The sequence below is a fragment of the Hemitrygon akajei genome, chromosome 11, assembly GCF_048418815.1.
Source record: "Hemitrygon akajei chromosome 11, sHemAka1.3, whole genome shotgun sequence".
Classification (NCBI taxonomy): domain Eukaryota; kingdom Metazoa; phylum Chordata; class Chondrichthyes; order Myliobatiformes; family Dasyatidae; genus Hemitrygon; species Hemitrygon akajei.
In genome coordinates, this window is record NC_133134.1 from 123,780,270 (window position 1) to 123,852,358 (window position 72,089).

A 72,089-nucleotide genomic window follows, 5' to 3' on the forward strand; every position below is an offset into this window, starting at 1 on the left:
CAGCTCTTTTGTTTTGCTGACGTGACATTTTGCTACCTATCTCAATCCCGACATCTGGTCCATCATTAACTGAGTCCACTGGTCCACTATAGTGATATCATCTGCAAACTTGTAGACGGAGGTATAGCTGGATTTAGCAATGCATTCATGGATGTACAGGGAGTAGAATAGGGCTTTGAGGATATAATCTTGTGGAGCACCAACATTAGAATAATTGTGACAGAGATGTTCCTTACAGATTGCAGTCTATTAGTCATGAAGTCAATGATCCAATTGCAGAGGGAGGTGTTGACTCCCAGGTCTCAGAGTTTGGTGATGCATTTGCTTGGAATTATAGAACTGAAGATAGAGCTGTAGAAAAATTAACAGTAATTTAACACAGTGTCTTTACTGTCCAAATGCTGAAGAGATGAATGTGGGGCAAGGGAGATGGTGTCTGATGTAGACCTATTTTTGCTGTTAGATGAATTACTGTGAGTCAGTGTTGTGTGGGAGGCTAGAGTTAACATGTACTCTGACCAGCCTCTTGATGGTGGATGTCAGAGCCATGAGGCATTAGTCATTGAGGCGCGGTGCCTTGTTTTTCTTAGGTACCGAGATGTTAGTGGTTTTCTTAAAGCAGCCTCGACTTGAAACAGAGAGAGAACAAAATGTCTGAAAATATCCCTGCCAGTTGATCTGCACCGGATCTAGGGAAGTGGACAAGGATCCCATTCAGGCAAAATGCTTTCTGTGGTTTCATTTTCCCGAAGGCTGATCTTATACCTCTAAAGTTGAGCTCAGGTGCTTTGCAGGCTCTTGGGTCGTGTTGACATTCCATTCCATTTCTGTTCAAAACATACATAGAATATATTGGGCTCATCTGGAAGACTAATGTTAACAATGCTGTTTGACTTCGTTTGTAAGGCCTGCTACACAGACAACAGGTCTGGATCTCAATTTTGGAGTGGTGTTGTCTTTTGACATCTCTGATAGGTTTTACGGAGGTCATATCTAGTAAACTATACTTCAGGGTCAATTGATTTGAATATCACTTTGCCTCTACACTTGCTGCTTGACCTGCAGAGTTTCTCTAATATCTGCCATTTCTATTTCTATTATTTGGGCCTCATGAAGAATGAAGGTGTAAGAATGTTTACTTTTGTGCTCTTCTGGTTTAAGAGAATAACATTTTTGAGATGAAGCTGTGAAAACGATGAATGCCACAATGAGGACTCATTGCAACCATAAAGAATGAATGTATATATCCAATTCTAAGAGAGAGAGAGAGAGAGAGAGAGAGAGAGAGAGAGAGAGAGAGAGAGAGAGAGAGAGAGAGAGAGAGAGAGAGAGAGAGAGAGAGAGAGAGAGAGAGAGAGAGAGAGAGAGAGAGAGAGAGAGAGAGAGAGAGAGAGAGAGAGAGAGAATAAGACACCAACACACTGTAATTGATATCACAGAGATATTTTAATGAAAGGGAAAGAGAAATTGGGTGGAAGGCAGGAGTGCTATATGACTAAAGCAGTGTGAAATGGAAGAGAATCTGTTTACTGGTTTTGTTTTAAAATAATTTAATATTTTTAGTATCTGATGAAGGGCCTCAGCCCAAAACGTCACCTGTTTACACTTTTTCATGGATGCTGCCAGGCCTGCTGAGTTTCTCCAACATTTTGTGTGTGTTGTCTGAAGAATACTGCTTGATCCTCCTGTGCTTCACAGACCAAATAGTACATTAGAAGTGTTGTCAGTGAAAAGTGTAAACCAGCAGCCCTCAGCTGTTCCCAGAAATAGCAATAGAGCAATGATGGACTAGATACCAGAAAGAATTTGTCACATGTTTGTCACAAAAGCATCTTATTTCCATCTGAAAAGACTGATGGTGCTGTAATTTAACATCTTAACTGTAAGGAAGCTTGTCCAGCATTGCAGAATTTAACCAATGCTGGCCTCTGGTGTGTCCTACTCTACAGACTACTTGAATCACAAAACACGTGTAAATACAATTTCAGAAATTTGCAAAGCATTGGTTGTGCTTTAAGTATTGTGTTCCATTCTGATCACCACAATACAGAAAGAAAGTGATAGCAATAGAGAGAGTGTAGAAATGATTCAACAAGGTGTTGCCTGGGATGGATAACTGTAGCTATAAAGAGATTTGAAACTCAAACAATTCTGCAGATGCTGAAAATCCAGGGTAAAACACACAAAATGCTGGAGGAACTCAACAGGTCCAGCAGTATCTATGGAGGAGAATAAAAAGCAGACATTTCTGGCTGAGATCCTGAGGTGAGAAGAAGACAAGGTAAGTGGGGAGCCAGAATGGGAAAGGGAAAAGCAGAAAAGGAAGTAGGGTGAGAAATTACCAGAAGTTAGAGAAGTTAGAGAAGTCAATGTTCATGCCATTAGATTGGAGGTCACTGAGATGAAATACGAGGTTGTTGCTCCACCCTGAAAGTGGTCTCACACCGTAGATAAGACCATGGATCAGCATGTCAGAATGGGAAAGGGAAGTTGAATTGAAATGGCTAGCCACTAGGAAGCAAAGGTGAATGATGAGACGATCACCTCAATCTGCATTGGGTCTCTTTGCTTTAAAGGAGGCTGCACTGGAAATATCGATACAGTAGATGATCCCGATAGACTTATGGGTGAAGTGTCACCTCATCTGCAAGAACTGGCTGGGGCCCTGAATGATGGTGAGGGAGGAAGTATTGGGACAGGTGTGACATTTAACCTGCTTGCAGATATAAGTGACAGGAGGGAGATCAATGGGGAGGGAAAGTGGACAGGGGAGTCACAATTGGGCAAGGATTCACATAGAGTGATCCTTGTGGAAAGCAGAAAGTTGGGGGCGATGGTGGGGAGGAAAGATGTGTTTAGTAGTTGGATCCATTTTAAAATGGTGGAACTGGCTGAAAATGATGTGCTGATTCAGATATTCATTGGGTGGTAATTAAGGATGAGATGAACTCTATCCACATTATAGCAGCAAAAGGACAGTGTGAGGGTGAATGTGCGGGAAATGGCGGAGATGCATGTGAATGTACCATTGATGGTAGTGGAAGGGAAACCACGTTCTTTGAAAGGAGGAAATCTCAGGTGTTTTAGAATGGAAAGCATCACCCTGAGAACAGACATGGCAGAGACTGAGGAACTGAGAAAAGGGGATTGCATTTTTACAAGTAACAAGGTGGAAGAGGTATAGTCAAGATAGCTGTGAGATTCAGAAGGTTTATAAAATATATCAATAGATAGTCTATCTGAAGAGGAAGGGGAAAGAAGTGTCAGAGATGGAGCAAGTAAATTTGAAGGCGGGTTGTAAGTTGGAGGAAAAGCTGATGAAATTGATAATTTCAGCATGGGTGCAGAAAGCAGCACAAATGCACTTGTGAATGTAGCAGAGTAAAAGTTATTGAGCATTACCAGTAAAAACTTGGAACATGATCTGTTACAGTTAGTCAACAAAAAGGCAGGTATAGCTGAGGCCCATGCACATGCCCATGGCTACACCACAAGTTTGGAGAGAAAGAAGGAGCCAAAAAATAAGTTAATAAAGGATGCAGAAAATAAGACTAAATAGGCAGGGTTTACTACACTGGAATATAAGAAGACTTCCATACAGATATTTAATAAATTGTGAGGGGAATAGATGGGAGTAGTTGTTCAAAAGAAATTTAGAAGAGATCTGAAGGGTAGGTTTTTCACACTGAGGCTGCTGAATATCTGGAGTAAGCTGTCAGAGGCAGATACAATTACAACGCATTTGGATAGGTACTTGGATAGGAAAGAGATACAAGCCAAATGTTGGAAAATGGGATTAGCACAGACAGGCATGACAACTGTGATGGATGAGGCAGGGTTCGGGGGTCTGTTTATGTGCTGTACCTTTCTTAGATTCTAAAATATACCTGCTGACTGAGGCTTATTTGAGGGCTTCTTTTGAATCTCTGTCCAGGTTTTTTTTCCTAACAAGTTCTTTTCCATGACACTTGTAGATTGACTGCATCTTTGAAGAGTTTTGTGTCCCAGATCGAAGCTGTGTTACATGAATAACTGACAGATCTGTAGATAATGTCGAGAAATAGTGAAATACCCTGGCCAATATGTTAAACTTTAACTTTACTTTCATTTCATTACAGTCATGACTATAGAAGACCTTATTTTAAGTGGAGAAGTTAAAGCAAAGCAGCAAAGTACAATACGGTATTCACACAAAATGCTGGTGGAACGCAGCAAGCCAGACAGCGTGCCACACATTTTAATTCCACGTCCCATTCCCATTCTGATATGTCTATCCATGGCCTCCTCTACTGTCAAGATGAATCCAAACTCAGGTTGGATGAAAAACACCATATACCGGCTGGGTAGCCTCCAACCTAATGGCATGAACATTGACTTCTCTAACTTCCGTTAATGCCCCTCCTCCCCTTCTTACCCCATCCCTGACATATTTAGTTGTTTGTTTTTTTTTCTCTGTCTCTGCCCATCACTCTGCCTGTTCTCCATCTCCCTCTGGTGCTCCCCTCTCCCCCTTTCTTTCTCTTGAGGCCTCCCGTCCCATGATCCTATCCCTTCTCCAGCTCTGTATCACTTTCGCCAATCACCTTTCCAGCTCTTAGCTTCATCCCACCCCCTCCGGTCTTCTCCTATCATTTTGCATTTCCCCCTCCCCCCACTACTTTCAAATCTCTTAGTATCTTTCCTTTCAGTTAGTCCTGATGAAGGGTCTCGGCCCGAAATGTCGACAGTGCTTCTCCTTATAGATGCTGCCTGGCCTGCTGTGTTCCACCAGCATTTTGTGTGTGTTGTTTGAATTTCCAGCATCTGCAGATTTCCTCGTGTTTACAATACGGTATTGATCATTTTCAGAATGTGAAACTACGACCTGAGTAAGTAAATAAAAATTACCAAATGCACAATGAGTCATTTTTTAACAGTTCAGCAGAAGGATCAATTAGATTTTCATTACATGCTTTCCTGATCAAGTTCTTTAGAACTAACTTGTGACTCTTCCTGCACTAAATCAGCCAAAGGAGCCCATCCCCTGTGAACATCCATTCACCCACGTCTGCACTTCCCTTGGAAACTGGCCTTTAATTTTCAGTGTTATCTATACAAAAGATAGATATTGAAAATAAGTCACCTTGTGATCACTTCACTCAGAGAAATGTTCAGATGTGCTTTTGAAACCTTTGTTTTGAGCATTTGAACGTTACTGATAGGGACAGCCTTTTTTGCTCTGTCCTTATTGGCCTTGAGAAGGTGATGGTGAAGCACGTTTCTTGAACTACTGAAGTTCCACTGATGAAAGTACTCCCTGGAGATGTTGTGTAGGGAGTTCCAGATTTATATGACAAAGGATCAGTGAACTAGTTTACTGTGAGATTTGGAGCGTAGCTGCATTTAGTGGCCATCCTTGGTGGTAGGTGTCACAGGTTTGGGACATGCTGTCAGAATAGCCTAAGCAAGTGCATGATGCAAATAGATACGGCAGCCATGGCCAACTGTTGAGGGAGAGGGGGAATGAATGCTTAGGTTGGTTGAAGGGGTAGCAGTTCAGTAAGCTGCTCTGTCCTAGAAAATATTGATCTTTTTCGGAGCAGCTCACATATAGATCACGCAAAAAATATCTGTAGATGGTGCAAAGTTTTTGGGGTTTTGTGGGGATTTTGGATACCATGACTCTGATATGTTAAAGAAGGCATGGTGGGTGCATCTGAACTTCTGGTCAATAGTTAATACCAGGAGGTAGAAGACTGAAAGATTCCTTGGAGATATTGCCTGTGATTATGAGGGGTAGGCAAGTTAGACTCTCTTTTCAATAACTATCAGTCAGTAGCAGTTACATCCACTGTGGAGCAAGTGGAGCTGAGTGAAGTTTTCACTTCTGGTTCAAGCGCTTGATGATTAAGGGGTTATAGCTCTTCATGAACCTATTGGTGTGGGTCCCAAGGCTCCTGTACCTTCTACCTGATTACAGCAGTGAGAGCATGGCCACTTGCGCCAACTGTTTCGACAAGCTATGAACCAACTTTGAAAGGCTCTTCATCACATGTTCTCAATATTTATTATTTTTTAAATTGTTTATTTATTTATTTATTTATTTCTTTCTTTCTTTCTTTTGTGTCTGCACAGTTTGTTGTCTTTTGCACATTGGTTGCTTGGCCATTTCTGTTATGTGCAGTTTTTTTTATTGATTATTGATTCCTCAGCATTTCTTGGATTTACTGTGTATGCCCACAAGAAAATATATGTACTTTGATAATAAATTTACTTCGTACATTGCTTTTTGAATTTTGTCTGGCACTTCTCTGGTGCAAATATTACTTAACATACAGTCTATCAACCTATGATTGAAATGCAGCACAGCACAAAGGAAGATGATTTCACTCTGAAAATGGGACATTACCTTCACATATATTCAGTGGGCACTTTATTAGGTATATCTATACACCTGCTCATTAATGCAAATATCTAATCAACTGACCCTGTAGCAGCAATTCACTGCATAAAAATCATTCAGAAATGGTCAAGGTTCAGTTGCTGTTCAGGCCAAACATCAGAATGAGGAAGAAATGTGATCTAAGTGATTTTGACTGTGGAATGATAGTTGATGCTAGTCAGAGTGGTTTGAGTATCTCAGAAACTGCTGATCTCCTAGGATTTTCATGCACAACAGACTCTAGAGTTTACTGAGAATGGTGCAAAGAACATAAAGACATTCATTAAGTGGCTGTTCTGTAGGCGAAAATGCGTTGTTAGTGAGAGGGGTCAGAGGAAAATAGCCAGATTTGTTCATGTTGATTGTCAGGTGGCAGTGCTGTACAGACAAGCATTTCCAAATGCACAACAGGTTGAACTTTGAAGTGAATGGGCTACAGTAGCAGAAGACCACAAATATACAATCAGTGGTCACTCTATTAAGTACAAAAGGTACCTAATAAAGTTGTCACCGAGTATATATTATGCAGTGATCTACCAGTATTATCTTGAGCAGATGTGCCTGTCACAGGTAGACTGCAAGGAGGAAATCAAGTATGCATATGCTCACTGCTTATAAAAAGCCAGTTATGTCATTCAGCACTTGGTTAGAATACCTAGTAATGACACTAGCAAGCTTCTCTTGGTGAAGCTGTTCACAGCCAGAGTACACTCTGTGTCTTTATTAGCTTCTGTGCTTAGGTGTCGCCCATGTTTAGGAACTTTGATTTATTATCTGCAAGAGGAAAGCATAGACAAAGGTTCATTGCTCAGGTTTGAATTGATGCCATGAGATTTCATAGAATCTGGAGTCAAAGTTGAAAACTGCATTGGCTCCTTTTCTTACCTATATAAAAAGCTCAGTTTTCTACCAATTGGACAAGATGTACACGGGGATTTTGATGGGCAGGTCTAACACACTGTAGAGTGTGATCATAAGACTACAACCATATCAAACAGTACTTGACTCATCAGTGCAAACTCTCTCAAAAGATTATACTGAAGTCCCAAGAAGTTTGTGAAAATAGCTTCGCACCGTAGAGATGGCTTAGAGTGACTTTGCTGCATTTGAATGTGGTGCCTGAGTTGATGCCAGATATTTCATCCAGATTTATTCTTTCTCTGGCTGCAATGATCAGGGTATGAATGTATGATTTACCAAGTCATTTTAGAGGGCTTTTAAGAATCAACCACATGAAGGCCTGTTCAGATAAGGTTATAGAATTTTCACCCTTGCAGGATACTGGTAACCCAGATAGGATTTTACAGCAACTTAATAGTTTTTTCTTGTAGTCATTATTACTAAGATTAGATGTTGTTTATTTTCTCCCAGATTCTAGATGAGTATCAATTCAAATTCCATAACTGTGAAGGTGGGATTTCAACTGGGATATCTAGATTGTTTATTTTGGCATCTGTTTGTTTGGTCAGCTGTACAGCCCTATCTACAACTCTCTGCATGTTGCTAAAGTTGTTGCAAGATTATGAACTGCTTGATATAGAAATATTTAATCTTTAATCATTGTGTCTTATGGTCTTATAGGTTACAGGGAGAAGGCTGGGGAGTGGGGCTGAGGGGGAGAGGGGATCAGCCATGGTTGAATGGCAGAGCAGATTCAATGGGCCAAATGGCCTAATTCTGCTCCTATGTCTGATAGTCCTATAGTCTTATTAGCAGAACAAAAATGCTTCGATGGGGGACTGACTGAGCTTACAGAAAAGTTGGTAAATAAAGTTCTTCTTCAGTAACAGTTGTGATGCTACCAACAACAAAGGCTGTAAAGGACAAAAAAAACATATTGGCACCATCTTTGTCATTTTTGTGTGGACCTGTGAACTGCGAAGCTTCACTGACAGTCACATCGCAGAGGTTGAGATAAGTTGGATTGTGTGTATGTGTTGTAATGGGGTTCAGAAATGACCCTAGTTTGTGATGGGGTCCAGAATTGACCCTATGAACTGTTCTGCTATTAAGAGAGAGAGGGAGGCATCCAATGCAGTGAGAGAGAGAGAGAGAGATAAAGACTGCTCAAAAGATTGATGTTATGGTTTCTCTACAAGTTGTTTACCTTTCCACAAGGACACTTGCCTGCTTGTACAGTTCTTACAGAGAGAGGAGGATGGAGCAGGTTGATGGACAGCTGGTATCCAACATGTGGAGATAAATACCAGATCCACTGTTACACAGACAGCCACACAGTTTCAGAGACTGAACGAGCTTTGTTGCACCCACAGGCGGGTGGGATTTTTGGAGGTTTGATTCGGGGAAATCAATCAGTGGCTCTCGCAGTGTGAAAAGGTGTGACCGACGGGGAATTATTTGTGCGTCCACCCTCGCCTGGGCGATAATTCCATCACTGAAGAACGGTCGTACGTGTTATGGTCATAGTTGGTGACTACAACAGGATTTCGGAAGACAACGGGAAGATCGACGGCATCACCTCTGACCTCTCTATCTCTCTCCAACGTTACTCAACTAACTACCTCGAACTGAACTGAACTCTCTTCATCATCGTAAGACTGTATCCATTTACCCCTGGGTTTGAAAGAGCCTAGCTTTGTTCCTATTTCCACACTCATGTATATGTATATCATTACTAACCTGTTTGATATATCTGCATTTATAGTACTATATTGTGCAGTTACTAACAAACACTATCAGTTATTAGCAATACCAGACTCCAATGTGTTTTCCATTTCTGCTGGTTCTTTAACCCGTCATGGGGTACGTGACAGTGTATATATATATAAAACCTCTGAATTTTCTCGCAGCTCACAGCTAGCTTGAAAGGTGCAGTACAGACATCTTTAAATCGTGTGGTATGAGGGAATAGAAATCTTGATCAATTCTCACTTCATTTGGTAATACCATGAATTAAAAGTGAACTCATTAAAACCTTTGACCACACATGGCAATTCCCAGTTCTTCAGCAAGACTCCACACAGGAGATCTCCCTATGTAATGGCCAGCTGCACTCAGAGTACCCCACACAGCTGGCAAGGCATTGGTCTCAGACTCATCAACTGACAAAGCAGCTACTGATCCTGCTGCAAGCTTTGGTAGCCTTCCTTACTGTCCATTGTGCCAATAATCCAGTGGTCATCTGCAAAGCTGCAGATCCAGTTCATTGACTTAGAAGATAAACAACAACGGACCCAGCATCAGTCCCTGAGGTACTCCACTTGACACAGGCCTCCAGTCAGAGAGACAACCATCTCTGGTGAAGACAATGTTGAATCCAATTTACTACCTCATTGTGAATGCCAAATAATTGAATGTTCTCGACCAGCCTCCCATGTGGGACCATGTCAAAAGCCATGTTAAAATCCATGTAGATAACATCCACTGCCTTCCTTTTGTCAAGTTTTCTTGAAACCTCCTCGAAAAAATCTATAAGATTGGTTAGACACAACCAACCATACACCAAGCCATGTTGATTGTCCCTAATCAGGCCCTGTGTATCCAAATACTTATACCTCTGCTCCCTTAGAATACCTTCCAATAATTTACCCACTACTGACTTTAGGCTCACTGGACTATTATTTACTTGTTTATTCTTACAGGTTTTCTTAAACAACAGAACAACATCAACTATCCTTCAACCCTTCAGCACTTTACTGGTGGCAAAAGACATTTTAAATTTCTCTGCTAGGGCCTCTGTATTTTCTGTATTACCTTCCCATGAGGTATGAGGAGCACCTTGTGAAGCCCTAAGGATTTATCCACTTTAATTTGCTTCAAGACAGAAAGCTTTTTACTGCATCTCACTAAATGTGACAATAATTATCAAATACTAATAAATTATTGATTATTTTTAAGTTAACCAAACTGAAAAAAAAATCAGGATAGCCTACCTTTCGTTCAGCATTCAAATCTTCCAGTGGAGCTACTGTTTTGTGGAATGTTTAACCCAGCAGGGTCCTATGGGGGCAGGGGCATCTACTGTAGTGCAGAAGCAGACAGCAACACAGGTGCCATACAGAGTTTCTAGCCTGCGGCACAAGCCATATTGATGCTGGACTGCGGGATTTCAATGAAGAGACAAATATCAGCCTGTCAAATCTCTGATGCTTGGGCAAAAGTTTTGCCTTGATCAATATAATCTTTAGTGCAAAGTCTTAAAATCTATCCAATTCCATTCCACCTGTTCATCCTTTCTCCTTGCTGTCACCATTCATTGTTATTCTTAAAGGCACTCTGAGGCATCTGTACAGCATAAATTTTTATTGCAGCACTTCATACATCACACAGACCCTATTCTCATACACAATTGACAATTAAGAGTGTTATTCAAATCAACATTTGGGATCGCAAAAATCCAATAAAAGAGAATTTATTTCTACTTGGCATTTTTCTTGGTAATCCATTTGTGTTAAAAGAAAAACAACCTCTCAACTGTTTAAATTGTTCCATTTAGCAAGGCTGCAAATATTTTTCCAGTCTTGAAAAATAGGTCAGTGTATTTTCTTTTTGTACATTTTGTTATTATCAAGCACTTTGTTTTGAGAATGTTTTTATCAGATATCTTTAAGGTTTAATATTCAATCAGTTGCTCCTACTGATTTATGTCCAGATGAAAGGCTGTTGTGTGACAGCTCCTTTTTTGTAGTGTTCAGATTTTGGATATTCATCAACCATAGAACACTACAGCACAGTACAGGCCCTTCAGTCCTCCATGTTGTGCCCACCCATATAATCCTTAAAAAAAAGTACTAAACCCACACTGCCCATAACCCTCCATTTTTCTTTTAACTTGTCCAAGAGGCTCTTAAATACCCCTAATGTTTTAGCCTCCACCACCATCCCTGGCAAGTCATTCCAGGCACTCACAACCCTCTGTGTAAAAAACTTACCCCTGATGTCTCCCCTAAATTTCCCTCCCTTAATTTTGTACATATTCCCTCTGGTGTTTGCTATTGGTGCCCTGGGAAACAGGTACTGACTATCCACCCTATCTATGCCTCTCATAATCTTGTTGACCTCTATCAAGTCCTCTCTCATTCTTCTATGCTCCAAAGAGAAAAGTCCCAGCTCTGCTAACCTTGCTTCATATGACTTGTTCTCCAAACCAGGCAACATCCTCGTAAATCTCCTCTGCACCCTCTCCATTGCTTCAACATCCTTCCTATAATGAGGTGACCAGAATTGAACACAATACTCTAAGTGCAGTCTCACCAGATATTTGTAGAGTTGCAACATGACCTCTCTACTCTTGAACTCAATCCCCGTTAATGAAGCCTAGCATCCCATAGGCCTTCTTAACCACCCTATCAACCTGCGCAGTGACCTTGAGGGATGTATGGATTTGAACCCCAAGGTCCCTTTGTTCACCCACACTCCTAAGTAACTGACCATTAATCCTGTACTCAGTCTTCTGGTTTGTCCTTCCAAAATGCATCACCTCACACTTGTCCAGATTGAACTCCATCTGCCATTTTTCTGCCCAACTCTGCAGCCTGTCTATATCCTCTTGTAACCTTGGACCTCCTACAGCTCCATCTACAACTCCTCCAATCTTCGTGTCATCCGCAAACTTACTCACCCATCCTTCCATCTCTACATCCAGGTCATTTATAAAAATCACAAATAGCAGGCATCCCAGGATAGATCCCTGCAGCACTCCACTAGTCACCGACCTCCAGGAAGAATACTTTCCTTCCACAACTACTCTCTGCTTTCTTCCTTTAAGCCAATTTTTTATCCAAACAGCCAAGGTTCCACTTATCCCATGCCTCATGACTTTCTGGATGAGTCTCTCGTGAGGGATCTTGTCAAATGCTTTGCTAAAGTCCATGTAGACAACATCCACTGCCCTACCCTCATCAATTTATTTTGTTACCTCTTCAAAAAACTCAGTCAGGCTCGTGAGGCACGATCTTCCCTTCACAAAGCCATGTTGACTATCCATGAGTAGACTGTACTTCTCCAAATGCTCGTAGATCCTATCCTTAAGAATCCTTTCCAGTAGTTTGCATACCACTGACGTAAGACTCACCATTCTATAGTTCCCAGGTTTCTCCCTGTTACCTTTTTTAAACAAGGGAACTACATTTGCCATTCTCCAGTCCTCCAGCACCTCCCCTGCAACCTAAGAGGATCAACCTACAGAAAAGCATAACAATTACATAGAACAGTGAGATATCCAGTTTCTGTATCTCCAATCTGATATCAAGTAAAATAGACACATATAACTGTAAATGGAAATGATATTGTCTAGCAAAGTCATCACTAGTTATATTAATTTTAATCCATTGTCCTTGTGTAATACATAGGGACATAAAGATTTTAAATGTTTTAGATCTATCAGGCACTTAACACTAATAATACTAATACACTAATAATACCTGCATATCAGTCAGTTACTGACACAATACTAAAAGTATGCTGCTTCATACAGCACAACACCTAATTCGTGGTAACCATTCTTAATAACCTTATCACAAAACTGACATTAAACTGTAATCTTACTGGCAAGTGTAATAGAGCTGCAGTTGGATTGCCATAAGCTTTGCCTACCAATTTTAAAGCAGTATTGTTTAATTGCTTCTGTGCCAAAAAATACATATATTTGTTTGTTGTGCTTTTTAATTCAATAGGAATTCAAAGATCATTTAAATTATATCACTGAGAGTAGAGGCAATAAAGGCATTAACTCTAGTGATACTTAGGAATAAACTGAGTCTATCCATTTATTCCCCTTCTGCTAGGGGAGTAGAATGGCCCAGTGGTTGTAAATTCAAGTTCCACTAAGGCAGGCTCTAAGACCGAATTTAATAAAGCTAGCAATTTATGTGTTTATTTCCAATCACTTAACCTGAAGGCTCACTATTCTTTTATTTCCCTTAAAATTCCTCAATTAATTACCTAGTAAATATTATGAATAAATGCTCCCAGTTAAGGTTTTCACAGCAGCTCACTTAGTGTATTTAGAATCAGAAGATCTGTAACCCCATGTGGCTTTTCATCTATTATAATTAAAAATAGTCAAATTTATTGCAGTACAAAGGACTAAAGCAATAATTAATTAAGAAGTTAGAATTTCAATGAAACCTACCCAATTTTTGGATTTCTTCTCAGCTTAATAGACTTCAATGGTGGTTTATTGAGGAAATATTATCACACGGATTTGCTGTTTTACAGTGATCCAGAAATACTCAAAAGCACATTACAAAGTGCAGATCTGGTTGAATAAAAAGTCATAAAGGCCTAAGGAATTCAAATTGTATTTTTAGGAGAGGAAGGGACTATTCAATAGTGATATAAGTATATTAAACAAAAATGTTAATTATACTTTCCACTCTACACAGATGCCACACAACCACTAAACTTGTTCATAAAAATAAATCCCAGGATATGGTTCTTGCTGATAATGGAAGCATTTAATGCTATTTCCAATTACTTTAGAATAAAAATTGTGCTTTAGTTTTAAATTGACAGAATAGAACTGCTTTGTTTTTTGTTCTGCAAAAAAAGGGATGTGAGTATTTTCTTGTCTAGAAAATGAATAACATCCTTCACCATTACTTGATGTTAAGTGGCTTTTAAGTTAATTAAGTTAACATAATGAGTTTGTTTCACTGAATTCTATGCATCTAGATAGTAAATAACTTTGAAAAAAATTACCTAATAGAAACTGAAAGTTTTAGCATTTCAAAAATAAAATGTTCTAAGATTAAGGCTTTGAATTCCAGAAATGATTGTTGCATTTTTTAATAAAGTTAATTAATTCCCATTAAGCTAATTGTTCGGATATTAGCTGTCATTATTTATGGTCAATAGTAACAGCAACATCAGATGAGGGCAAATATGGAACTGAACATGGACACCCAAAATTTCTGATGGAAATGAACTATTTGACCAAGAGATGTATGACAGACTATCCCATTTTCTTTGTCGTAGTTAAGAGCATTGGCCAGTGTGCAAATAAATAAATACTGTTCTCCTACAGTGGCACTCCACCATTGCCATTCCCAAAATCCTTTGCTACTGCCAGATTTACAAACTTGCTCTCTGCTTCATGTTGAAAAATACCATACTGTGCAAAACTCTAAGTCACCTTAGATATATATATGTGCCTAAGACTTTTTCACAGTACTGCATCACAAATGCCATTTATAAAGTTGCAGATGGAACCATTGTTGTTGGTCAAATCCTAGACGGCACTGAGGAGATGTACTGGGGTGGGATAGATCGGCAACAAAAGCATCACACTCAGCATATCCATGAATTGTAGATACATACCAGTCCTTACTGAAGGGTCTGCAGTGAAAAGAGTGAGTAGTTTTAAGTTCCTGGATATCAACATCCCCAAGGGATCTGTTCTGGACCCATAACGTTGATGTAATCACAAAGAAAGGATGCCAGTGGCTCTACTATGTTAAGACTTGGAGGAGATTTGGTATGCCACCAATGACTCCTGTAAATTTCAACAGTTATGTGGTGAAGAACATTCTGACTAGTATGAAGGCTCCAAACCACAGGACTGCAAGATGATGCAGACAGTTTTTGACTCACCCTGCTCCATCATAGGCCAACCCATCTGATCATCAAAGACATCTTTAAAAGATGGCATCCATTATTAAGAACCCCTGCCATCTATGACTTGCCCTCTTCTCATTACAACCATCAGGGAGGAGAAACAAGAGACTGAAGATCCAGACTCAGTGATTTACAAACAGCTTATGCCCCTCCATCAAAAGATTTCTGAACACAAAATCATTATTCCTCTATTTCAACTATTTATTTAACTTGTAATTTATAATAATTTTATTGATTTGTACTGTACATGAAACAAATTTCGTGTCATATAAGACAGTGATAATAAATCTTATTCTGACGTGTTTACTATTGCTACGTGCACTTACATATTGCAAAAGACTAGTCTTGCATACCATCCATACAGATCAATTCTTTACATTAGCGCATTGAGGTTGTACAAGGTAAAACCTCAAGAGTGCGGAATAAGATGTTTTCGTGCAAAGAAACAGCAATACAGGGAGGCATTAAGGTGTAAGGTCACAATGAGGTAGACGTGAGGTCAAGAATCCACCTTATCATACTAGGGAATTATTCAATAACTTTAAAACAACAGAATAGAAGAACTAACATAAGATTCTTGGTGAGTTTGGTGGTAGGCACTTCTGGAGCTGAGAAGAAGCAATGTGAGGATTTGAGGAGAATTCATTGTCAGTAATTTTTCACTCTAATCAAGTGAGTAAAACTCAAAATTTACAAAGACAATCACAATGAGTTAGAAGAAAGTGAAAATGACATTAGAAATATTCTACTATGATTAAGTCAAAAGCTGTGGAGCAGCTACAGATAGAAGGTAAATCATTCTTCCTGGCCACATACATAGAAGGTGTAAGTTAAATTGTTTAGCCAATGAAAGTGGACATGTAGGCCATGGTATGCAATTGACCCAAGCTGATCCTGTAGACAATAAACACACTTAGAAAGGTAAACTTCCACTGTCACGGAGATACATTGTGATCTTCACATTCTCTTTCCCCTACCTTGCATTCAGCAAATAAAAATAACAAAAATATTAAGAGTACTTAAAAATATCCTTGACTACCATGTTAATAAAAAGTGCAAAAGACTGTCTTGGCATTTAAAATTTAGATCTGTTTACGCAAACTGCATTTGGGAAAAATTAGATTGATATGAAACCGATTTGGTCGAAACACCCCTGACAATGTTCAACAAACCAACATCTAAAATCAGCACATTTGGGAGGAGGAGCTGGATACATACAATATTGTTACAAAATCTGGGTCAGTTATCAACTCAACCCTAGGCTGCTTTGTATTATTGTTATATCGTTATATAGTGCGGGTCAGTGGGACTAGCTGAGAGTAAGCGTTCGGCACGGACTAGAAGGGGCGAGATGGCCTGTTTCCATGCTGTAATTGTTATATGGTTATATGGTTATTAGAGATGATTCAAGATTCATGATTCATTTATTATCAAAGAATGTGTAAATTATACAACCTTGAAATTTGCTTTCTCACAGGTAGCCACAAAGCAAGAAACCAGAAAAAAAACAAATTAATGAATAAAAGTAAAAATAAAAGATGAACATTTATAAAAGAGCAAAATATATATAAATTTTGGAAACAATTGAAGCAAACAACAGGATTCTGAACCAAAATTGAGTTATTAGATCTGAACCCCGGAGCAGCTCAGAGTAGGCCCAAAGCTTCGCTTATCAGTTCATCATTTTAACAGCACACAGCACAGCAGCCAGGACAGTCTTCATATCCTCAGTGCCATGGAGATGACCATCGAGGAGAACGAGTGAAATCAGCTCTCATCTCAAACGACACCCTGTCTTTTCAGTCTATCTGGGCCAGCATTTAAATTGACCATACAACTGTGAACAGTGAAAGGCTGAGAAGGTTACCTACATTTATAAGCATACAATGCTCTTCACACCCTCTAAAATTGCTTTATAATCAATGAGATGCTTCTGAAATGTCTGCTTCCAGTTTGTGTTCAAATCTCTGTAGTGCGAAATGAATCCATTATAAACTGGATCAGAGATACATATCCTATTACTGAGCCCTATCCAGCAAATAAAGTAATCTCAGCTGAATTAAGGACTTAATTTTGTTAGCATAAAAATCATTTAATTTTTCCTGTGCGCCTCCAAATTCACTGAGGAATATTTGATTCTAAGCTAAACAGCTAAGTGTCACTGTGTGTAAAAACCTAAATTAAGAGATCTAAGTAAGTCTTAATTTCTGGGTTGCATCAAGCACATACTTGATGAAGTGAAGAATTCAAAGTTTCAAATGAAATTATTGCCTGCTGGCAGGGATTTTGCTAAATTTTATTAAATAATAGATTGTTTAGGCAGAATATCTTTGACTCAGGAGCTTAATTAAAAAAGAAGAAATGAAAAATGTTAAATAACTCAAAGCATAAATATTATTTCAATGGGATATAAATTTAGAACTGGGGATCTCAATTCAGCGTTAATTTGGTTCGTTGGAAGCTAAAAGGAATGATCAAGGATCAAGAATCAAGGATCAATTTTATTCACCAGATACATTTACAGTCCTATGCAAAAGCCTCATGCACATATATATATAACTAGGGTACCTAAGACTTTTGCACAGTGCTATTGTAATTTTTTGTATTGCACTGAACTGCTGCCACAAAAAAAACAAATTTCATGACATGTGAGTGATGATTCTGATATGGGTCTCTATTGTGTGATAAGTGTGGGAGTGTGGGAAAGGGAGCAGGGAGAGGGGCATCAGGATTGGGTAAAGGGGAAGGGAGAGGACAGAGAGTGGAAAGCACCAGACAGACATTCTGTTATGATCGATAAACTAATTGTTTTGAATCAAATGACCTTTACAAGCTCACCCTCCAGTCCACATTGAAAGTAAGGTACCATGCAAAAGTCTCAGGCACCCTAGCTATATATATGTGCCTAAGACTTTTGCACAATACTGTACAAATAGTAAGAATTGGCTGGGGTGTGTTAGTGCAACATGCAACAAAAATCAAAAATATTCAACAGTTATAAAGAATAAAGAGTTACATAAAATATAAAGTTAGAGACTATTAGACCATAAGATATAGTAGCAGAATTAAGCCATTTGGCCCATTTTTAAAAGCGCGGATAGACAAGTGTCCATAAATACATAAGTGGTACTTGCAATGTAAACAGCATTATAAAAAGTGATTTGAAGTGTTTACTGTGCAGTACAGTGATGGGTGTAATGGAGAGATGCAGTGGAGGGGGGAAGCTAACTAGAATTGCCAAACAGATTACTTCCCAGGGAAAAAAACTTTTAAGATTGTATGAAGTTTTTGTTTTAATAGCAATACAATGCTTTCTAGAAGGGAGCTTTTGGAAAAGGCAGTTTGTAGGGTAGGTTGTGTCTACAATGATGGTGGTGTCCACAATGATTTTCCTGCCCATTTCTTTGTTCTGGGCACATACAAGTCCAGCAGTGATGGTAGATTGCAGGCAATGACACTTTGTCATTTATCAATGATGCAATTAGTGATTAAATCATTGATAAAGTTAGTTATAAAAGAAGAATATCATTCATATTTGTAATTAAATCTGAAAGGAATATATTTTGTGTAACTTTCTATACTAACCCAAATACAGTACCTGTGAATAGAATTTAAACCATGTTTATTTTGTGTAAATGACATTCATAAACTTAAGTCCTCAGGTAGAGGAGAAACTATGATATTTGAATTACTGCTTTAATACAAATTCACTGTGTTTTCCATCCTTCAGAAGCAAAGACAGATAAACTATTTTCAAAATGAAGGAATGAAAAGAACCAGTTGTTCATCAACTCAGAAATCACAGAAGGAAAAAATTGTTTTTATAAGCTCCCTTGTGATGACCATTGTACTTGATAAGTAGAGGAAGTACAATTGTTAAGTAGAGGAAATGAGCCACCAATTTGTATGCACCAAGGTTCCACAAACCAAAAACATGATGTACAACCAGTTAACCTGTATACAGTTGTATTAATTAAAAGGAATTTTAAATGAAACATCCTCTCCCTCTTCTTTGACTGGTATCATAGAATCTTTGATTTTCTCGGAGGAAAACTTAAATTTGATTTTGGCAGGGGGATGGGAACTGGAGTGATAGTGCAGAAGATAAGATAGTTGGCTTACAAACAAAGGCAATGTGTAGTGATATACCTAGTAAGGAGAGGTTGATAATAGGGCAATACTCCAGTGAACAGGATGAGTTGCAACATAAAAGGCGGACAAAATGAAAAAAAAGGTGAATTCAGGATGAAATGTGTTATTTTTGAATGCATGCAGTGTACAGAATAAGGTTGATGAACTTCCAGCACAGTTACAGAGTCACAGAGGAGAGCACAGAGTCGACTGTACTTCCTTAGAAGGTTGGCGTCATTCAATGTCTGTAGTGAGATGTTGAAGATGTTCTATAGGTCAGTTGTGGAGAGCGCCCTCTTCTTTGTGGTGGCATGTTGGGGAGGCAGCATTAAGAAGAGGGACGCCTCACGTCTTAATAAGCTGGTAAGGAAGGCGGGCTCTGTCGTGGGCAAAGTACTGGAGAGTATAACATCGGTAGCTGAACGAAGGGCGCTGAGTAGGCTACGGTCAATTATGGAAAACTCTGAACATCCTCTACATAGCACCATCCAGAGACAGAGAAGCAGTTTCAGTGACAGGTTGCTATCGATGCAATGCTCCTCAGACAGGATGAAGAGGTCAATACTCCCCAATGCCATTAGGCTTTACAATTCAACCGCCAGGAGTAAGATATGTTAAAGTGCCGGGGTTGATTGTATTTAATGTATTTAAGTAAACTACTTAAGAACTTTTTAAAAGCTATTATTAATGCTTTTTGAGAGAGTGATTTAGATGCATATCATATTTTTACTGAGTTAAGTATTGTATGTAATTAGTTTTGCTACAACAAGTATATGGGACATTGGAAAAAATGTTGAATTTCCCCATGGGGATGAATAAAGTATCTATCTATCTATCTATCTACAGATTGGTAGATATAATACTGCAGACATCACTGAGACATGGCTGAAAGAAGATTATAGTTGAGAGCTTAATATCCAAGGATACACATTGTATCAAAAGAATAGGCAGGAAGACAAAGGGGGTGGTGTGACTCTGTTGGTAAAAAATGAAATTAAATCATTAGAAAGAGGTGACATAGAGACAGAAGGAGTTGAATGCTGTAGATAAAGCTAAGGAACTACAAGGACAAAAGGACCCTGATGTGAGTTATGTACAGACCCCCAAATAGTACCAAGGATGTGGGCTACAAGTTACATTGAGAGATAGAAAATGCATGCCAAAACGGCAATGTTACAATAGGCATGGGGGATTTCAATATGTAGGTAGATTGTGAAAATTAGGTTGACATGGGATTCCAAGAGGGGGAAATTCTAGAATTCCTATGAGATGGCTTTCTAGAACAGCTCATGGTTTAGTCCACTAATGAATTAGCTATTTTGGATTGGGTGTTGTGGAATGAACTGGAATTGATTAGAGAGCTTAAGGTAAATAAACAATTAGGGAAAGTGATCGAATTCACACTGAAATTTAAGAAGGAGAAGCAGAAATCATATGTATCAGTATTACAGTGGAGTAAATTAAATTACAGAGACATGAGAGAGGAGTTGGCCTGAATTGATTGGAAAAGAACTTTGGCAGGGATGACAGCAGAACGCAATAGCTGGAATTTCTGGAAGCAATTCAGAAGGCACATACATCCCAAAAAGGAAGAAGTATTTTGAAGGCAAGATGACACGACCATGGCTAACAAGGGAAGTTAAAGCCAACATAAAAGCCAAAGAGATGAGGAGGAAGTTCTTTAGCCAGAGAGTGGTAAATCTGTGGAATTTCTTTGCCACAGGCAGCTTAGGAGGCCAAGTCTTTAAGTATATATATGGCAGAGATGATAGATTCTTGATTGGTCAGGGTATGGAGGGGTACAGGGGGAAGGCAGGAGACTGAGCTGAGAGGAGAAGTGGATTAGCCATAATTAAATGGCAGAGCAGACTCAATGAGCTGAATCACCTAATTCTGCTCCTGTATCTTAATGTCTTATGGTCTTTGATCCAAAAAAAGATAATACCTTCAATAATGCTGAATGACTCAACACTGCACCAAAATTTTACATGGTCAATTCTTACAGCTGAAGCTGAAAATTAGGTAAATATTTCATTAATAAGTGGACTGCTCTTCAACTATCGAACCACTTGAAAGTTACTTTTATACATATATATGCGAGTAACCTCATCAATTTTCTGAAACAGATTGATGATCTTTTATGTAAAATCCTCACATCTAGTAAGGGTGAAAAATTCACAGTTTCTTACTGTAGGCTCATTTCCAAACCAGTTTCTGGAGTGAAAGCCTAGTGTGCTAACTTGCTGCAGCAACCAGTCCTAAAAAAAACATAAAACTGTTGATGATGCTGAAATTTAATAGGGTTACAAAACTGCTGTGTTGAATTAAGAACGCATGTAATTGTGATGATTCATGAGTTTGTTGCTCATTTAATAAATGAGTGAAGTGCTTGTTTTAATGAGTCCATGTGGTTTTATTATTTGGAACAGATGGTATATTAGTTTTATTAATGAAAAACATAATTAAACATGGGAAGGTTGTAGTTCAAATTTCTCTTATACCTTTGCTGTAGTTGTCAAAGTTCAACATAACTGTACACTGAACTGTTGTAATAATAGAATGTCACAATATCATTTCAATGAAAGTATTATTATTCAATATTATACAGGTTTAAGTCATTTATGTAAGTATTTCACAATATTGTACTTTCAGAAGTTTTAAAAGATGTAACATTTGTTAGACTTTCAAGTATATATCCATTCAATTTTGGTGGACTGAAACCAATTATATTTTATGGGAAAATATCAATGGGAGCAGTTGTTTTGAATTAAGACAAATTTCTTCCTGAAATATAGTCTCAGGGTTAACCAAAGATGAATCACCACCTGCACTAATTTAAACAAAAATGGTTTCCAATACTCAAAGTAAATGACTAATGCTTGTGTACAAGGATGGTTGTGGACCCATCCTTATACACTATCCCAGCTTGGATACTTTAAACACAACACACAGAGGCAGAGAGTGGAATAAACTCACTTGTTGAAAAGATCAATGGGTGGACCTCTAGTACAATCCAGCTGAGTGCTGGTCACTGGATCACAGAGATGGCCTTTATCAGCTTAAATCTGCCAAGAAAGCTTGAAAAAATACTTTTAAAATGTCTTTGAGAGTTGACAGTATATTGAAGCATCAAATGAATGTAAATAATTAAAAGATAATTTCAGTACTTAAAAATTTCTATCGAGTATTTGAAAGCATTAAGATAATGGAAGTAAGTAAATCGTGAGTCGTGTACATAGTGTTATGATCCCAGCCCCCTCCTTTGTGAGAATCGCCAGAGCCCTAGTGAAGGGGGGGTCAATGACCCAAGAGAAGAGAGAGATACGTGCGGTGTTCCTCGTTTTACGGCGAGGCAAAGCTGGCGCCGGTGGTCATTGTCTCGTGGAGACACCTTTGTGAATTGGGAACTGTACTACGTGTATACCCTCAGGGCAACGTGGGCGGAGAGATGGAGAGAGATTGCATCATCCCAACTTGATTGACATCTGAGACCCCGTGAGTTCAGATAAAAGAGGGGTTGAAAAGACAGCCCCCAGACACACCAGAAGACACGCTAGAAATCCTGCGACAGCGTTTAATAGCGACAGCCGATGGTGGGGTTCGTGTGCGTCTTTTCCTTTCCTGGGATTGGCGACCTCACCACGAGAGAACGGCTTAGCTACAGGGGAGGCCACAAGTGAGCGTCCGTTTCCCAACGAGACAAAAGACGGAATCGAACTCCTAAAGGTTGGAAAAACCTGGCGGGTAACTGTTTCATTCAATCTCTCTCTCTCTCTTTCTAACAAAAGTGCACCAACGCGACACCACAAAAGACGGCAGCTGGTGGAACTGCAGTGACCGCAAGAGACTTTCAGATATACAGTGGACAATATATACATTACCACTAGACAACGATAGAGTTTATTTCTTATTGGTTATTACTATACCTACACTTTAGATTGAGTATTGACGACTTATGGTATCTGAATATTTGTATTAACCTTACTTTTGTGCCCCTTTATAAATAAAAACGTTTGAAAATGGTACCATCAGACTTCAGCGGACCTCTCTATCTTTGCTGGTAAGTGATCCAGTTACAGGATACGTAACAACGTGGGTGCCTCATCTCGAGATTTGAAACCTAATTGGGAGGGCAGTGAATTGGGTTTGTAAGTTAAAAAAAAGAAAAAAAAATTTGGATCTGGTACGCGGGTAGCCAGACGGGAACCCAGCAAAAATGGACGTGGATGAATTTTGAAAAACCCGACTGTAGAGGCGCTAGAGGCGGCCACCAAATCAGACTTGTTAAATTTGGCGAAGGGATTGGACCTCGCAGAAGTGAGGTCGTCCATGCAAAAGTGGGAGGATCAGGGGAAGTTAGAATTTGACAAGGGTACGGGTATTGAAAGCCTGGAAGAGGCAGATGTCCTGTTTGAGTGTGTCCAAGATGTGGATGCACGTGGTACTGAACCTAGTAATGGAGCTCAGAAAAAGTCTGAGGTATTTGATTCAGTTGGAAAGGAATGCAGACCCTGTGGGTCAGATGGACTGGGTTCAGTGAAGACAGGGTTAACCCTGGTAATTGGGGGAAGGGAGCGTTCCCAGGTGTTGGTACACGAAGGGGTGGTGAACTTTAAAGTGGAACTCGACCATGGGGGGATAAACATTATTATTGAAGGGAACGGGAAGTTTGTAGTTCCCAAATCGAATGAAGAAAATTTAAAGTTTAGATTGGTGTCAGAAGAAGCAACCAAGCTACAGAAACGAGGGCTTGGTAATGCGGTGCCTGCGCATCGATTACAGGTGGATTTGGAATGTAAAGGTGCCCCACACGCTGTTGTTATTCAAGAGAGCGCTGTGAAAAGGCCGAAATGTAAATGCGGCCTGAGGGAAAGGTTCGAACTGAAACCCATCAGCCTGCATGGTCTTGACAAAAGGGTTAGCTACCTGTGTGACATTAAAGATTGGGGTGGAAATTCCCACGATGATTTAAGTTTGGGACACGGTGTTGAGAGAATAACCCTTATGGAACGGAAAGGCGGGAGAGTACCTAGCCAAATTACCCAGGTCCCCCACGTAGGAACTCACCGGAAAAGAGGTGACGGCTAATGGGGGCGCCATTTTTAAATAGAAAACCGGCTGTACGGGATTTTGACAAAACATGTGAATAACAAAGACAACCCCCTTGGAACCCTGCCTGCTGAAATCTGATGCTACCAGCCTTTAGTCAGGGACAAGATGTTACTATATTAAAGGAAGTGACACTGTAATCGTTAACTGTTTAGACGCTGAAAAATGTATGACGGTACAGCTCTGTAGTTAAAAGAAAAGCTTTTGTACTATGTTAAATCCTAAAACTCTGTAAGACTCTGTACCACTCCGTTTTAACCGCTGGTAAAAACATTTTAAGAGGGGAGGTGTTATGATCCCAGCCCCCTCCTTTGTGAGAATCGCCAGAGCCCTAGTGAAGGGGGGGTCAATGACCCAAGAGAAGAGAGAGATACGTGCGGTGTTCCTTGTTTCACGGCGAGGCCAAGCTGGCGCCGGTGGTCATTGTCTCGTGGAGACACCTTTGTGAATTGGGAACTGTATTACGTGTATACCCTCAGGGCAACGTGGGTGGAGAGAGATGGAGAGAGATTGCATCATCCCAACCTGATTGACATCTGAGACCCCGTGAGTTCAGATAAAAGAGGGGTTGTAAAGACGGCACCCCAGACACACCAGAAGACATGCTAGAAATCCTGCGACAGCGTTTAATAGCGACAGCCGGTGGTGGGGTTCGTGTGCGTCTTTTCCTTGCCTGGGATTGGCGACCTCACTACGAGAGAACGGCTTAGCTACAGGGGAGGCCACAAGTGAGCGTCCATTCCCCAACGAGACAAAAGACGGAATTGAACCCCTAAAGGTTGGAAAAACCCGGCGGGTAACTGTTTCATTTAATCTCTATCTCTCTCTCTCTAACAAAGTGCACCAACGCGACACCACAAAAGACGGCAGCTGGTGGAACTGCAGTGACCGCAAGAGACTTTCAGATATACAGCGGACAATATATACATACCCCTAGACAACGATAGAGTTTATTTCTTATTGGTTATTACTATACCTGCGCTTTAGATTGAGTATTGACGACTTATGGTATCTGAATGTTTGTATTAACCTTACTTTTGTGCCCCTTTATAAATAAAAACGTTTGAAAATGGTACCATCAGACTTCAGTGGACCTCTCTATCTTTGCTGGTAAGTGATCCAGTTACAGGATACGTAACAATAGCAAGTTATCCCCTGGAACAGCAGATAAAGTAAGATTCAGTATAATCTTTAACTTCTGTTTTATTGCAAGCATTAGCTGTTAAATAAGATATACAGAAAGTAAATTTGAAAACCTACAGCTTAAAAGGACGGTAGTCTGCTTGTTCACTTTTTGCAGCATTTGAAGCAGCTCTTCAATTCGTCCCCTATCTGATTCTTTGCATATATACACTCAGTAGCCACTTTATTATGGTTATTTGAGTTACTGTCACCTTTCTGTCGGCTTCGAACAGTCTGGCCATTCTCCTCTGACCTTTCTCACAGAACTGCTACTCACCAGATGTTTTTTTGTTTCTCACACCATTCTCTGTAAACTCTAGAGGCTGTTGTGAAAATCCCAGGAGATAAGTAGTTTCTGAGATATTCAAACCGCTGTGTCTGGCACCAACAAACATTCCATGATCAAAGTCACTTAGATCACATTTTGTCCTCATTCTGATGGTTGGTCTGAACAACAACTGAACCTCTTGACCATGTCTGCATGCTTTTATGCTTTGTGTTGCTGCTACATGATTGGCGGATTAGATATTTGCATTCATGAGCAGGTGTACAGGTGTACTTAATAAGGTGGCCATTGAGTGTATATCAAGTTGTACTTTGAAGGTTACAATAAATTTACTTCCTCTACTCTTTCAGATGGTGACTACTGGATCAGGACAACTTTTCTTGTCATTCCCCTCTTTTGGCCAGACACTTTGTTTTATTTTGTGACTTTTGGTTATGTGCCAGAAGTATCAATTTCTCTTCATTTCTTCAGTCATAATCTTTCACAATGTTGAACAAATAAGCTAAATGTCAGCCAGCCCTTCTCTCTGGTAACTTTGAACCCTAGCTACCCCTGAAATTTTCTGGACAGTACAATACAGAACAGGTAAAAAAAATTACTTATTTCCCTAATGAAAATTTGATTAAATCAATGCATATTGGACAAGGACACCCCAACCCTCTCCTCTAATACACTGTACCGAGTCATCTAATCTCACCCAGGAGGATGAAATGAAAAAAATAATTGACCTCCGTGCCCGTGGCTGAATGAAGAGAAAGAAATACTTGGGGATCCTGATACAGCACTCTTGTGTATTTGAAACCTATCAGTACTTAATCAGTGACTCAGCACTTTATGCTCTGAATGTGTCATCCATGCTCTCCCACATCACATGTTGTTCTGTCTCAGACTGATGACAGCATCACCATATTTGACAAGTATCAAACAACATTAACTGATCTTACCATTTCAATACATGATTCTCTCCTTTCCTGAAAAAATGAACTTCAGTGTTTTAGAACACACTCAACTCACAGATTTAACCACTTTAACTCAACGCATATTCTCTGATATGCATGACTATAACCAACACATTTTCTGTTTCAACTTACGGATCACTCTGGAAATGCAAATTCGTTTTCAACTCACAACAGTTTTCATTGTTTCAAAACCACAATTTAAAGCTCTCCTTCAATTAATAAGATTATTAAACTTCGGAGGTTGTTTTCTAACACTCTGAGGTCTCTCTACCAGTTTCTCTTCACTTTCAATGTCTGGTAATGGCTTTTGCTCACTTAGAACCTGAGCTTGTCCATAATTGTCCATCATATTGTCCTCCCATATCAGTACCTCAATGTCAAATCCTTGAATTTCCTCCTGTTTGTCAGAAGTCTCTCTTGTCTTGAGCTTTTTTACATGTGTGGTGTTCCTTGCATACTGCACTTCAGTTGGAGATTCAACTACCACTTGATTTCCTGTTTTCCTCACTACACTGTGTGGTGTTGTGTTGAAAGGTGTGGTGAATCTGTCCACTTTTCTTGCTGGATAAGAACAGAGTTCCCAACTTTTACAGTAGGCATTTGTGCTCCTCTGTGATCACCTGCATTCAATTTGCATTTTCCTTTTGGTTCTTCATCCCGATCTCATACTTCCAGTTCTGTTGTGTGTACCTCTTTGATGTCTGGTAACTTCCCCCTCATTTTGTAGTTGTAGAGAAGTGTGCAGGACCATTCCCTGTAGTGGCATGTTCCTCAAATCTGTACACAGTCACATACTTTCTCAGTTCACATTTCCAGTCAAGTCCTTCTGCTTGAGCAATCCTAATCCTTTTCACCTGTGATGCACTTCACCATTTACCTGAGCCCACTTTGGCGTTGTTTTCAGGTGTTTGACTCCATTACTCTCACATATTCCTTAAACTGTTCAGATCTGAATTGAGCTCCTTTATCTGATTTGATAGATATGAGCAGTCCATGTCTACTGAAGATGTTCTCCAGACTGTCAATAACTCTCTCTGCAGTGGTAGAGGTCAAAATATAATTTTCATAAAATCAGCTGTTGTAATCAACTACTAACAAAATGGAATTGTTTGTTGGTAATGGTCCAAACATATCACCATTACCTCCTGCCAAGGACCATCCAGGAATGGTGTCAATTTTAGTGGTTCTGCTGAGTTGGACTAGATAAAGTTTGACAGCCATGACAAGTTTTGCACTAGAGTATTTCTCAGCTGCTTTATCCATGCCAGGCCACCAAACCTTGGTTCTGAGATGCTGTTTTGTACTAATTATTTCTTCATAAGCTAGAGTGAGTACCCATGTGTGCAAGGCTTTAGGTAACACAATCCAAGTCCCTCTGAGGATAAGATGACCGACTACACACAGCTCATTTGCAATGGTGTATATGCTTTACAGTTTACGAAGAGTGTATTCATGATGGCTTTACACACCTCCTGCAGCTCTGGATCTATGGTTGACCTCTCATATTGTCAGGGCTTTAGACGTAGCATTCACAGATCTGAACCTAACAGATTACTCTGAATCATGCTTGTGTCTCTCTTTTTGAGCAGTCTCTCCCAGTGGCCTCGAGAGTGGGTCTGCGGTGTTCTGTTTCCTGGCCCGTGTATGACTCTGTAGTCATATGGTTGCAGTCTCAAGATCCACCGCTCCATGCATGGGCATGGTTTAGATATTGGACTGCAAATCATCTCCAAAGGTTTGTGATCTGTGATCAGATCAATTTACAAACAAGGATGAAGTCTTTCACAGACCCATAATAGTGCTAATGATTCTCACACTGCTTGATCCTCAGGCTCGGCCAGCACGCGTTCGTCTAGGGGAAGAGAACTTCTGGCCCTGCCAAGCCGAGAAACCTTGTTTGTGTGGATGCTGCGTGATGTGTTGGCCGGTTACAAATCCGCACTGCAAAATATCAGACAGTGCACCACATGCAATTAAAAGATTGAACCTTATAAATCTTAATCTGAATAAAGGGTTAGTAAAGAAAATAAAAAGAAAAAGTGCCCATTTTAAGGAAAAAAGTCAAAAGTGCACGTTGGAGCTCACTGATACAGCTATTCATCAACCATTGACCTCTTCCGAGTGCCGCCGAGCTTCGAACCCTCAATCCTGGTCCACTCCAACCGGTCATCTCCCAGCTCCCTCCACATGCATCTTCCTTCTTCTTCTCTCCCCAACAAAAGACCGCGAAACACCCAGCTTCTAAATGCACAAGAAAGAACAACATTTCTCCCACTCAATAGCCCCGCATTCCAAAGTCCTGTTATCTCTAATCATAAACCAAACATTGCTGCTACAGAGAAACGATTACCTTATCAGTGGAACATTACAAAGAAGCCATTACATTAGCTTTAGCAGTGAAACCTTACAGTGTGTTACATGAGTATTTTAATTCACAGTCTGTGAGACTACGGGTCACACTGCAGACAGGTACCATTTCTTCATTTTGTTTTTGTATTAGTACTGATCCCCAGTCCGACTGTGCAAGCATTTGCTATTACTTTAGTTGGCGCATATTTATCAAAATTGGCCAATGTACCTGCTCTTGCTAGCTCCTCTTTTAGGGCTCTGAATACTTGTCTTTGTTCTGTTCCGAACTTGAACTGGGTGTCCTTTTTGGTCAATCGTCTTGGTAGTCCTGACAAAGTTGCAAACTGTGGTATGATTCTGCTGCAGTAGCCAACAAGACCTCGGAAACTTTTCACTTCTGTGGCATTTTGTGGTTCATGAGCCTCCATTACTGATCACACTCTTTTGTCAGTTGGTTCAATGCTTTTCTGTGACAAGGGAATTTCCATGAAAAGTAACCTGTCCATGTTGAACTGAGGTTTCTCAGTGTCAGTCCGCATTCTGCAAGCCTCCTTAAGACAGTTTTTCTCATCATGCAGTTTTTGGTTAGGTACATGTATAATCATATGATCTGAGATGTTCTCAATTCTCCCAATTCCAGCTAAAGCATTTGCTATCTCAAGCTGGTACTGCTCACTGGTTAAACCAAGGAGTTGGGCCTTTAGCTTTCTCAATAATGTCTATTTTCATTAGCTCGTCAAATATTTTTCTCAACAGCCTCCCTTAAGTTGTAAGGTATGCATCTGAGTGGCTGGGCCACAACCTTTAACTTTGCATCAATGTACAGACTGATCTGCTTAATGTTCGGCTTTCCTATCTCTTCAAACACTTTTGCGTACTACAGCTTAGGTGACCCTTTAACATCTGACACATTCCCTCTATCCAGTTTTACAGCTGTGTCTCTACCTATGAGTGGTCACCATTGCCTTTTATCACAATGAACTCTGCCTGGTCTGTTCTGTTTCCAATACTTCACATTCAAACACCCACTTAACCCCCAGTGACGTGCTAGCCTTCTCTTCTGCTTAGGAGCATATGAATGACAATTTATCTTTTCTGACTTAAGTTTTTCCCACACATTTTCACCCTGTATATTACTTCTGGTTCCTGAATTTACTAACATGCATACATTTACATCCCTGACACAAAAAGTAGTTTTTGTTCAGTTAACTGTCTCATTAACAGCAAATGCAAATTCCTTCTGATCATCTCAGTCTTATTCACTTTTTGTGTCTTTAATCTTTTTGTCTGGCATATTTTTTCAGAGTGGTCCCTTCCAGAGCATTTTATGCATGTCTGTCCATGAGCTGGACACTTTGGCTCTCTACCCAAGTAATCACAGTCTTTGGCTGGTTCCTTTGGAGTTACACGGCTGACAGCTGTTCCTCTACTTTTTCACATTGTGCTGCTATTTCCAGAAAGCGGGCAAGCATTAAGCCCTGCATATTCTCCAGTAGTTTTCTCCGCACATAGTCTGAGTTAAATCTTCCCACTATGGCATCCCTGATTTAGTCGTCTATGTCAATTAGAAAATTACAGTCTTTTGCTGCCTGCCAAAGGCGAATAGAGAATTGTTGAACCATCTTACCTTGTTTTTGGGCAAGCTGATGAAAATGCTGCCGGGCATGCTGACCTGCAGAACAAAGTAAGCATTCAGCAGATCCACCGCTGCCGTAGTTTGTGACTTATCCCGTGTTTGATAGTGTTGAGAATATATCCTGTATATCTGGTCCTGCAAGGTGCAAAAGTAGTGCTCTCCTTCTTTGTTTTGTATTATCTGTTGTGTTATCACCTTTACTGCCAGCATAAAGTTGAAATGAGTTGAGCTATCGTGTCCAACTCAGACCTAGTGTAGCTGGCTCCAAAAAGCATTCAAGTGTTGGATCCCGGATTTCTCCATTCCCATCAACTCACATTAAACTTACTTTGAAGATCTGTATCCTCATCGCCACTGTTGTGTATTTGCAAATTATCTTAGTATTTAATCAGATAGTGCATATAACATAGCTTGACGCTTTATGCTCTGAATGTGTCTTTATTTCTCTTTCTCACTTCCATGCTCCCTCACATTATGTCCTGTACTGTCTTAAACTGATATCAAACTGACCTTACCATTTCAATACATGACAAGAGCTGCTATCCAGTTTATGAATGAGTAGATCAATTTGAGGTGAACTCATCATTCAATACGAGATATTGGATAAGCTAATACAAATCTCACCATGGAGCTTTAACACAAGAAAATAAAATTGATTTTAATTAGACCTGGGAGAAAGATAGCATAAATTTAAACATGTATGCTCAGCAGTATTGCCTATTATAAATGTAACTGGTGATGGCATAAGCTCCAGAACTGTAAGCTGGTCAACATTTTGCAAGTAATATAAATTGTTTCCAAATAAAAGAAGTGAGTTAAGGAAACATTGTTTATAATGACATTTTGAATGAAGATCAAAGTGCATTTAAAATCGATCATTTATTTATATAGGAATGTAAGTATTTGTGAAAACCCTAGCACTTACTAACAATTGAGCAGTAGAATTGAATTGAATTGAATTTTGGTTTATTGTCATTTGGAAACCACAAATGCAATGCAGTTAAAAAATGAGACAACGTTCCTTCAGAATGATATCACAAAAGCACACGACAAAACAGACTACACTGGAAAATCCACATAACGTTTGGCAATCCCCAAATCCAGAGTCTGGAGAGGCTGCTGCATATTAATATCACGCTACCAACTTAGCGCATTTCCCAGAAAGGAGCTCCAAATCCACCAGACAAAACAAGACTACCCAGATACACCAAGTCAGGAGACCAACTCTACCACACAACAAACCAAAAACTAAAGGTACAAGACCTACACAAAACCACATAGTTACATATAGTTATAGTTAACATATAGTTACAACAGTGCAGACAATACCATAATTGATAAAAAAAAAACAGACCATGGGCACAGTAAAAATAGTCCAAAGATGTTAAAAGACTACAAGTTTGAAAGAAACCACCACACAGTTTCCGCAAGTCGTCAGGGTCCTGATAGACTTGTCATCCCACGCAGGCAGCAGAAGGGAATACCCCTGCTGCAGACTTCCAAGGTGCCGCCGGACACAGCCTCGCAGACGCAGCACACAATGAAAGCTCCGCCAGACCCAGCCTCGCAGACACAGCACACAGTGAAAGCAGTGGATTCCGAGTCCGTCAAACCTCCGAGCCTCCGACCATCCCCTCCAGCACAGCCTCTCCGAACACCATCCTCTGTGAAGCGCAATACGATGCCCCTGTCACCGGCCATCTGCAACGCAATGGCCTCATCTGCAACGAGGACAGGGGGCCTGTTCTTCTCAGCAGAATCTGGAAGTCATTAATAATCATAATGCATCATTCCTGCTGGCCTTGGTTTAGGACCATCTCCAAGTTCAGTACCATTGGACTTGCTGCTGTTTCACTCAGAATTTGTGCTTGATATGCAATTTTGAAAGGTAACTGCTCCATGTATAACTAAACATTTTTATGTAGCTAAGGAGGAGTGTTGGCTTCACTAGATTTGCAAAACTAACTGACAGACAAGCACATAATTAATCTCACCTCACAGAGCTACACCATGTGTGCACAGTGCAAGAAAATAATTTGTACAAAATACCTTTCTTGAAATGGTTCATGGAGGTGTTGCCTTTACTCCCAAACCAGAAACTGAAGCACTTATGACGATGAAACTGGAACTGCTGGAAATACTTCCCGTGCCAGGTGGCACACCCTAGAGATAGAAACAAATCTGTTCTGCTAATTGGTCACCTACTTAAAAGGCTAATTTAATTCCTGACTCTGCAGATACTGCCTGACCTACCAAACATGTAGAGCTACTTCCATTTAACGCTAGATTTCCAGTGACTTACATAAAAAGTGCTTTCTTCTGAGGTTTATGACTTGGTATCAGTAAATGCAACAATGGCAAGTGTACCCTACTGAGTCAGTAATGATCACAATGTATTTTGTTCTTTGTACCTTATAAACTGCAAGAGGATAGTCATATCCAATTTAAAAGGAAACTCACTGAAGATATTACCAAAATAAAATTAATTGTGCCTTTCATAGTCAAGAAACAGAGGAAAATTATGAATTCAGACATTAATCTTGAAACATAAATATGATTAACAAAATAAGGTGAAGCCTCATGCAAGGGTCTTTGGTTACATGATAACGTTAGCCAAGTTTATAATTTAGCTGGACATAAAGGTGAACAGGGAGACTTGCTACCCCATCCTTCAAATCAGCCTCAGTTTTGCAGACAATTGCCCACTGTTACCGAGGCCTGTACAGTATATCTTGCAGCTTCACGTCAATCATGGAGATAAATGGACAATACAATTTCATCAGTAACATTATTCGATTTGTGAATGGCTGAAAAAAAAGCTTTAAGGTCAATGTCAAAAATCAAGGAGCTCGTAATTACTCCACATGACTAAGACACACAAATCCCTGGACAGTTAATAATTGCACCAGTTATAACTGAATCATATCCTTTCTATGCAATAAGAACAATTCTGATATTTGATTATACATTTAAGAATGGGCAGGCACTCTAAGTGACAAATGCAGAGATGGATGTACAAAGCACATTTCTCTGAGAACATTGAGTATTACAGCAATGTGAGATTCAAAATGATATATGTTGCAGATTTCAGAGAACTATTTGTGAGGTCATATTCTATTTCCAAATGTAGGATTAATTAACTGGAACAGTAATCTCTTCAAACATTTCCTGCCAACTGCTCTTCATTTTTTTTCTGATTGCTTTCCTGGTACCCATGTGATAGATGACATGTCAGGATACCCACTGTCACGCATTTGCTTGGGGGTTCATCTCGGAAGCAACAAAGTGAGGAGAATTATCTCTCCCTTTTACAGCCTCACTTGCAGCCAATTCAGCAGAGAACAGCAGCAGATTTGCTTCCATTTGCACAGTAGATAGCTCCCATCTAAAGAACTTGCCTTGATACTGCAAGTGCAGGAGGGTGTTGTCAGATATGTAATACTGATCATAAACCATGCAATAAGAACTTAAGTGTAATTTTGTACGTGCAAAGCAAGCAAGCACAATTTTACAGTAGTGACACTGTACACAAAGGCATGGCACAGTAGCATAGTGGTTAGCACCTCATTTTACAACGTCAGCGATCACTGATCGGGCTTCAAATCCCACTGCTACCTGTAAAGAGTTTGCACGGATTTCCTCAAGGTGCTCTGAGTTCTTCCCACATTCCAAAGGTGTTACGGATAGGGTTAGAAAGTTGTGGACATGTTTTGTTGGCGCTGGAAATGTATCAATGCTTGCTTCCCGCCCACCACAATTCTCACTTATTTCATTTGAAGCAAACAATAAGAATATAAGGGCATAAGTCATAGGAGCAGAATTAGGCCACTCGCTCCATTGAGTTTGCTGCAGATTCCATGATGGCTGCTTTATTTTCCCTCTCAACCCCATTCTCTTGCCTTCTCCCAGTAATCTTTGACATCCTGACTAACCAAGAGTTTATCAACTTCTGCTTTAAGTATTCTCAATGACTTGGCTCTACAGCCATCCGTGGCAATGATTCACCACCCTCAGGCTAAAGGGATTCCTCCTCATCTCTGTTCTAAATGGATGTCTCTCTATTCTGAGGCTCTTGCCTCTGGTCCAATACTCACTGACAATAGGACATCCTGTTGTGTTTGTTATTGAGAGATTGTGCACAACCCATCAGGCCATTTGCCTGCAGGATACTCCACAGAACTTTATTGATAACGCTGCTTTTCAAGTATGTGAAACCCTCCCATGTGGGAGTGGCTAACTGAGTGGCACAGGAATAACAGTAATAATTATGACTACATCTCCTCTTCTTGAACAAAAAGAAAACTAGGTATATACTTCTTGTCTATAGAACATCATTGAAATTATAGTCATTGAAGTTGAGTGATTCAGTTCATTTTACCCTTAGCATGTAATATAAGCTCCTTACAAAAACAGAAAAAAGAATTGCCAATATTGTAACTGTCTTTCTCTTTGTTTTAACAGACTCTTTCGCTCTCTCTTTTTCTCCTTTTTTTCTCCAATCCATTTCTTTAAGAAAAGTCTCATTTTGTGAAATGTTTTCAACATTAGAACTTTTCTTAAAAAATCATTAAATCTAACGGAGGTCAGGGTAGACTAGCTGAACACTCCGGAAAAGTGAGAGGATTATTCTGCCTCTTTAGTCACTTGCCCTAAGCTATTAGGCTATGCAGTATATCTCTGTGGTGGGGCAGATAAATGACCATATCTGGTATAGGTCCTGGAAGTGTTGGAGTGGATGGAGGTTCTTGAACAGGTGTGTCCATCTCAGGGAAGTGGTCCTTGTTATAAGGATCAGGCCATTCTATTTCTTTATCTTCCTTTCATGGACTTTGAAAGTACATAAATGCATGCCTGTCCTACCTGATTTCACTTTTTACGTTCTGATCATAAACAATCGTGGTGCCTGCTACTTGACAATTGTTCTTTTGGTGAACTGATTTTAAACCCAAACATCTTCCCCGCTCCTGATTGACCACAAAGATTTTGCTCTGTGTCTGAGATCATGCATGCTCTTTATTTTCTCACGCTGTGTTGTCTCAAAATTTCTCACTCTGTCTAAGTCCGGTAAGTGAAATTGGAGAAGGGAAGGAAAAACGGACAGACTTGTTCTTGGTTTCCGGCCCATTGACAGATCTGATGGACAGCAGCCATTCACAAGAGGTGTGAAGCAATAAGCTAACAGTGCTTTGTAGGGGTATTTTGCCTTCAGTAGGAGACTCTGAACAGTTTTCACTTCTCCATTTGCCTGTGGGTACTGTGGACCTCTTGTCTGGTGTTTGAAATCATAGTCCCTAGCAAAGGCTTTGAATTATGAGCAGATGAATTGTGAACTGTTATCTGACACAAGTGTCTCAGGTATTCCATGGTGAGTGAATACTGCTCTTAAGTGCTGTTTAACTGTGGCTGATAATATAGAGAACACCTTGGACATCTCCACATTCCTTGCGTAGTAATCCACAGTGAGAAGGTGTTCGTCTTTTTGCAACTTGGAAATGTCTGTGCCTCCAATTTGCCATGAAAAGCTTGGGAATTCTCTGGGACAAGGAGGTTCAATATGATTTCCGTGCAGTTTTCTGCATACTTCACATTGCTTTACATAATCTCCCAGCTGTGGGCTCACACCAGGTTACCACACAGAGTGCCTTGCTCCCAGGCGACATTTTTCGATGCCTTGATGTCCTTGGTGGGTTTGGCTGATGATTTTGATATACATAGAAGCAGGAATGATTAATCTGGAGCACTTTAGCAACAAAATCATCAAGAATATTGAGTGTGCATCTTTCAAGCCAGTAAAGTCTGAGCTCATGAGCCCCTTTTGGAACAGCTCGCCAAAGTATTACATGACCTTGCTGTATATTTGGTCCTTTTTCAACTTTGCATGAATTTCATATGGTTTACTGTGTGTTATGGCAAAGTTTTCATGCATCTAAGCTAAGTAGATGTGGCTGCTTTCCATGATGGAAGACTCAGCTTCTGTCTGCTTATTTTTGCATGGCATCCATGGCAGAGTGTCTGGTGTTGTGAAAGATTTGTTTTGGACATTTTTCAATGCCATAACAGTATCACATAACCATATTCTAAACCTTTACAGACAGGGAGGTAAGACACCCAAGTGTTCTGAGATGAGGAGGTTGAGAAATGGTTTGTGGTGTGTTTCAAGTAGGAATTTAGTGTCTATCAGGTAACAGCTGAAGCCTTCACAAGCCCACACGAGAGCCAATGTCTCCACTTTGATTTGGGTGTAATGCTGTTCAGTAGGAGTTAGTGCTCTTGATGCATCTGTCACCGGTTTCCATTCACCATTCCAGTATTGTATGAGCTGTCCCCCAGGGCCAAAAGAAGAGCTGTCTTCTGAGACCTTGGTTGCTTTGCTTGGATCAAAGACATAAGCTCTGCTCTAAGTGATAAGAATGACTTCTTCTGTGGTGCAAATTAGGTTCCAACATTTCTCTGAGAGAGGAGGTCACGAAGTGGTTTTGCTTTCTCTGCTAATTCTGGAATTAACTTCCTCAGCTGGTTTACCATGCCAAGGAAACTGCAGATGCCTGATACATTCATAGACTGTTCCATGTTCCAAACTCCTGCCAATTTGTCTGAATCTCATTGCAGATGGACAGATGGTGGCCTAAGAACTTCACCTCCAACTTTGCAAATTTGCATTTTTTTTTGTTCAGGGTGATTCCAGTCTGTTTCAGTTTCTCCAAGGCAGCTTCCACTCTTTTGTCACGTACCTCGCTTGAGCCTCTGAAGATGATTATATCATCCATGTGGCAGACTACTCCTTCCAGTTCCTCCAAAATCTGGTTCATCCTCCTCTGAAAGAGTTCAGGAGCTGATGAGCTGCCAAAGGGGATTCTCTTGAAGGCATAGCATCCATATGGTGTGATAAAGGTTGTAAGCTTCTGTGACTCAGGAGCTAAACAGATCTGCCAAAACCCTAAGTTTGCATCTAGTTTGGTAAATAACTTTGTTCCACCCTGCATACCCAATGTGTGATCAACAAAGGGCCCAATAAACTTATCCCACATGACTACATAATTCAATTTTATTAGATCAACACAAATCCTCACTGTGCCATCTGGCATGGGAACAGGAAAAAAGTCCACACTCCAGTCAATTGGTCTATTCATTCTAGTTATGATGTCAAGTGCCTCCATACTGTCAAGTACAGCTTTGAATTTGTTTATCAATGGAGCTGGCATATGCCTTGCTGTGGTCAGAGTGTAGGGCATCAGTTGTGGCCTCAGTTGTATAAGGAACACCTCTTTGAGTACCCCAGGCCTATGAACAACTCAGGGTACTTCTTCTGCCACTGAACGTTGTTTAGCAAATCCAACCTTGCAATCAAGTTCAGCTTTTCAATAGCATGTCGTCCCAGTAGTGTTGAGAAGAGATTCCGAACAATATAGTTATCTTCTTTTAACTCTTTCTCAGGTTTATGGACAGAAGTGGTAAACATTCTTTTCACAATGAGATTATGTTTCCCTGTGTTGGGATGTAGCCAAGTGGTTAAGACGTTTGTCTAGTGATCTGAAGGTCACTAGTTCAAGCCTTGGCTGAGGCCTTGAGCAAGACATTTAACCACATTGCTCTACAACGACACTGGTGCCAAGCTAGAGAGGGGAGACTTGGGCAACTGCCAGTCTTCCATAAAAAAAACTTGCTCAGGCTTGCGCCCTGGAAACTTTCCATGGCACAAATCCATGGTCTATCGAGACCTAAACACATGTTCCCCTGTCACTATGAGCATTTTTCTTGTTGGGTTTATCATAATGCCTGTTTTATTTGCCACTTTTATGTGCAGACATGTGGGGATGACTGTGACATCTACATCTGCCCCTGTGCCATTTTGAATGTCACCATCTCATTTTGCAACTGAACCAGTCTTCTCTACTTGAATCTCTAACCCCAAGGAAAGCTCTCTCTTCATCTGAACATGGTCTCCTTGACCTCCTGAAGAACTGTTTTTGAGTGACACCAGCTTTTATAATGGCCCACTCTATTGAATTGGTGGCATTTCATTTCTTTAGCTGGACAGAGCTCTTTGACGTGGAATGGAGACTTGCAGCATCTCCTGCACTTGTACATTTTATTTGCTCTTTGTTTTGTTTATCTGTTTTGCTCGAGCTGAACTCTACTGTCACCTCTTTCTGTAGACTTCCTGACGGCACCTTGTTCGTACCCTTCTTTTTGTACAGCTTCTACTTTACTTTGGCATAGCTTTCATGCCTGAGCTCTGCTTGTAGCTGATAAACATTCTTACTCTGCTTGACCATGGTAATAGTTTTCTCTAGTGTGAGATCTGTCTGCAACTGAAGCCTCTCTGAGAACTTGGTGTGTAGTAGCCCAACAACAATCTTGTCTGTAATGAGCTCATTTCTCAGACTTGCACATTTATAGTTCTCTGACAGGGCACACAATGCTGTAATGAAGTCATTTACATTTTCATCTGGCTCCTGTTTTCTGGAGTTGAACCTTGCTCTCTCATTTATCACGTTTCGCTTTCCTGTGAAATATTCTTCAAATTTGTCCTGCACTGTTTTGCACTCCTTTTTCTGAGCATCTGTCAGTCCTAATCCACCCATGATGGTTTGCTTTGTCACTCATGCAGTATATCAGTCTGCTTACTTAATGCCCTTCTAAAGCCTGAATGCGATTGCCTGTAAACCTAAGCCTCTCAAAGTGTCTGAGCCATCTCTTAAAGTCCCCTGGTACAGAGGAATCAAATGTCTTGGGGACCTTTATTAGGTAAACAGATGTAGGTACTGCAGGTATTTGCGGCATTTTCCTGCTTCTTTTAAATATTATTTTATTTATTTATTTAGAGTACAAAAGACTTCTTTTCTCTCCAAGAGTTTGACTGACTTTTCTGCTATTTCTGTGCCTCTGTGTACTTCCCCTGGCTAGTGGCCTACAGATTATTACAACACCTCTACTTTGAGTGCAGCTTGAAGGCATTGCCAGGCAAACCTGGCACTTCCTCAGCTCATGCCTTATGGTGCATACACTTAGCAACTGGCATAGGCAGTTTAGGTTGATAAGTCATAGATATATGCAAACAACAACAGTCTTACTGTAAATTCTTCCTTGTCGAGGATCTCATTTGGTCTGTAGCACCAATTCATCAATGATTAACCACCTCTGACACCATGTCGTGTTGATTATTGAGGGATAGTGCAGACCACACCAGTTTGCAGGATACGCCACTGATCTTTATTGATAACACCGCTTGTACAGTATGTGAACTCCTCCCACGTGGCATAGGAATAAAGCTACCATTACACTCTCCATATCCACTCTATCTAGGCATTTCAGTATTCAATATGCTTCAGTGAGATCCCCTGTCTTTCTTCAAAACCTCAGCAAGTACAGGCCGAGAACCACCAAATGCTCCGCATATGTTAAATCTTTCATTCCCAGTATCACTCTTATGAACCTCTGGACACTTTCAATTACCAGCACATTTTTTCTTAGATAAGGTGTCTAAAACTGGTCAGTCCGACCAATGCCTTATAAAGCCCCAGCATAAGATTCATACTTTAATATTCTCGTCCTCTCAACATGAATGCTAACATTGCATTTGCCTTCCTCACCACCAAGTCAACCTACAAATTAATACTTCAGGAATCCTGCACAAGGATTCTCAAGTCCCTTTGTACCAGTCAGTCAATCTACTATCCATGCTTGTAGCTTTCCTGCAATAGCATGACCTCTTATCTTGCTAAGCAGCCTTATGTGAGGCACCTTGTCAAAGGCCTTTTGAAAATACAAGAAAATAATACCATGTCTATTTTGCCTGTTATTTCCTCAAAGACCTCCAACAGACAAGATTTCCCTTTTAGGAAATCATGCTGACTTTGGCTTGCTTTATTATCTGCCTCCAGGTACTTTGAAATATCATCCTTAATAATGGACTCCAACATCTTTCCAACCATTGAAGTCAGGCTAATTGGCTTAAAACTTCATTTCTTCTGCAACCCTCCCGCCTTAAAGAGCGGAGTGACTGGAATTTCCCAGTCCTCCGGAACCATTCCAGAATTTTGTGATTCTTGAAAATTCATTACTAATGCCTCCACAATTTCTTCATCTACTTTCTTCAGAAGCTATAGTCCTCTGGTCCAGGTGACTTATCTATCTTTAGACCTTCAGCTTCCCAAACAGCTTCTCCTTAGTAATAACAGCCACACTCACTTCTGCCTCCTGACACTCCCAAATTTCTGCACTGTGTCTTCCACAGTGAAGACTGACACCAGATAATTGTTAAGTTCATCTGCTATTTGTTTGCCCCCCCCCCCATTATTACCTCTCCAGCATCATGTTCCAGTGGTCCAATATCCACTCTCAACTCTCTTTTACTTTTATACATTTGAAAATAATTTCAAAGGTTCATTTTATTGTCAAGGTATACATGTACAATACAACTATGACAATTGTCTTCTCCAGGTGGCCATGAAATACAGAAAAACTATGGGAAATGTTGAAAGAAAAGACATCAATTCTTCCTCCTCCACCACCATCTCCCCCCTCCCCGGCACAAAAAAGAAAAAGAAACAAAACTTGCAAACCCCAAAACCACCTATCCCTTCCCTCGCACGAAAAACTAAAAGATTACCTACATAGAAAGCAACAGCTGGATCTCAAAAATCCAAGATCTCCAACCCACCTTCACAGAAAAAAACAACGGTAATAACTTCAAATCCCCGGCACCCTCCCTTGCGAAAAAAAATTGACAATAGCCTCCAAACTCCTTTCTCACACACAGAAAACTAGCAAAGCGCCCACACAGAAAAACAAAACAACATGAACATCAGACCCCAAATTCCCACCTCCTTCCTCGCACAAGAAGTAACATATTGCCCACCTGCCTCCTGGCAACAAGAAAAAAAACACCAAAAACAGAAGGACACCAACATAAAATACAATCCAATAATCAGATAAATCTCAGAATATCAAAACATCCTCCCGCCAGCATTCAAGGGGTACGGCTGCATGAACTCAGTCTGTCCATGAAGCTATGCCGGGTACGAATGCTGCTAACCCAGATATGAGTCATCATAGCCCCCGTGGCCTCCATAGAGAGCAACCACTGTCCTCTTCCACATTCTTCTTGATGCTTCAATCTTCCTCAACACTTCAAAATGGAGACATTAATGACCCCGCACCCTGTTTCTGGTCTTTTCTACGAGGGAGCTCGTCCTCTTGGTCCTTTTCGGGAACCCGTCTCTGGTCTACTCCATGAGGCAGCTTGTGTTCTCGGTCCCCTCTAGACACAGTAGAGTGCTAGATCATTCCATCGAATTGCAAACTGAATGTCACAGACTCCAACAGTTAATGTAACACAATCAAGACAAAAAACAAACAAACAGAAGCCATAGAGAAAGTGAAATGATTGAAGGTATTGGCTATCTGAAAAATGTCACCCAAGGAATTTTTGTTCGCTGGTGGAATCTTGAGCAGTTGGTATACCCTTTGATATTCTTGTCTAGCTTACCTCATATTTCATCTTTTCCCTCCTTATGTATTTTTTATTTAGTTGCCTTCTGTTGCTTTTTAAAATCTTTCCAATCCTCTAACTTCCCATTAATTTTAGCTCTATTATATGCCCTCTCTTTTGTTTTTATGCTGTCTTTGATTTCCTTTGTAAGCCATGGTTGCCTCATCCTCCCTTTAGAATACTTCCACAGCTTTGGGATGTGTCTATCCTACCCCATTCACATAGCCCCCAGAAACACTGACCGTTGCTGTTCTCCTTCTCAAACTGCAGAGTGAATTCTATCATATTATGATCTTGATCCCTAAGGGTTCCTTTACTTGGGCTCCCTTATCAAATCTGTTTCATTACACAACTCCCAATCTAGAATTGATATTCCCCTAGGGGCTCAACCTGCTGCAAAAAGCCATCTCATAGGTATTCTACAAATTACCTCTCTTGGGATCCAGCACCAACCTGATTTTCACTATCTGCATATTGAAATCCCCCATGATTATCGTAACATTGCCCTTATTACGTGTCTTATCTATTCCCCATTGAATTTTTTATCCCTCTTCCTTGCTGTTGTTCAAGTGCCTGTATATAACTCCCATTAGGTTATTTTTTACCCTTGCAGTTTCTTAACTCTTCCCCCAAGTATTCTACACGTTCTGATCCTATGTCACCTCTTTCTAAAGATCTGATTTAATTGATTTCCAACAGAGCTGCCCCATACCCTCTGCCTTCCTCCCTGTCATTTTGATACAAAGTGTATCCTTGGATGCTAAGCTCACAACTATGATCTTCCTTCAGCCATGACTCAGTGATGTCCACAACATCATACCTGCTAGTCTCTGACTACACTGCAAGATCACATCTTATTCTGAATACTGCTTACATTCAAATATAAAACCTTCAGTTCTGCATTCATCACACTTTTTAATCTTATCCCCCATGTTACACTTCAACCCATCCACTAAGTGCAATGTTGCTTTATCATCTACATGTCCTTCCTCATAGTGTCACTACAAACTGTGACAATACACTTCATTGTACCTGGTACATAGTACAGTGCTGTGGCATGAGAATAAGGAAGAGTTTGTTAATCGATTAGTTCTGAAAATCTAGTGAAACCTGAGTTCCTTCTTAGCTACAAGGCAAATATTTTGTTCAAAATTGTAAATACGAATATTATCAAAATATGTATATCATATACAACCTTGAGATTCATCTTCCTGTGCACAGCCATGAAACAAAGAAACACAATAGAATTCATGAGAAACCCCCCACACAAAGACAGTCATACATCCAATGTTCAAAAAGGAAAGAACATATCACGCAAACAATAAAAAAAAAATGAACAACTCACAGAACATGAACTGCAGAGTCCTGAAAGTAAGCATGCAGTCTTGTAGCCAGTCTATGTGGCAGCTTGTTCAGGATGTAGGTTACATCCATGGAGCAAGGTTCAGTGCTGAGGTGAGTGCCGATGACAATAGGCCACAGTTGCAGAGTCAGTTCAGTGCTGAAGCAAGTAAACTCTCCCGGAGTAGTGAACTGAACACCAGCTACTTCTTTGTTTTCAGCCTCCATTTCTTAATCTTTTTAATCTTCATCAGTGCTTAAATTGGCTAGACATCGGTATGTTATCCATTCTCAGGCCCAGACCCTGTCACTTCAGTACAACCCAAAGAATCAGTCCAGCTTTAACTCTGCTCCAGCAATGGCCACAGTGGCCATACCTGCATTCTGGAGAGTCTAATTCACCGAATATTTCAGGATACCACAAAAATGCCAGGTCATAAAAATGGCACACCAGTAGGAAATTACAGCCCTCAGATTCCAGTGATTGTCATCCTGAAATAGTACATTTAGTAAGATTATTAGTAGTTTTGTTTGCAGCCTGCAATGAGTTGCCGTGACCCACCAGCACCATTTTCGCATCTTAGAGCATTTACCTTTTTAAAGTTGATTGCATATGGAACACTTTCAGATTCTGAGTGGAGCAGCTGTAAGTAAAGTGGCAATGAATTTGGAGAAGTTCCTAAATCAGGACACCAGGGATGATTCATTATAGTTATTAATGACATCCAGATTTTACCATTCAACTGCTAGTACTGCTTGTTTTTTTCAAAAATAGATTTGCATACCTACATAGATAAATGATCTATTTCAAAATGTGTTGTACTTTACACTTCATTCAAAATGTCATTTTACCAGGCAGGATGTAAAACTGTTAGCATCATCATCATTCCTAACCTGCAAAGCAATCTAATGAAAGATAAAGGCTTCACAGTTCTGAGGCCTATTCAAAAACTTATTTTCCATATTTAATGTAGTCAAGTAATTAAATAAAATTGTGGTATGAGTCTTCTATTAGATAAGATTGTTATTTTGTCATTGATTGGGGTTAATGCTTACACAGGGAATATTAGGGGCATTTATGAGGCATGTATGTGTTCAGGTGCCTTGCTGTTCGGCTTGGGCAATCATGTCTCTCCATCCATCACGGTCCCTGACCCTCCGAATTGTAGTTGCTGCCCCCTCTGTTTCTAACCATGATGATAATCCATCTCTCATTTTCATTCTCTGTCTGCCTCTGCTTCTTTTTCCTTCCAGCTTTCCAGTTGTAACTAAATGTTCCAACGTCTCTCTTTGCATGATGTGTCCAAAGAATTTTGATCGCTGTTTTCTGAATTTTTTAAGTAATGTACATTTTGTTTTCGTTCTCTGTAGAACTTCTCCGTTTGTTATCCTGTCTGTATATGATATGCATAGAATTCTTCTGAGGAACCACGTCTTTTCGGCATTGATTCTTTTTTCCATTGCATTTGTGATGGTCCATGACTCGCAGCCATACATCAACATAGAAAGGATGTAGCAGCTGAGCGTTCTAAGGCGGATGTCAATTGCTATTTTCTTGTTCGTTAGGATGTTTCTCATTTCTGTAAATGCTGTTCTTGCCATTGCTATTCTTGCTTTTATGTCTGTTTCACATTTGCCATCAGCTGTTACCCATGATCCAAGGTACTTGAAGTTGTGAACTTGTTTCAGGATTTCATTGATACTGTAGCGGTGTGCTACACGCAGCGCTAAAATAACGACACGGAGTCGGTAAACTGCAGTCAAAGATAAAGTTTATTCCAACTTCACAGTCTTGCTTTAAAGCCTCGCTCCCCCGCCGGATGCCTCGAGAGGCACGTACTGAAATCCCCTCAGGCTTTCTCCCTTTGTTGCAGACCTGGCCTTTGTGCCTGCACGCTGGCTAATTGTCAGCCGGTTCGAGTGTGCTAGTAATTGGGTCGACACATAACCCTCCCCCCCCCCCAGAACCGGCGATACACCCCCCAATGTCCACAGTCTGGGCCGGACCCTGTTTGGGAGGTCGGCCTCTGCGCCACGGTGCCGGAAACTCGACCAGTTGCGCCAAGTCCACATGGGCCGGTTTGAGTCGGTCCACCGTGAAAACCTCCTCTCTCCTCCCAATGTCCAGCACGAACGTGGACCTGTTGTTTCTGATCACCGTAAACAGCCCCTCATAGGGCCGTTGCAGCGGTGGCCGATGCCCGCCCCGTCGTACAAACACAAACTTACAGTTCTGCAGGTCTTTGGAAACAAGAAGAAGAAGAAGAAGAAAATAAATAAATAAATAATAATATATGTATATTCAGTAGATGCAAAATTGAGCAAAGAACAGAAATAATATATATTAAAAAAGTGAGGTAGTGCTCACAGGTTCAATGTTCATTTAGGAATTGGATGGCAGAGGGGAAGAAGCTGTTTCTGAATCCCTAAGTGTGTGCCTTCAGGCTTCTATACCTCTTGGCTGATGATAACATTGAGAAAAGGGCATGCACTTGGTGCTGGAGATCCTTAGTAATGAACGTTGCCTTTCTGAAGACACTGCTCCTTGAAGATGTCCTGGGTACTTTGTAGGCTGGTACCCAAGATGGAGCTAACTAAATTTACAACCCTCTGCAGCTTCTTTCAATCCTGTGCAGTAGCCCAAGCTCCCCGCCCCCCCCCCCCATACCAAACAGTGATGCAGTCTGTCAGAATGCTCTCCATGGTACACTTATAGAAGTTTTTGAATGTATTTGTTGACATACCAAATCCTAATGCTGTATAGTCGCTGTCTTGCCCTCTTTATAACTGCATCTCAGAGATCTTGACACCCAGGATCTTGAAAATTTTCACTCTCTCCACTTCTGATCCCTTTATGAGGATTGGTATGTGTTCCTTTGTCTTACCCTTTCTGAAGTCCCCAAACAGCTCTTTCATCTTACTGACATTGAGCAGTTTGTTTTGCTAAACTTTATTGTAACTAATATTAATGTTTGTGGCTGTTGATTATGTTTTAAGCAAATTTATTATATTTTTCATCCTATGTACTGAATTACATTAATTATTTAATTGTCATACAACTGGTTCTGAACGTACTGGGTTGAGAGAGAATCCTTAAAATCATGAAAAGTCTCTAGCAGCATAAGTTGTCAAAAGATTTTCAGGGCAAAGTTTACCCTGTTTGAGTCCTATTCATTGCCTGTGACTTTAAATATTGCAGCAGTGTGACCTTGAGGTTGTTGAGTTACACAGTGAGAAAAAAATAGCCAAAGGCCTTGCAGTAGTGATAAATATTCATTGGCCTGTAACCATTAATTCTCCTATCTCTCCACTGATACTGCCTCATCTACTGAGGATTTCCAGTAATTTCTATTCTTTAATAGACAGAGTTATACAGCCGGTTATATACTGTAGCAAAAAAGTGTTCTTCCTAAGATCTGAGCCCTCTCCCATCACAGAGAACTGAAAAGCTAATTTGGTGTCTTCATTAATTATCATGTTTTTTTTCCATTAGGGATGAGAATCATTTTATGAAGTGAAATATTTTGAATTTTTGCATTTCATATATTTAGATCAAAATTGTGAATGACAGATTTATAAACAATACAAAATTCAGAAGAATCACAGTATTAATTCTATAGGGATACTGTTAGCCTGTGTGTTTGCATAAATTAAATATTTAAATAAGCTCTAATTTGTAGGAATTTTGTGTTTGATGTCTAATTGCTGAATCATTTATCCAGGTTTTCATGGGAAAATGATTTAGATGCCCATATGTAATTTTTTGGGGGTTGTTCTATATTATATTTCCTCCAGGTTATTTACAGCAAGGTTCACAAGAGAAAGGGCAATTCTAGAAAATGGCAAATTTATATCATCAAACAGTGCATACATTTTGAGATGCTGGTGTAGCTGCAATGGAAATTCTGATGATGGAAAGGTTAATATTGAAGAATAGCCCAGCTTTGATAATAGAAATTAGTGTTATTCTTTAAAACTCATTTCATACTTTTACAAAAGGGGTGATAATGCAAGATGAAAATTAAAGAGCACAGCCATGAGTGAATAACTCGAGTTCCTTTGCATTGCATGGAGCTGATTTTCCACTCCACTATTTATCAAATACTATACCATTCTCACATTTTTTTCTTCCATCTCTCTTCTGCAGCTTTTTCTTAATTACCTTATCAAATTTACAATTTATCTTGAAGCCTGAAAACAATCAAGTAATGTTTTATTTTCCTGACTGTTACTTGCCTGTATCTCCCCTTAACTTGTCCTCATAGGAAATATTGCCTTGCTACCCTCATTATGTCCCGTTCAGTGAGGCAATAATATCAGCGCCGGACTCCGGAGTGAAGGTTCCCGAGTTCGAATCCAAGTCAGGTTGAGCACGAGCTAGCAACTCGGCCTCGTAAAAACAAGAATAGTTTGCTACGGAAACACCATCATGACGGTGCCCCGATAACTCCACTGCCGAGTTAAGGGCTATTCTTCTTCTTCTTCTATCCTCATTATGGTGGTATCTCCATAAAGCAGCTATACTAGAATGTGGTAGTGAAAATCTAATGCAGTAATGTCAGTCCAAGGCTGTTTTAAAGTGCTCCTGCAAAGTTGCACTAAAATCTTATGGGAAAAAAATCTATTTATTTTTTATGAACAAATGAAGCTTCAGACAGCACTACCACTATTTTTTTACTCTCCTAGCATCTTTTCTAATCAAAGATTTTTTTCAAGGTTTTACTATATATCTGACATGAATGCAGTATGTGGGATCTGAAGCATTAACAGATTCCATTTTAATGACTAGAGTAGTGGTGCATGTAGGTGCAAGGCAATAACACACATAAACCCAAATATATTGATAGTAAATGGAATACAGCGCATACCAGAGACTGCATATAGTGATTACACTAATGCTGAAATAGTTTAGATTACACCAACGCAGTCATAGTTTTTAGTGCAACACTATTACAGCTTGGGGCATCAGAGTTCTAAGTTCAAGTCTGATGACATCTGTAAGGAGTTGGTAAATAGGCTTTTCTTGTTTTGGGTTTGAATGCTTGATATAAATCATACGCCCTAGCCCATCTCCAATACATTTAGCAAAGTAATTATTAAATAACCTGGATTCTATACAAAGCAAAATGGTAAAAATATAGAGTATAAGACAGAAGTTAGATAAGTCATGTTCAGCAATGGAGTGGGTAGCAAGGAAGAGTCTGTCAGATCCATTAAAGGAAGACTTTGGATCAACAATTCATTTCTATAATTGATGCAAGAACAAATATTCCAGGAAACATTCATCAAGTCAGGCAACATCAGTTGAACTAGAAACTGAATTAACATTTTGGGTCTGAAATCATTCATTAGTTTTCCAATTATGCAAATGACTCAGTTTCTTATATTAAGTGTTTACCACAATGTGTCATATTGTCTATTGTCTAGGCAATTGTCTAACAAATAATTGCCTCATAATCTGAAGTGATCATTATGTCTACTGTATGGGCTCTCATCCTTCAGTAGGCAAAATTAGAAACATTTTCTTAAGCGAGGACCATTGTGATTTGTTAATTACATTTCTTTGATTATCTCTTACTTCCACAGCTTAAAAAATGACAGCTATATATATATCAAATATTTGCTGCTGAGCTCTCCTACGAACAGCCAGCCTGCCCACTCACCCTCCACCAATGGTAGTATCTATAAGAGGCATTCCCTCAAGAAGGTAATATCTGTCATCAGATGTTTTACCATCTGGGCTATCCCATCTTCTCACAGCTACCACCAGGCAAGAGGTACAGAAGCCTGAAATCTCATACTGCCAGGTTCAAGAACAGCTACTTCCTTTCAACCATTTGGTTCTTGAACCAACCAGCAGAACTATAATCACTACAGTTTAGCAACGTTATAACCATTTTGATCACTTTGTACTAAAACAGTTTTCTTTTTTTCTTTGGTTCAATTTGTGTTCTTGCTTGTTAAAAAGGTATATAATTTATACTTAATTTATAGCAGCACACACAAGATATTGGAAGGACTCAGGAGGTTAGGGAGCATCTATGGAAAAGAGTAAACAGTTGACATTTTAGGCCAGGACCCTTCATCAGGACAACACCAGGTGACAGTAGGCAGCAGCCAGTGAGATAGGGACGTGCCTGTCCTAGCATACATAGTCAGTTCCGGTGGACTGGATGGATGAGATCTACAGTGAGAACCAATGGCCAGGAAGGCAGTACTGCAACACTCCATGGAAAGTGAAGGGTATGACAAGGCACAGAGGATATCATGTCATCCACTGCAACCAAGTACTACTGGACCTGAATGTCCGAGGTCGAGAGAATGGAACTGCTCAATTGCAATGGATTTTCCACCTTAAAAAACTCTACTGCAAAAGTTTCCTGTCATATCAGATACAATGGGCAATCACAACCTTTGATGTTGTTGCAAGTAATATTTTATTGCACCTGTGCCTACATGTACCATTCATAGGACCACAAACTCAACTTTCACTTTTGAACCTTTTAGACCATAAGACATGGAAGCAGAATTACACCTTTCTCCCCGTAACCATTGATACCATGTCCATTCAAGAAACTATCAATCTCTGCCTTAAATACAACCAACAACCTGCCCTCCACAGCCGCCTGTGGTAACAAACTCCACAAATTCACCACCATCTGACTAAAGAAATTTCTCCACATCTCTGTTTTAAATGGATGCCCCTCTATCTCGAGGCTTTGCCCTCTTGTCTTAGACACCCCCACCATGGGAAACGTCCTTTCCACACCTAGTCTGTCTAGAACTTTCAACATTTGGAAGGTTTCAATGAGATCCCCCATCATCCTTATAATTCCAGCAAATACAGACTCCGAGCCATCAAACGTTCCTCGTAAGATAACCTTTTCATTCCCAGAATCATCCATGTGAACCACCTCTGGACCCTCTCCCATGCCAGCACATCATTTCTCAGAGGAGGAACCCACTAAATGTGCAGCCTCAGCAATGTCTTTATAAAGCCTCAGCATCCCATCCCTGCTCTTTTTTTCAAGACCTCTTGAAATAAATGCTAACATGCCATTTGCCTTCCTCATCACCAACTCAAACTATAAATTAACCTTTAGGGTGTCCTGAACAAGGACTCCCATGTCCCTTTCCAGCTCAAATTTTTGGATTTTCTCCTCATTTAGAAAATAGCCTGCTCATTTATTTTTACTACCAAAGTGCATGGTCATGCCTTTTCCAACAATGTATTTCATATGCCATCTCTCTTGCCCATTCTCCAAATCTGTCTAAGTCCTTCTGCAGCCTACTTGTTTCCTCAAAGCTACCTGCTCTTCCACCAGTCTTTGTATCATCTGCAAACATGGCAACATCTAAATCACTGATATACGACATAAAAAGGAGCGGACCCAACACCAACCATTGTGGAATACCACAAGTCACTGGCAGCCAACCAGACAAGGATCCTTTTATTCCTGCTCACAGCCTTCTACCATTTAGCCAATGCTTGACCCATGTTAATAACTTTCCTGTAATACCATGGGCTCTTAACTTGGTAAGCAACCTCATGTGTGGCACCTGAAAGTCCAAATATACAACATTCACTACATCCCCTTTATCTATCCTACTTATAATATCCTCAAAGAATTCCAACTTGTTTATCAGACAAGATCTTTCCTGAAGGAAACCATGCTAACTTTGTCCTACCTTGTTCTGTGTCACCAAGTACTCCATAATCTCATCCTTAACAACTGCCTCCAACATCATCCCAACCACTGAGGTCAGACTAACTGGTCTATAATTTCCTTTCTGCTGCCTCCCTCCTTTCTTACAGAGTGGAGTGATATTTGCAATTTTTCAGTCCTCTGGCACCATGCCAGTGTCCAATGATTCTTTAAAGATCATTACTAATGCCTTCACTATCTCTAATGCCTCTTTCAGAACCCTAGGATGCAGTTCTTCTGGTCTGGGTGACTAATATACCCTTAGGTCTTCCAATTTTTTTGAGCACCTTTTCCCTAGTAATAGTAACTTCACTCACTTCTCTTTCTTCACACCCTTCAACATCTGAAACACTGCTAATGTCTTCCACTGTGAAGACTGATGCAAAATATGCATTTAGTTCATCTGCCATTTCCTTGACCCCTGTTATTATTTCTGCAGCTCATTTTCTAGTGGTTCTATATCCACTCACATCTCTATTTTTATTTCATACATATTTGAAAAAGCTTTTACTATCCAATTTGATATTGTTTGTTAGTTTGCTTTCATTTTTCATACTTTCCCATCAAATGTTTTTTTGTTAGTTGCTCTCTGTAGGCTTATAAAAATTGCCCAATCCTCTATCTTCCCGCTAATTTTTGCTTTGCTGCATACCCTCTCTTGTTTTCACATTGTCAGCTATGGTTGTACTATTTTGCCATTTGAGTATTTGAGTATTTTAGTCTAATTAATTTCTCTTCTCATAGCGTTTCCAATCTGACCTCATTCTGGGTGCATTCGATTTCATTATTTTTGGTGTGACTGATCAGCTGAGAGACCAAATAACAGCAAACATTTGAAGTTGGGGGTTTTTGGGGTTGAGAGTAAAGACTCTGAACCATTGAGAACAGGCACTATTTGTAAACGTACACTTTTGTTGAGAATGATCTCTTTCCTAGTGGCACACCACTGCCTTCTTTTGAAATAGTTATGATAAGGGACAAATCAGTAAGCAATGTAATATACTTTATGTAGCTATGTAATGCTTTTCATTAGGAACTGTTATTTGGTGCTCTCTGTGTTGTTATAAATGTTTTACTCTAGAGGCTTCTCAGACTCTCTATCAGCCTTAGGGAGGATCAGTCTGGTAATATACAATATAATTCTTTATAGATTTATTTTTAACAATAAAGCACCTTGGCAGAATTACTTTAAATGAAAAGCACATTTGTTTTCTGGTTCAAATTCCTGACAGTCTTCCAGTACCTTGATGAGTGAATGAGGGAAATAAATTGAAATCTGGTGTTAGACGTATGGAAAAGTAGAAAATTTGGATTCTGTGCCTGAATCAGAATATTGAGTTCTAGGTGGGATTAAGATAACGCACAGAGGGGCAGTAAGTTTCATGTTTCAGTTGAGATAAGGCACAGTGAAGTAAATACAGATGTCCAAAATGCTGATTCCTAACCAAATAACTTGTCTAAAGAGTGGAGACAGTGAAAAGAAAAGATTGTGCAACATATTGAGCTGGTTGTGGCTAATAAACAAGAATAAACAATGCTTTGATTCCATTGTGTTTCTTTGGTCACTAGAGCAGAGAAATGTGTCTTACCATAAACTCCTAAAATGATCTGCAGGGAATCTATTAGGAGCATCACAAACACATTACACACCTGCCAAGAAAAGCTTGAATCCAGTTGCTTTCAAGAGAATTTAGTGCTTAGTTAGAGAGCTGATGAAAGTAGATCTGTATTGCAGTAGACATGCCTACCTCTAGGCATGTAGAATCTGACAAGGAATCAGAAATTCTCACCTATTTCAACAGTTCTCCCTGCAGATGTTTTGCTAAAAGAATTGCATTTACTGTAGAATCAACACATGTCAGCAAAGACTGCATACTACTGAAATTGTATTTGATCATCTATTATTATCTTTGTACCTAAAAGGTATAAAAATTCAATATCTTTTGATTTTCAAGAGATTCTTCTATCAGGTTTTCCCTGCATGTTTGCTTGGTCTGAATAAAGACTACCGTAGTTATATCCACAGCTCTAGACTGCAAGTGGCCCCTTGAAGCACAACAATAACAGAAGCAAACTGAAGCCTTCTGGACTTTTGGTGAATGCAGGCATTAACACTATATGAAATGCACCTAAATGTTCCCATTAATTATAAGTATATCTATCCATATACCTATCCAATTTTACTTTAAATGACAATACCGAACCTACCTCTACCACTTCTACTGGAAGCTTGTTCCACACAGCTAACACTCTCTGAGAAAAGAAATTCCCCCTCGTGATCCCCTTAAACTTTTGCCCCCTAACTCTCAACTCATGTCCTCTTGTTTGAATCTCCCCTACTCTCAATGGAAAAAACCTATCCTCGTCAACTCTATCTATCCCCCTCATAATTTTAATTATAAATACCTCTATCGTTCCCCCCTCAACCTTCTACGCTCCAAAGAATAAAGTCCTAACTTGTTCAACCTTTCTCTGTAACTTAGGTGCTGAAACCCAGGTAACATTCTAGTAAATCTTCTCTGTACTTTTTTGACATCTTTCCTATAACTCGGTAACCAGAACTGTACACAATACTCCAAATCCGGCCTTACCAATGCCTGGTACAATTTTAACATTACATAAATGTATAGGGGTACATTTAACCCCTATACTCAATGCTCTGATTTATAAAGGCCAACATACCAAAAGCTTTCTTCACCACCTTATCCACATGAGATTCCACCTTCAAGGAACTATGCACCATTATTCCTAGATCACTCTGTTCTACTGCATTCCTCAATGCCCTACCGTTTACCATGTATGTCCTATTTGGATCATTCCTACCAAAATGTAGCACCTCACACTTATCAGCATTAAACTCCATCTGCCATCATTCAGCCCACTCTTCTAACTGGCCTAAATCTCTCTACAAACTTTGAAAACCTACTTAGTAATCCACAATGCCACCTACCTTAGTATCATCTGCATACTTACTAATGCAATTTATCACCCCATCATCCAGATCATTAATGTATATGACAAACAACATTGGACCCAATACAGATCCCTGAGGCACACCACTAGTCACCGGCCTCCAACCTGAAGAACAGTTATCCACCACTAATCTCTGGCATCTCCCATCTAGCCACTGTTGAATCCATTTTACTACTTCAATATTAATACCTAACGATTGAACCTTCTTAACTAACCTTCCGTGAGGAATCTTGTCAAAGGCCTTACTGAAGTCCATATAGACAACATCCACTGCTTTAACCTCGTCAACTTTCCTCGTAACCTCTTCAAAAAATTCAATAAGATTTGTCAAACATGACCTTCCACACACAAATCCATGTTGACTGTTTCTAATCAGACCCTGTCTATCCAGATAATTATATATACCATCGCTAAGAATACATTCCATTAATTTACCCACCACTGACGTCAAACTGACAGGCCTATAATTGCTAGGTTTACTCTTAGAACCATTTTTAAACAATGGAACCACATAAGCAATACGCCAATCCTCCGGCGCCATCCCCATTTCTAATGATATTTGTAATATTTCTGTCAGAGCCCCTGCTATTTCTACACCTACTTCCCTCAAGGTCCTAGAGAATATCCTGTCAGGACCTGGAGATTTATCCACTTTTATATTCCTTAAAAGCTCCAGTACTTCCTCCTCTTTAATTGTCATAGTTTCCATAACTTCCCTACTTGTTTCCCTTACCTTACACAATTCAATATCCTTCTCCTTAGTGAATACCGAAGAAAAGAAATTGTTCAAAATCTCCCCCATCTTTTTCAGCTCCACGCATAGCTGTCCACTCTGATTCTCTAAGGGACCAATTTTATCCCTCACTATCCTTTTGCTATTAATATAACTGTAGAAACCCTTTGGATTTATTTTCACCTTACTTGCCAAAGCAACCTTGTATCTTCTTTTAGCTTTTCAAATTTCTTTCTTAAGATTCTTTTTACATTCTTTATATTCCTCGAGCACCTCATTTACTCCATGTTGCCTATATTTATTGTAGATCTCTCTTTTTTTCCTAACCAAGTTTCCAATATCCCTTGAAAACCATGGTTCTCTCAAAATTTTAACCTTTCCTTTCAACCTAACAGGAACATAAAGATTCTGTACCTTCCAAATTTCACCTTAAAATGACTGCTATTTCTCTATTACATCCTTCCCATAAAACAAATTTTCCCAATCCACTCCTTCTAAATCCTTTTGCATCTCCTTAAAGTTAGCCTTTCTCCAATCAGAAATCTGAACCCTGGGTCCAGTCCTATCCTTCTCCATAATTATATTGAAACTAATGGCATTGTAATCACTGGATCCAAAGTGCTCCCCAACACATACCTCCATCACCTGACCTATTTCATTCCCTAACAGAAGATCCAACACTGCTCCTTCTCTAGTCGGTACCTCTATGTATTGCTGCAAAAAATTATCCTGCACACATTTTACAAACTCCAAACCATCCATCCCTTTTACAGTATGGGCTTCCCAGTCTATGTGTGGAAAATTAAAATCTCCCACAATCACAGCCCTGTGCTTACTACAAATATCTGCTACCTCCTTGCAAATTTGCTCCTCCAATTCTCACTCCCCATTAGGTGATCTATAATACACCCCTATAAGTGTTACTACACCTTTCCCATCCCTCCATTCCACCCAAATAGTCTCCCTAGATGAGCCCTCTAATCTATCCTGCCAGAGCACGGCTGAAATATTTTCTCTGACAAGCAACACAACGCCTCCTCCTCTTGTCCCTCTGATTCTATCACACCTGAAGCAAAGAAATCCAGGAATATTTAGTTGCCAATTACACCCCTCCTGCAACCATGTTTCACTAATAGCTACAACATCATATTTCCAGTTATCAATCCATGCTCTAAGCTCATCCATTTTTCTTAAAATGCTCCTAGCATTAAAATAAATGCATTTAAGAGGTTCTCCACCTCTTCCTCTTTGTTTATCTCTAACAGTACAAAGAACTTTACTGTCTTCTTTTTCTTCCTTCTCCCATACATCTGTTCCTACACTCTGGTTCCCCTCCCCCCTCATTTCTAGTTTAAATTCACTGGAGCCTCTCTAGCAAACCTATCTGCAAGAATATTTGTCCCCCTCCAGTTCAGATGTAAACTGTCCCACCGGAACAGGTCCCACCTTCCCTGGAAAACTGCCCAATTATCTATAACTCTGAAGCCCCCCCTCCTGCACCATGTCTTCAGCCACGTGTTGATCTGCACTATCTTACTATTTCTAAACCCACCTGGATGTGGATCTGGTAGCAATCCTGAGATTGCTATCCTGGAGGTCCTGTCCTTTAACTTGGCACCTAGCTCCCTAAACTCACCTTTCAGGACCTCCTCACTCTTCCTACCCACGTCATTAGCCCCTATATGGACCACGACATCTGGCTGCTCACCCTCCCTCTTGAGACTACTGAGAACTCGATCCGAGATATCATGGATCCTGGCACCAGGGAGGCAACAGACCATCCGGGATTCTCGATCTCTTCCACAGAACCTCCTATCTGCCCCCCTAACTATCGAATCCCCTATCATTACTCTCCTCTTTTCCCTCCTGCCCTTCTGAGCTGAGGGTCCAGTCTCAGTGCCAGAGACGCAGCCACTACAACTTGTTCCTGATAGTTCGTCCCCACCAACAGTATCCAAAACGGTATACTTATTGTTGATGGGAATGGCCACAGGGGTGCTGTGCTCTTCCTGTCTATTCCCCTTCCCTCTCCTGATAGTCACCCAGCTATCTGTCTCCTGACACCTAAGGGTGACTATCTCCCTGAAACTCCTGTCTAATTCCGCCTCTGGCTCCTGAATGATCCGAAGTTCATCCAGCTCCAGCTCCAGTTTCCTAACAGGGTTTGTCAGGAGCTGCAGCTGGATGCACCTTTCACAGGTGTAGTCATCAGGGACAGCTGTGCTCGCCCTGACTTCCCACATACTGCAAACGGAGCACTCGACTGCCCTAACTGCTGCATCCATTACCTACTCCTAAGCCTATTAGATTAATTAAAGGAGCTTACCTGGCCTTACCTCACCTGGAGTGAAGCTCGTACTCAGCCTCTGCTCGCTGTTTAAATTCCCCCGCTGATCTCAGAGGCCGACTTTCACGCGCATGTGCAGTTGTGCCCCGCTCAAACCTTGCCTCTGCCTGTTCTCGCCGAAGCCTGATTGAGCCAAAGCAGACCCACTCTGCCTCAGTCCATTCTGACGATGGCTGCTACAATGATGGCCGCTGTATATGGCGGTCTTTCTCTTTAAACCTTTGGCATGCTACGTCACGTGCCTGCGCAGTCTAGCCTCTTTGCCGCGATCAATTAAAAAAAACAGCTTCTCTCCAAGCTTCTTTTACCTCTTCCCTCTCTGCCTCTTGCTGCGATTATCCAATAAGCAATTTTTTCACTGTTATCCTATTTACAACACACTATCAAATAGCTTTCTATCATCTCATTCAGGTTAGACATTGGTAGCATTCTGTATCCTGTGAACTCTTCCTACAAAATATCAATAATATAATAAAATGCCATAAAGCCAGGGATCAATTTCCCTCATCCGTCAATATAATCACTCAATGTCTGACATGAGTACAACCTAAATTTTCCATCATGAGTTAAATCTTGACAACTAATTTTGGCATTGTTTTTCTCAGTTCATTTTTATTTTGTAAAACAAAACTCTAGCTTTATAGTTGCATGGAATGTTTACTGTGTATTGTGCTTGTATACAGTCCCTTAAGTATTTTTTTCTGTGGACATACATTCAATGGCCACTTTATTAGGTGAATGGATGTTCATGGTCTTCTGTTGTTGTAACCCTTCCAATTCAAAACTTGGTGTGTTGTGCATTCAGAGATTTTCTTCTACACGCTACTGTTTTAGCACATAGTTATTTAAGTTACTGATGGCTTCCTGTCAGCTTGAACCAATCTGACCATTCTCCCTGACCTCTGTCATTAACAAAGTATTTTTGCCCATAGATCGGCTGCTCACTAGATGTCTTCTTTTTTGTTCTTTGCACCATTTTCTGTAAACTCTAAAGACTGTTGAGCATGAAATTCCCAGGGGATGAGCAGTTTCCGAGATATTCAAGCCACCTCATCTGGCACTGAGAAACATCCCACATTTAAAGTCACTCAAATGACATTTCTTCCACATTCTAATGTTCAGTTTGAACAACAATTGAACCTCTTCACCATATCTGCAGGCTCTTGTGCATTGAGTTGCAGCCAAATTTTTGATCAGATATTTACATTAATGAGCAGGTGGACAGGAAATCACACCTGTGTGACTGGAGAACACACATCATAGTACAATAGTCTCTGTTTTATTATTTTGTACATTATTATTTCACATTGGTAAATAATAGTGTATATTATTATTATATCTTTATTATTTGTTAATATTAATATTATTATATTCATTATTAGTTATTATTATTGCTAAGTATGTTTTTAAGTGTTGCTGCTATGGCAAAATAATTTGCCACTCGGGATCAATAAAGTTAGTATTACTAATAACAATAAAGCGGTCACTGATTATACATATGAAACTTATGACAACTAAGGAATAAAACAAACAAAAAATGCAGGAAACACAGAACATGTTGAGCCACGTACGGTACAGTGCAAAAGTCTTTGACGCATATATTTAGCTAGGGTGTCTAAGAATTTTACACTGTACTGTATACGGGTAAAGAAACATTGTTTCAAATTGCTCTGATAAGGATCTTCAGTTTGAAACATTAGCTCTGTTTCTTTTCTCACAGATGCAATGTGATGTGCTGAGTTCTTCCACAATTTCCTGATTTTATTTTAGATTGCCAGAATCTGTAGTTACTTTCATTTAAGTACTAAATCAGCAATATAACTCAGCAAGGAATCTGGGACATGCTTGTTCAGCGAAAACAATGGGATTTCCCTGCAACCATTCAATTGACTGAGCTTAACCTAAACAGGTTGTGTAACAAGAACAGGTCAATTTAGTGTGGAAGTTCAAAGTTCAATGTAACTTTTTTAATCTAAGTATGTGTATGCCACTACATACTATCCTGAGATCCATTTTCTTGCAGGCAGTCTTGCAGAAATCCAATAAAATCAATGAAAAAATCACACAAACAGAGACTGACAAAAGCCAATGTGCAAAAGAAGATGATCTGTGCAAATACAAAAATCAAGTAAAGAAATAATGCTGAGCATATAAGTTGTGAAGTTCTTGAAAGTGAGTCCATAGGGTTGGAATCAGTTCAGTGCTGAGGTGAATTAAGTTATCCATGCTGATTCAGGAGCCTGAAGCTTGAAGGATAGTAACTGTTCCTGATCATGGTAGTGTGGGACCTATTTCCTACACCTGCTTCCTGATGACAAAAGTGAGATGAGAGATGAGCTCTGGAGTGCAAGTAAGGAGGGGAAAATAGAGTTGTGATAAGGACAGAGAGAGAGAGAGAGAGATAATGACATGTTGAGTTAGATATTCTTTACCTTTTAAAATCTCCAGCGATAATTAAAACCTGAAACAAAGGGCCTGATACATGCATATTTTCAGTCTGACAGAGGTAGCAATCTATTAGCAATAAATATGTATTACTGTGGTGTTGAAAGTTAATTTACACTTGGAGAAACAAATGCTAATTTGAGCTTTATGGGTATCTGGTGAGCAAGCACCCCAAATTGTCACAGTTTCAAGTGTATTGACGCTGAATGTCTTACTGAGTGTGTTCTAGACAGAAGCTCATGAACCTTTGGTAGGACAACATTCTTATATTTTACTTTTAACTGAACAACAGAGGCTGCTGAAAGTTCCTCTTTGATTTATTAATTTCATGATAATGATGAACGCTGTTAGGATTGTCATCATTCTTAATCTGCAAAGCAATCTACCGCCAGATAGAGGCTTCATAGGTCTGATATTCCAAAGAGGATTCTACCATCAACACAGAGAGTGAAAGACTTGGCCTAACCTTAAACAAAAAGAAAACTGATGTAATGGTAATATTGTGGCGACCCAATTACTAGCACACTCGAACCGACTGACAATTAGCCAGCGTGCAGGCACAAAGGCTAGGTCCGCAACAAAGGGAGAAAGCCTGAGGGGGTTTCAGTACGTGCCTCTCGAGGCATCCAGCGGGGGAGAGAGGCTTTAAAGCAAGACTGTGAAGTTGGAATAAACTTTATCTTTGACTGCAGTTTACCGACTCCGTGTCATTATTTTAGCGCTGCGTGTAGCACACCGCTACAATTGGTGACCCCGACGGTCCAAACGTTTTTGGACCGGAGATGAACGACGCCGCATCTGTTAATGCGGTTTCCTTGAAACTGCCAAGCTTCTGGACGCTACAACCTCACCTATGGTTTCAGCAAGCAGAAGCCCAATTCCACGTTCGGCAGATAACCTCAGAGGACACCCGTTACTACTACGTGGTGAGCTCCCTCGACCAGGACACAGCGGCCCAGGTCACGGAGTTCGTACAATCTCCCCCGGCGGATGGCAAGTACATGGAATTCAAAGCCCTGCTCATAAGGACTTTCGGGCTCTCCTGCCACGAGCGAGCTGCCCGTTTACTGCACCTGGATGGCTTGGGAGACAGGTCTCCATCAGCTTTAATGAATGAGATGTTGTCTCTGGCCGACGGACACACACCCTGCCTCATGTTTGAGCAGGCATTCCTAGAGCAGCTGTCCGAGGACATATGCCTGCTGCTGTCCGACGCGGATTTCAGCGACCCCCGGAAGGTGGCAGACCGGGCGGACTTGCTGTGGAACGCCAAGAAGGGGAGTGGGGCGTCCATCTCACTGATCATCCGGCCACGCTCCCAGCAGCAAACCAGTCCAGGCCTGGCCGCAGAGCCTGCTAAACCCAGAGGCCAGGGTGTGGAGCCCAACGAGCAATGGTGTTGCTACCACCAGCGGTGGGGCGCAGAAGCCCGCCGCTGTAGCCCGCACTGCAAGTTCCCGGGAAACGCCAGGGCCAGCCGCCGCTGATGACTATGATGGCTGGCCATCGGGATAGCCTCCTGTATGTGTGGGACAGCAGGTCGGGACACCGGTTTTTGGTCGACACCGGTGCAGAGATCAGCGTCTTACCTCCGATGAGTTACGACACCCGCAGCAGGGCGCCGGGTCCCCCCCTGCGGGCCGCGAACGGCAGCACAATAAGGACTTATGGCACCCGTCCGGTGCAGCTACGGTTCGGCTCCAGCCAGTTCACGTGGGACTTCACACTGGCCGCCGTAGCCCAACCGCTTCTGGGTGCGGATTTCTTGTGGGCTCACAGCCTACTGGTCGACCTGCGCAGGAAGAGACTGGTCCACGCAGAGACCTTGCAGACGTTCTCCCTGGGTGCAGCCCAGTTGCCAGCCCTTCACCTCAGCTCCATCACGCTATCCGACAATGACTTCACCAGGGTCCTGGCGGATTTCCCATCGGTTCTGGCACCGCAGTTCGCGGCAGCCATGCCCCAACATGGCGTACAGCACTACATCCTGACCCAGGGACCACCCCTCCACGCCCACGCTCGGCGGCTTCCCCCGGACAAGCTCCGACTGGCAAAGGAGGAGTTCAAGAGGATGGAGGAATTGGGGATTATCCGGCGGTCCGACAGCCCATGGGCCTCCCCCCTGCACATGGTGCCCAAAGCGACAGGGGGCTGGAGACCGTGCGGCGACTACCGCAGGCTGAACGAGGCTACAACACCGGACCGCTACCCTGTGCCGCACATTCAGGACTTTGCAGCAAACCTGCACGGCGCACAGATCTTCTCCAAGGTAGACCTCATCCGCGAATACCATCAAATCCCGATGCATCCGGACGACGTCCCCAAGACGGCTCTCATCACCCCGTTCGGCCTTTTTGAGTTCCTCCGCATGCCGTTCGGCCTGAAGAATGCCGCACAGACGTTCCAGCGGTTGATGGACGCAGTGGGACACGACCTGGACTTCGCATTCATCTATTTGGACGACATCCTCATAGCCAGCAGCAGTCGTCAGGAGCATCTGTCCCACCTCCGACAACTCTATGCCTGGCTGAGTGACTACGGTCTAACAATCAACCTGCCCAAATGCCAGTTCGGGCTCAACACCATTGACTTCCTGGGCCACAGGATTACCACAGACGGGGCAACCCCTCTGCCTGCTAAGGTAGATGCGGTCCGCCATTTCTCCCGACCCACCACGATCAAAGGCCTTCAGGAATTCGTAGGTATGGTCAATTTCTACCACCGCTTCCTCCCTTCAGCTGCCCGGATCATGCGCCCCCTGTTCGCCTTGCTGTCCGGTCCGGGCAAGGACATTACCTGGGACAAGGAGTCCGCCGCCACTTTCATTCAAACGAAGGATGCCTTGGTGAACGCCGCGATGCTAGTGCACCCCAGAATGGACGTCCCTACCGCCCTCACAGTGGACGCATCTAATACGGCAGTCGGTGGGGTACTAGAGCAGCTCATCGCGGGCCGCTGGCAACCCCTGGCGTTTTTCAGCAAACACCTGCGGCCACCCGAGCTCGAATACAGTGCTTTCGACCGGGAGCTGTTGGCGCTATACAGGCATTTCAGGTACTTCTTAGAAGGTAGGCCCTTCACCGCGTTCACGGACCACAAACCTCTTACCTTTACATTCACAAAGGTGTCCGATCCCTGGTCGTCCCACCAGCAGCACCATCTGTCCTACATCTCTGAATACACGACGGACATCCGGCACGTCTCGGGTAAGGACAATGTCGTGGTGGATGCGCTCTCTCACCCTAACATTCACGCCCTTTCTCAAGGGGTAGACTTTGAGGCGCTGGCAGAGGCACAGCAGGCAGATGAGGAGATCCCGAGTTACAGAACCGCAGTCTCCGGTTTGCAACTCCAGGACCTCCCCGGTGAGAGGACCCTACTCTGTGACGTCACCACCGGCCAGCCCCGTCCCGTCGTCATGCCACCTTGGCGACGATGTGTTTTCGACTCTATTCATAACTTGGCGCACCCCTCCATCTGCACTACCGTCCGGATGGTCTCCAGCAGGTTCGTTTGGCACGGACTCCGCAAGCAGGTCCGTGAATGGGCCAGAACGTGCATGCACTGCCAGACGGCCAAGGTGCAGCGACACACCAAGGCCCCGCCGCAGCAGTTCCACCTCACCCACCGGCGTTTCGACCACATTCATGTGGATATCATGGGCCCCCTGCCAGTGTAGCGAGGAGCACGGCACCTCCTGACTGTCGTGGACCGGTTCACAAGATGGCCAGAGGCGGTCCCGCTCACCGATACCACCTCCGAATCCTGCGCCTGAGCACTGATTGCCACCTGGGTATCTCGCTTTAGTGTACCGGCCCACATTACCTCCGACAGAGGCGCCCAGTTCACCTCTAGCCTGTGGTCAGCGATGGCCAGCCTGTTGGGGACTCAGCTGCACCACACCACTGCCTACCACCCACAGTCAAGCGGACTGGTGGAGCGTTTCCACCGTCACCTGAAGTCGGCTCTCATGGCCCGCCTGCGAGGAGCTAACTGGGCGGACGAGCTTCCCTGTGTCCTACTCGGCATCCGCATGGCGCCCAAAGACGATCTGCACGCTTCGTCGGCCGAGTTGGTGTACGGCGCACCCCTGGTCATTCCCGGGGAGTTCATACCAGCCCCAAGGGGGGCGAGAGGACGAACCCGCAGCAGTGCTGGGCAGACTACGCGAGAGGCTCGGTGCCCTGGCCCCCATACCCACTTCGCAGCATGGGCCTGCATGATCACAATGCTGTGGCAAGCCAGGATTCACTGAGCTGCTGGCTTGCCTCTGCCTGACAATCGCACACCATTGTATATTCCTAACCATTTGTAACCTTGACTCTTCTTCAGGAGGCAAAAGAGCTAAAAATCAATGAAATGAATGAGTGAAACAAATAAATCAGCAAACTCGTCACTATGTGAAATATTGAAACAAACATTCAGAATGACTGAATTATATTATCTTCAAAGTGAAATATAATGATTTTTGATACATTATCACTAAATACTAACACCGGTGTGTGATTTTGGTAAAGGTGTCAAAAGGAACGATGAAATATCATCTAATTAATCCAAACAAAGTTTACAGCTGAGGTAAGCATCATAACTATTTCAAGATGTTGACTAATCAGTAAAGCACAAAGGCCAAAAATTAGCTAGCATTTTTTATTCAGTGAATTTTCTTTAGTTCACTGAGTGGCCATGGACATCGCTGGCAAAACCTGCATTCATTAAGCACTTCAAAAAGGGAACATAAACAGCCTTCCAGAACATTGTGGTCTAATTGTATCTGGAACATTGTGTGCACGCCTGGTCTCTGTACTGAGGGAAAGAAATAATAGGGAACTGCAACAATAATTCATCGTTTTGCTTCACACGAACAGCAGGTTTATCATAACACAAGAGATTAAGCAGACTGGACATGAGCCCTCTCGTGGTTAGAAGTATAAGAGATGATCTCATTGAAAGGTACTAAATACTTACCAGGTTAGTCAGCGTGGGTGCAGCAAGGTACTTAACACAGCTGGGATGTCCAGTCCCTGGGCTTGCAATCTAAAAATGAGCAGACCACCATTCAGAATTATGTTGTGAGAAAATTCCTTAACACAAGGGAATGAATGTTTGGAGCAAACACGAGGAAATCTGCAGATGCTGGAAATTCAAACAACAATACACACAAAATGCTGGTGGAACACAGCAGGCCAGGCAGCATCTATTGGGAGAAGTGCTGTCGATGTTTCGGGCCGAGACCCTTCATCAGGACTAACTGAAAGGAAAGATAGTAAGAGATTTGAAAGTAGTGGGGGGGGGGGGGGAGTGCGAAATGATAGGTGAAGACCAGAGGGGGTGGGATGAAGCTAAGAGCTTGAAAGGTGATTGGCAAAAGTGATACAGAGCTGGAGAAGGGAAAGGAGGCCTCAGGAGAAAAAAAGGGGGGGGGGGGGGGAGCACCAGAGGGAGATGGAGAACAGGCAAACAACTAAATATGTCAGGGATGGGGTAAGAAGGGGAGGAGGGGCATTAACGGAAGTTAGAGAAGTCAATGTTCATGCCATCAGGTTGGAGGCTACCCAGCCGGTATAGAAGGTGTTGTTCCTCCAACCTGAGTTTGGATTCATTTTGACAATAGAGGAGGCCATGGATAGACGTATCAGAATGGGAATGGGACTTGGAATTAAAATGTGTGGCCACTGGGAGACCCTGATTTTTCTGGAGGACCGAGCGTAGGTGTTCAGCGAAACGGTCTCCCAGTCTGCGTCAGGTCTCCCCAATATATAAAAGGCCACACCGGGAGCACCGAACGCAGTATACCCCACCAGCCGACTCACAGATGAAGTGTCGCCTCACCTGGAAGGACTGTCTAGGGTCCTGAATGGTGGGGAATGGATAACTCTGCTAGTCACACTCCCACATCATTTCATATGGCTCTGTGATTGTTTTTCAAACTCAGGTGTTTTACCTTTTCAAACACCAGCATTCTGACTCTGCTGCTACCATCCTAGAACAAACTTTTGCTGCACAAATGCATTTTCCATTCAATTGTTTGGTACTTTTGCCAATAATGTTCATTCTAAATTCCCTACCACCATTCAGGGCCCCAGACAGTCCTTCCAGGTGAGGCGACACTTCACCTGTGAGTCGGCTGGTGTGGTATACTGCGTCCGGTGCTCCCGGTGTGGCCTTTTATATATTGGGGAGACCTGACGCAGACTGGGAGACCATTTCGCTGAACACCTACGCTCGGTCCACCAGAAAAAGCAGGATCTCCCAGTGGCCACACATTTTAATTCCACTTCCCATTCCCATTCTGATATGTCTGTCCATGGCCTCCTCTATTCTCAAAATGAATCCAAACTCGGGTTGGAGGAACAACACCTTACATACCGGCTGGGTAGCCTCCAACCTGATGGCATGAACATTGACTTCTTTAACTTCCGTTAATGCCCCTCCTCCCCTTCTTACCCCATCCCTGACATATTTAGTTGTTTGCCTGTTCTCCATCTCCCTCTGGTGCTCCCCCCCTCTTCCTTTCTTTCTCCTGAGGCCTCCTGTCCCATGATCCTTTCCCTTCTCCAGCTCTGTATCACTTTTGCCAATCACCTTTCCAGCTCTTAGCTTCATCCCACCCCCTCCAGTCTTCTCCTATCATTTCGCATTTCCCCCTCCCCCCACTACTTTCAAATCTCTTACTATCTTTCCTTTCAGTTAGCCCTGATGAAGGGTCTCGGCCCAAAACGTCGACAACGCTTCTCCCTATAGATGCTGCCTGGTCTGCTGTGTTCCACCAGCATTTTGTGTGTATTGTTGTTGGAATGAATGTTTGGATTTTTTTTTAATCTAAGGACGAATAAATCTTAGTTGTTGATTATATTCAGAACAGATATTAATAGCTTTTAGGATGTTAGGGGAATCAAGAGGTATAGGATTAATACAGGAAAGGGGTGGTATAAATTAACAGTCACAAATGCAATGAAGGATGGCGTTGACAGAAAATGCTAAAGGGCTACTTTTGCTCGTACTTCACAGAGAATTGTCGCTGGCAGTACTAAAATAGCAAAAACAGAATGACAAACCAAGGCGGATTTTGTCTGAAGGTATGATTAAATTGGTGGCATTCCTTCTTGGAAAGTATTCTGATAATTCCAGGAATGAGGAACTCAATTTCAGTAGATAGAATGCAGAAGCTTGAGTTGTTCTTGCAACAGGGAAGGTTACATGGAAAATTATGTTTTTTTTTATTCTGAAGGTTATGAGCAGAGTAGATAGATGCTGTTGGCAAAGAGCAAAAGCTAGGGAATTTAGAATGAACATTATTGGCAAAAGTACCAAACACTTGAATGGAAAATGCATTTGTGCAGCAAAAGTTTGTTCTAGAATGGTAGCAGCACAGTCAGAATGCTGGTGTTTGAAAAGGTAAAACACATGAGTGGGAAAAAAAATCACAGAGCCATGTGAAATGATGTGGGAGTGTGACTAGCAGAGTTATCCATTCCCCAGTTTTTACCGTCCTTTCTGGAAATAGATTTTTTTCGGTTAATTCTTAAGGGAAAAGTTAGAGGTTTGAATCACTCTGACAGAACTATTCAGTGTCTACTGAAATCCCTAACCCATTCTAACTCTTCCTAAATCACCTTCCCTTGCATTCAGCTTCTGCTCCTCCTGCATTACCACCTTATCCTCCTCCTGCTACTCCAATTCCATCTACCTCCTCCTTGTCCTGCAGATGTTAAGACAGAGTTAGATGCTGGCTAACAATAATGTTGAAGAGATCGCAAAGATGAAAGAACTTCTCTATAGAGTGCTGCAATGACTCCAGGAACCCTGGAGAATCTCATCCTGAAGATCTCAACAGTATTCTCCATTAGGGTCCTTCTGTGTCTGTCAAAATATTCTAGAAGTAAAGCTGTTCCTTAGCTCTTGGTAAAGCACAAACAGGAGTCAGAAGGTAAGGAAGTGGAAAAGTGGTCTTTATTGGCATATGAAGGTCTCCATATGCAACAGAAACTAAAATATGATGGACAACATGCAATACTACAGAGCAAAGAAGTTATGTAATGACAGCATTGGCCACGAGTTTATTTTTTGTGTGGCTGTATGCATATTACATATTCAGGAAGCAGTAGCACTTGTGAATCACAGAGAATATCAGATTTTGTGTTGAAGCCCACGCACCACATACTGTAAGTACAGCCTATTACTGTCTGAATCTTCCAGATTTTCTGACCTTGAAAATCATCACCCACTCGGTTTGTTGTCATGTTCAAGGGAAAGGAGGCAGCATTCTGGATTTATGAGAAAAATGAGCCTCCACCAAATAAGTGACCCAAAGATTTGCATGCGTTGCTTAACCTCTATGGGCAGAGCAACCCATTTATGTCAGATGGCTGGAGTGCTGCACGTTGATAATCACACTTATCACACTTTAGCCCATAGATATGAACCCTTTTAGAGAGCCAAAGGCACCAAGGAAATTTTTAAGTGAATCCACAGACATTGATCCCTCTTTCCCTCCTACCTTAGGTTTTCCAGGAACATCAACTCATGCCACACATTGAGTGGCACTATGAATACACCTCACCCAAAGTGTAGTGACAGCTTATGATCATCTGCAGAATGCTCGGGCAGCCTCCAGACTGCAGTGAGGCACTCTACATAACCCAGAGACTAGGAACACTGTGAGGTGTACCACTGCAATGAAATGGATGAAAACAGCTTTGACAACATATTTCCCTGTAAGAGGCTAGCACTATTCTGGAGTAGAAATCTCTCAGTGGATGACTACTTTGCATCTGACACAAGAGGCATTATTCATGGAGGTGTTTTGAGATACCAGAAATACCTGGGCAGATTACTTTTTAGCAATTGCCACCCATTCTTGTCTCCCAAGGAGCTGTTATACCAGTCCTTTCATTTCCTCCCTTAATGTCATCTAAAGCAGCTATGGCAAGTGAGGTAGAGACTCATATGCACTTCTTCCAATCTGGTCTACTGCATTTGGTGCTCCTCGTGTGGTCTCCTCTACAATGGTGTGCCTGTTTTGTCACAGCCATCTCAAGCTTCTGGTTGCCATTTTAATTTTGTTTTCCACTTGCACAACAACCTGTCTGTCTTCAGCCTTCATTATTACCATGGGAAGGTCAAGTGCAAATTTGGAAGAACAACATCTTATATTCCACTTGAGTGTCTTCTAATACAGTGGGGTGACCATTGAATGTTCCAATTTCAGGTGACCCCACAGCTACGGTGTTCTCCTCCCACACACACTCACTCATTTCCTTAGTCTCATTTTCCCTTGTTCACCTTTCACATACCCCACACCTTACTCTGTTCCATCTGCCATCATCCACTCCCCAAATAATTCTACCTATCCTCTACCGGCATCTGCTCCCACACTCTATATACTACTATGCATAGGAAAATTTTCCTCTTTCCTCTCATTCATGATGTAGAGTCTCGACCCAGAATGCCAGCTTTCCCCTTTTGCCTCCACAGGTACTTCTTGACCCACTAGGTTCTGACAGCGCTCTGTTTTTCTTTTGTTTCAGATTCCAGTATCTGCATTCACTTTTGTCTTCATCACATCTATGATTTCTGTTAGAATCAGAATAAGAATCAGGTTTATTATCACTGGCATGTGAAATTTGTTAAGTTAGCAATAGCAGTTCAATGCAATACATAATCTAGCAGAGAGAAACAAATAATAATAATAAATAAAATAATAGTAATAATAAATAAGTAAATCAATTATATATATTGAATAGATTACAAAAAACATGCAAAAACAGAAACACTGTATATTAAAAAAATGTGAAGTGGTGTCCAAGGGTTCAATGTTCATTTAGGAATCGGATGGCAGAGGGGAAGAAGCTGTTCCTGAATTGCTGAGTGTGTGCCTTTAGGCTTCTGTATCTCCTACCTGTTGGTAACAGTGAGAAAAGGCATGCCCTGGGTGCTGGAGGTCCTTAATAATAGACACTGCCTTTCTGAGACACCACTCCCTAAAGATGCATTGGGTGCTTTGTAGGCTCGTGCCCAAGATGGAGCTGATTAGATCTACAACCATCTGCAGCTTCTTTTAGTCCTATGCAGTAGCCCCTCCATACCAGACAGTGATACAGCCTGTCAGAATGCTCTCCACAGTACTATAGAAGTTTTTGAGTGCATTTGTTGAGATGCCAAATCTCTTCAAATTCCTAATAAAGTATAGCTGCTGTCTTGCCTTCTTTATAACTATGAGGAGTGATTGATAAGTTTGTGGCCTAAAGTAGAGGGAGTAAATTTTAGAAAACTTAGCACATCCATTTTGTCAACATAGTCTCTTCCTATACTTACACACTTAGTCCAGCGGTCATGGAGCATACGGATCTTGGACCTCCAGAAAATGTACATAGCAGGGGTGATTGATAAGTTTGTGGCCTAAGGTAGAAGGAGATGAGTTATTAACTTTAAACTTTCTGCATAATCACTCAAAGAGTTGAACTGCATGGGCATATAATGAGAGCTGTATCTCATCTCCCTCTACCTAGAGTAAAGCAGTGGGCTAAGCACACACCACTGAGGTGGGCTACTGTTGACCGCTAGCGAGGAGGATATGTTACCACTAATCCACACAGATTGTGGTCTTCTGGTTGGGAAGTGGAGGATCCAATTATAGAGGGAGGTACGGAGGCCCAAGTTCTGCAACTTTTCAATCAGTATTGTGAGAATGATGGCATTAAATGATGAGCTATTGTCGATGAACAGCATCCTGACATTAGTGCTTGTGTAGTCCAGGTGGTCTAAAGCTGTGTGGAGAGCCATTGAGTTCATGTTTGACATTGACCTATTGTGGCAGGAGTTCAGTCTAGTCATTACCAACCACTCAAAGCATTTCATCACTGTTGATGTGAGTGCTACCGGGCAATAATCATTAAGGCAGCCCACATTATTCTTCTTAGGCATTGGTATAATTGCTGCCTTTTTGAAGCAAGTGTGAACTTCTGCCCATAGCAGTGAGAGGTTGAAAATGTCCTTGAATACTCCCGCTAGTTGATTGGCACAGGTTTTCAGAGCCTTACCAGGTACTCCATCGGGACCTTCCACCTTGTGAGGGCTCACTCTCTTTAAAGACAGTCTAACATCAGCCTTTGGGATGGAGATCACAGGGTCATCAGTTAAAGCAGGGATTTTCACAGCTGTAGTTGTGTTCTCCCTTTCAAAGTGTGGTAAACCATGTATACCTGCCTGGACACACCCCTCTGCTGACTGCTCCTGTGGCTCCTCCCACAGACCCCTGTATAAAGCTCATTGGGGCACTGCTCCTCCCACAGTCTTCAACATGGTCGTGCTCCGTTTTCACTGTTAATAAAAGCCTATCATTCATTTCCAGTCTCCTAGAGTTATTGATAGTGCATCACAAAGTGTGCATAGAGGGCATTGAGTTCATTTGGTAGTGAAGCATTGCTGCCATTCATGCTATTGGGTTTCACTTTGTAGGAAGTAATGTCTTGCAGACCCTGCCAGAGTTGCTGTGCTTCTGATGTTGCCTCCAACCTCATTCAAAATTGTCTCTTTGCTCTTGAAATAGCCCTCTGCAAATCATACCTGGTTTCCAGTACAGGCCTGGGTTGCCAGACTTGAATGCCACAGATCTAGCCTTCAGCAGACTGCGTACCTGCTGGTTCACCCACGCCTTTTGGTTTGGGAATTACAGTAAGTTTTTGTGGGCACACACTCATCCACACAGGTTTTAATGAAGTCAGTAACAACTGCAGCATACTCATCCATGTTCAAAGATGAATCCCTGAATACGTGATTGTCAAGTCTCTCAAGTTCTTCAAAATAATGTGACATAAATCAAGGGCTGATTCTATAAGTTCAGAAGGAGCAGGAGTGTTCCTCCTTGTGAGCTGGTCAACTGTTATTCATAATCAGCATGAATAAAAACAGGTGATCACTTTACAATTGTGGATCTTGCTGTGTACTAATTGATTGTTGGATTTCTTGCATTGCAACATTATTCAGTCCTCAGAACTACATCATGGTTGTAAAATGATCTGTGACATCTGAAAGTCATGAGAAGTATTACTTAAATTGTATTCCTTCTTGATATCAGGACAATAGCACAGTTGCCTCAGATTTTGCTTTCAAATGAAATGCTATTTTATTCACTCTGCATTTTATAGTACTTCATCACAAAAAGCAGGAATGAAAATAAACATACAATGTGTGAACTTTCTTTGAATAAAAGCAGCAGCTACTTCAGTAAGAAACTTCAATTAAGTTTATCTAAGTTGTCTCATAAAGGGTGAAGCTGAAAAAAGTACCAATAATTCTTTCTGTGGCCTTTTTGCAAACATACCAAAAGTACATCAAAGCAACTAATCAGGAAAAAGTTGTCACGGATGCAGATGAAATGTGAGATGTAATGTTTAATATC